We start from the raw sequence: 60948 nt of genomic DNA, 5'->3' as shown, positions 1-60948 counted from the left end.
CCGGAGTAGATGGATTTACAGTGTCAACTGTTGGATTTTCCCACACATGAGAAGTAGTAGAGACTTCAGGCTGATCAACAGCCATCAGTTGTGATTCGTCAGTGGTGGGATAACTGATGGGTTCAATTGTCTAGGAAGTTGGTTGATCCGAAGCTGGGAAGCAGTAATGACATCATCAGTTGGATGACTGATGGATTCAATCATCTGTTGATCTTGAGCTGAAGATACTGGAGTGTCCTGAGGAGCAGGCACAGAAATAGGGGTTTCCTGAGGAACAGAGTCAGGAACATGAGTGTCTTGGATAGTGGCTACAGAAACCATACTTTGTTGATCAAGAAACATAGGATCAAACGAGTCGTGAATCAAAAGAGCACCATCAGTTATTTTTTCAGCAGCTTTAGATGTTGAGGTTCCAGCATCAGCATCAGTGATCAGGGGACCTCTGGTATAGCCTTGCGACTCAAGATAGTCCAGAGCAAACTTGTCAAATCCATAAATAACATCCCACAATCTGGGGAAGTTGAAGATGTTGTATAATTTCGCTTCTTCAAATGCAAATGAGTCATCACTCTCAATCAGTTGAAGTTCATTGACTTGAGAGCAGGGTGCGGTCTTGAGGAACGTGTAGGTGAGAAGTCTATGAAGGTTCTTATAGACTTCTAGAGAGGTACTGAAGCCTCCGAGAATGTGATTCAAATGTTGATAAGTATCTCTCTTGGCATCGGCTTGCATTGCTGCAACAATGTTTATCTGTTCAGAAGTGCCATAAGGAGTTGGAACGGGAGAGGATTGTTGGACTGCTTTGCCCTTGGATTTATGTTTAGGCTACGCTTTGGTGGAGGATTTGGAGGGGTGTTTGGAGGTTGACTGAGAGGCAGATTTTGAAGATGTCTTTTTGGGTGTGGAACGATGACGGCGGGGAACGTTTGTGGTAGTGAGAGAAGGAACAAGGGATGGAATTTGAGTGGGAGTTGGAGAAGGTAAGGGACAGGGTTCAGTTGGAGACTCAAGGGGTTTAGTCTCCACGGATTGAGGTGATGAGATGTCAATCACCTTTGGCTTCTTGGAGGGTATGGGTCCTCCCTTCGCCACTTTGAATAGGCGGAATTGATCAGTTACTTCCAAAGTCTCCAGCCAGAAGATTTGAGGAAGATGACTGATGCCGTAAATGATGATCTGTGAAACTCTATTGCCTTGACGGAGCAAATTTGCAGGTTTGGAGTTGCGAGATTTGACGCAAAGAAACTTTTGGTTTGACCGCCCCTATGAGGCTCGTTTCTTGTGGGGGTGTGTTTCTCTTGTTTTGTCTATGTGCAGGTTGTGAGATGCCTAGGAGGGCACAGGAGGCGGAAGGTCTCAAATGCAGAAAGGCACAAGTAACGGCCGGGGGAGGGAAAAGTCAAGAATTCAAACCTCTGACACCTTTGTCACCCCACGTCAGCCTAACCCTAGCCTACATACACCTTCCCCTCATTTCTCCCCTCCTAAACGAAAAATAACCTCCTCTTCCCACTTCCCCACTATCACATCACCCTGAAATTCTAACCGCCAGCCACAATCATTACAACCTCATTACCTCCGAACAAAACTCCCACTTCCCCTCGAAAAGATGGCCAAAACTAGAAAAGCTTCAGCCTCAAACACTCAAGCCGCCGCCACCACCAAACCAAAACCTACGAAAACTAAGAAGCCAAAAACCTCTGAAACCAAAACCATGTCCGCCTCTGATCGGAGCTCTTTTCCGGTAGATACCGGCCCCCTCGAGCGATTGGGGTCGGATGTTGAAGCCCCCAACCTTTTAGGGGAGACCGCGAACCCTCCACCGACCGTCGATGCAATAAACACAGAGGAGCAGGTGGAGACGATGGATGTGACAGCCGAGGCGCTGACACAACTGGCGGGTCAAAAGAGGGCTTCTGCCTCTATGGAGCCCTCTCCTGTGAAGAGGAGTAAGCGCGAACCATCCGATGCGGGGTCTTCACCCTCGACAAAAAAAGAGAAGGCGGTGGCGACACTTTCCACCGCCCAGTTATAGGAGGACTAGCAGGATTTCGACAATGGGGGGAGGACGAGGAGTTGACGGTTTTGAGGAACACGCCAGGGTCCCGACGACCCCTTACGCGAAACCAAAAAGGGAAGTCCCCCATGGTGCATGCGTTGAAACACGCAGAGGAGATTTAGAAGAAAGCTGTGGTAATGCCTAAAACGGTGGACATGGGAGCTTTGGAGGCGCTCGAACTTAAGGAGGAGGTGATAGCCAAATTTGAAGCAATTGGATGGAGACCCTTCCTAGATTGGAAGGCCATTGTGTACGAGGATTTGGTGAAGGAGTTCTACTCCACTCTGAAAATTGAGGTGAGCAGCCATGAGGGGCCGGTGAACGTGGAGTTTACCGTTTTGCATGAGAGTTTTACAGCAACCATGGGCAACATCAACCGCATCATGGGATTGGTGGATGAGAGGAAGTTGATGTCCTCTGAGTACAGGTCTGCGCTGAAAGTTGTGCCCACAGAATATAATGATCAAGTGGCATGGGCACAACTGGGCACCGGAGGAAAGTTTACGGCCCAAACCTGCAAGGGAACTCAACTGAAGTCACATGCCCCCCGCGTGTATCACAGGATCCTGGCCTTTAACATCTTCGGGAAGAAGGATAGCAGCAATGCCTTAGGACAACTGGAGCTGTTCATCCTGTGGGCAATGGAGAACAAGAGGCACCTCAACTTCGCCTCTATCGTGTTCAACCCACATGAGGAACGTCTTAGCAAACAAGAAGCATCGCCTGTCTGTGGGGCACTTTCCCACCAAGTTCATGGCTATGATGAAGCTGGCTGAGAACAGTTTGACTATGCCCAAGATATTAGAGGAGTTTCTTGACATGCCCTCCTATCAGAAGATGTTCAACCTCCAGCCAGATGAAGAAGGGAGGCTGCGCATGTATGACCCACCTGAGACGAAGCCACCTATGGCCCCTGCCCATCAGAGGACCCTACAGCATGGGGGAGGGAGCAGCCATAAGAGTGCCACACCAGAACCTCACAACCCTGATAATGCGAGGGTCCGAGAGCTTGTGTTGGAGGTGTTGTTCGAGATGCGGGACATGATGCGCGCCAGGTACCTTGGCGCACCCTAAAGCTTTGCCCTCCCTTTTTTTTGGTTTTGTATTTTTTGTTTTATTTTTGTTTTGTGTGTTTGCTTGTGTATCGGTTGTTTCCCTTTCCTTCTTTGGCTTGCCACTTTGCCTAAGGCAAAGTGTGTGAGTGGGAAGGGGGATTGTCCTTTGTTGCTTTTCTATTTTTGCTTTTGTTTTTGTTGTGTCTGTTCCTTCCTCTTCACACCCTTTGCCCAAAGCAAAGTGTGTGAGTAGGAAGGCACCCTTCTGTAAAATGGGATGTCCACGGTTTGGGACCCCCATACTCAGGCACTTGATTTTGCCCAAAGTGTGTGAGTGTGGGGGCCTCTACGTTGTCCCATTTTTAGTTCGTTTATTTTTCGCGTCGGACCAAGCATGTTTGGTACTTGTGATTTGGACATGATGATGATGTGCTGTATATGTGGTTATGACATGCCTATGCCTAGTGATAGCAAGTATGACGGATTTAATTATGTTGGGCACATACCCTGTGAGGATTTGAGCTTTCATGCTAAATGTGTTCATCCAAGCATGCTTTTCTTTTCTGTGTGATTTTGGTTCTCTGTACTTGAGTTGAACTAGAACTTGCTTGTCTTCTCGCCAAGGCCTTATTGAGTCGGTTCTAGGGTCTTAGATGACTTAGGCGTTTCTTTCACTTATCCGTGTGCCCAGAATATAAAATCTACAAACTATCCCTAGTCAGCCCCTTTGAGCCTGATCATTTCTTTGAAATATCACTTAAAATTTGCCCATATAAATTGTCAAATGAGTTAGGGCAGATAAGAAGTCAAAGGAAGGGAAAGTAGTAGAAGTATGATGTGGGAGGGGCTGTGCCTATGGCCACAGATTACATGTGCCCCTATAAGTGAAAAGAAAAGAAAAATAATGGATTGAAAAATGAAAAGAAAAATAAAAAATATATGTTAAGTCCAAAAGTTGTATGTGCTTAGGCCCGTGAGAGGTGGGATAATCATAATTCGTGAGGTCGAAACGGGCACATGAGTTGTGCAGTCAGATTCCCGAAGCATTTGGCCTGATGCCAATACAACTTGGGAAAACCTGAAGTTTCAAGCGGACGGTGATGCTCTGGGCATAACCAAGTTACAAGCAACAAGTGGAACCATTAATGGAGAAATTCGGTTCCACATAGTGCGGCAAATGTAGGAAAAGTGATCGTATGTCTTCGGACATACTTATGGGTCATTTGGGTCCGTCAACCACATGGAGGTCACGGATGAGGATGGGGTAGGCTGCGCACGTGACGAGTAAAAAAAAGGGCCCAGCCTATTGACTACTATCCATAACCAAAGATGTGACCGCACAATGAAAATCCTTGAACCTATGACCGAAAGAATTATCTCATATCATACCAAGACTATGCCCACACCGGGTTCCTTTTATTACTGACTATTTTCTTGTGTTTTCTATTTCAGCATTTACATATTGCCCATAGATAGATTTCAATTCTGTTTTAGCCACAGATTGGCAAGTGACACATTTGCCCACAGAAGGGCAACCAAATATAAAGCTTGTGACACGAGTACTGTGATACACCAATTCCCTGTGGGTTCGACCCTATTACTTGCCATTAATACTAACCTTAATTGCAGGACATAGGAAAATACAAATATCATTTGCCCGAAGTCTCACGACGGGCTTCAGCAGAGTCGTAACTAGTGGTAAAATAAATCCACATAAGCGTCAAATTGGATCTATCTAAATCTGCATGCATCTTGGGCATAACACTTCAAGTGAGAGGCCAACGTATGGAGTGTCTTTTGGCCAGGATAGTTAGTCTCTTTAACTGATAATTTCTGGGGTTATACACTAAAAGGATGGATTGATCATAGGGCAGTTGCGTGCGTGACGTGTGACAATTGGGGGCGTAGCTGTCTTGTGCCTATAACCAGTTGGTATGCGAGTGTAGTGAAACATATTTGAACCAATGACCAAGTGCCTAGTTCATGTTTAGTAAGTCAAACCCAAGTCAAAATCATTTTGTTATTTGATCAAGTTACTTTTGTTATTTCAGTTTAATCTGAAACCTCGTTCTGCCCACAAGACAGTTATGACCAGAATAACCGAAAACCAAAATTATTTTTAGTGACACCCTTGCAAGAGAGATTACACTCAGTTCCCTGTAGATTCGATTATGGACTTACTACTAGCTAACCTAGTTATGGGCACTAGATTTATTTGCGCGAAACTCAAACGACGGCTTCGTCAACCACCAAGTTAAGAACATGCGCTGCACACCACATGTGAATATAACTATCGCCCATAACATTAGTCTTCATCGTGTCAAGGTATGCACAGACATGTCTAATTTCCCCATCGTTTGCAGTGGCATTGTCAGTAGTGCAACATAACACTTTCGCCAATCCCCACTCCTTCAATGACGTGACGACCGCTTCACCAATACCAACCCCTTTATGACTAAGGATGGGGCAAAAAGTGACGATCTTCTTGTGCAGAATCCAATCCCTACTAATACAGTGTGCAGTAACACAAATGAAATTTATGTTATTCACTAATGTCCAACAATCTTTGGTTATGGACACTTTATCCATGCCTTTTTTTTGGTAGAAGGATGTTGGGAACTTAATGGAATATCCTAATCCTTTGTTTTGATGATACCAAAATCCATAGGCCTTAATTGTAATAGACTAGAACTGTTCGAACTCAAGTGTTAGAGTTCTTTTCTAGTTTAGTTGCTGTTCTGAAGACTGAAGACTGAAGAACGGAGGACTGAAGACTGAAGTTGCCAACTAAAGTATCAGTTGAAGAATCAGTCTTGAACTGATTACTTAATGCGTGCCTCGTGGAATCAGCAGACTGATACTAAAGTCAAGTATCAGTTAAACATTCTTCCTCGGACTGAACCTCCAACGTTCAAAGGAAGCCACGTACTTCAAAAGTACAGCCGCATTAAATGTAGAGATCTCAGGATCATCCTTTCTCTTCAGAGGTCATTCCTATTTGGTGACTACTTTATCAGAGATGTCGCATCTCCTGCTCTTCAACATAGCCGTTCTCACCAAACAAGGAACCTCGAAGATTGAAGCCTCAGCCCAAGTTCAAATTACTCTCTAACGGAAGAAATCTTGAAGACCTTCTCCGCCAACGGATCTATTCAAGACCTCTCCAATAAATAGCGCTCGAGGATCACTTCAATCTTCACCGATTCAACAACACAAGCTGAAGCTTTGCCAAAATTGCGTCTCAGCCCAAAGCTCAAATTCCCAAAGCTTGAATCGAAGAAGAGAATCCCAAAGCCAAAAATCAGTCACTGCTGATTACATATATTCTCTTAGACCTTAGGCAAACCTCTGTTTACCCAGAGCCTAGGTCAAAACTAACTCCAAAGAACTTGTTCTTTGAAGTTTAGTTGGCAAGATTTCAAACCTCCCTTCGACCGATAGAATCGAGTGTTTGAGTTGCAAAGGAGTTCAGGAAGGTACTCTGTCTCCGTGAGATACTAGTGTCAGTTCGTGCTAGGAGTGAGAAATCCAACAAGGTGTGTTGGTACTGAAGATTGGATCTTCAGTTGATTCGGTTGTGTGCACCCGGCAAACACACGAATTCGGTTTGCTGTGCACCCGTAAACACAAGCATCGGTTTGCAGTGCACCCGTAAGCACTTGCAGAGTGAAGTTATTGGTCTGATCAACCGACCGTAGATGTAGGAAGTGTTTTCCGAACCACGTAAAAATCTTTGTGTTATTTACAACTTTCAGTTTTACTTTCCTACTTGTGTTCTTACTTTGATAAATTGAATACTGATTAATTGCAAAGAGAAACTTAAGACTAACAACGTGCTCAACAAAGGCTATTGCAAAACAAAAGTATTTCCGCTGCGTATGTTTTCAGTCTGACTGATCTATCCTCTGATGGTCAGGAAGATTTATAACATCTCTGTTTTCATCAAACTCGACTGAAGCCTTTACGTGCATCAGTTAAGTTCTTGTGACTTAACTTATAACTCCTTACTGAAGAGTCTTTCAGTATCAGTCGTCAACCCTGTTTTGGTCAAAACTCTTTTCAATAAACAGGTGTCAGAGTTTGTGTGTAAAGTGTCGCCTTGATCTCTATCTTGAGATCCATCTGATTTTAAAAATAGCCTATAGGTGTATTCCCCCCTCCCATCATACACATATTCGAGACCCTCCGGACCTAACAAAGGACTTTAGACATCCTTGCGCTCCAGAAAAAGCTTCACACAATCAGTTTGGATCGTCTGTCTTGAAGGAATCTGGAACCGAGGGCATATGCGATCCACAAATCTTCTAAACCCACCCTTCCCGCTCAACAAATATGAAGGGCAACTCATCAAGAATTATCATTTCACACAATGCTAACCTCACCGCCTTCTGGTCAAATCTCCAACTCGTTAATGATCTTGTTGCAGCTCCACTAGCACTAAGGGTGTAGTTCAAAACAGTTTGCCCACCAACACTTGCATTCTTCCTCAAACAAGCGGTATGATTTTTCAAACCATTAGTACCATGGTTGTGTGAGTCTACTGCAATTAAGTATAATTCATTATATTATACTTATTTTGGGGCGTCTCACAAAAACATGATCAATTTGTCATTTTGGGGCGTCTCACAAAAATATGAACATTTTCATTTTTGTACACTATCCTCTTATTTTTGTATCCCTCATAGTCCACCACTAATTTTCCTCAATTATCATAACACATTATAAAGTGAGACTCATTTTTCACTCACAATAACTCTCAACTAATATTTCTTAACATCCTTATCACTCTCAATTGCTCATATTTTTATGAAATGGAAGGAGTAAATTTTATTTTTATAAAAAAAATATTACTCCCTCTGTCCCGACTTATGGTATCCAGTTGAGAACAGCACAGATTTTAATAAAGTGATTGATGTGTTGTGAGTGGAATAAGGATCCCACATTTTATGTGAGAGTTAAAATAATTAAAGTGGAGTAAGGGCCCCACCTACTTTTACTAAAAATAGAAATTGATACCAAAATATGGGACGGCCAAAAAAGGAAAATTGGATACTAAAAGCTGGGATGGAGGGAATATTAAAATAATAAATATAAGAATGAGACATATATAATGACACATATAAAATTTTGGGATATACTGGATTTCATTTGGGAGCCCAAGGCCCAAACTCTTTACGTTTTCCTCCATGGTTCTAAAAAAAAGTTTTCCTCTATAGTTTCTTTCTTGAGGTAATATATGAAATTGGTCACTTTCATATAGTAAATTTAAAAATTATCCTATCAAATAAAAACTTTAAAATTTGACCGCATTTTATGTAAAAGTACAAAATTGCCATTAACATTAAAATTAAAAAAATTAGCCACTCTCTTCCCACCCTCACAACATCATCCACTTCATCTCTCTCTCTCTCTGAGTATTGTCTTGACTGTCTTCACGATTGCGACTCGAACGCCGTCGTGAAGGTTATGGTGTTGTTGCCATCACCCATCAATCACACTAATGTTGTGATTCAAAATATTTGAAACAGGGAATAACAATTTAAAACTACTTCTTAAGATTGAACCTCTATGCAACTTTTTTACAATTGAGAATGTCTTTGATTTGCGTGCGAGTAGCATAGTTGCGTTTAAAAAGAATTTTTGGAAATAGATAGGATATGATGATGTCGGGAAGCAATTGATCTTATGCCTAAATGAGTTGAACCTCAAAATTGCTTCTCAACTTACCTTTTAATATTCTAATCTCTCCGTCCACAAAAAATAATAATTTTTTATCATTTTAAAATATCCACAAAAAATAGTCCATTTCCATTTTGAAAACTTTCTATCACATGGTATGCTCATTTCTCTCCTCGCAATACAATTAATTATAATTATTAACACTATTTTTTAAGTGGAACCCTTTCTCCACTTACAATAAACTAAACCATTTTCATTAAAACATGTGTCGTCCCTTCTAAGACTATTTTTGATGGACAGAGGGAGTATAATTGAGAATACATTATTATTGGTGAACTGTAGATGAATAGTCGAAATTCCCCCTTTATTGATAAATCTAGTTATGTTATTAATATCAGCTTGTTGGTGGATAAGTCTCTGAATAAGAATTAATCTGCTTTCGCTGAACCAATTTTCTTGATTCTTTGATTGTTAAAGTAAATGTGTTGATCTTACAATATATGTGAATTTTATTGGAGAGATTTGATCGATTGAAAGAAAAAGAGATTTTGGATAATTGATTAATGTTCTTGAATTCAAAATTAGATTTATGAATTCACAACTTAATGTTCTTGAATTCATGACTAGATCTATGAATTCACAACTTAATGTTCTTGAATTTACAACCAGATCTATGAATTCGCAATTTAATGTTCTTGAATTTACAACCATATCTATGAATTCACAACCAGCCCGATGAATTCACGATTGAATCGTTAGTGTTGGTCGAGTTTAAAAGCTCGAATTCACAACTAGTTGTTTTGGTTGTGAATTCGAGTTTTAAAACTAGAATTCACAACTAGTTTGATGAATTCACAATTGGATTGCTAGTGCTAGTTGTGAATTCGAGTTTTAAAGCTCGAATTCATAACTAACTCTATTGCTGGTTGTGAATTTTTTAAATTTTAACTAGTGGTAGTCGTGAATTTGAGTTTTAAAGCTTGAATTAACAACTGACAATACTTTTTAGTTGTGAATTCATTTAAACCTTGAATTCACGACTAACAATATTTCTAGTTGTAAATTCACGCTTTAAAACATGAATTCACGACTAACAATAGTTATAATTGTGAATTCACGCTTTAAAACTTGAATCCACAACTAACACTATTTTTAGTTGTGAGTTCAAACTTTAAAACTTGATTTCACAACCAAATTCGTGAATAATTTTTAAGTTTTTTATGTGAAGGGTAAAATGGTAAGTGTGAGCAATTTTTAAATTTTTTATTTTAGTGACCAATTTTTAATTTCCGTACTATTCCAATATGGCTACTCTTCCTTTTTTTCCTAAGTATAATAAATTATTACATGGCCATATAATAAAATATAAAATTAACATCAACAAATGGAATTAATAATATTTTATTTTTTAATATTTGCATGTACATCAACATGAGAAATACAAAATTGACTCCGTACCTCTCAATGGTCCTTGTATATTTCTTATTTTGAGGGGTGATCCTAGTACATTTCATGACCATATGTTCAGAAAATATATACTTCCTCCGTCCCAATTTTTAGTATCCAACTTTCCTTCTTTGGCCGTCCCACATTTTTGTATCCATTTCTATTTTTGGTAACAGTAGGTGGGGCCCCTTACTCCACTTTAATTGTTTTAACTCTCACATAAAATGTGGGACCCTTATTCCACTCAGAACACATCAATCACTTTATTAAAACTCGTGTCGTTCTCAACTGGACACCAAAAGCCGGGACGGAGGGAGTACTAAGTTTTCACTCATTATCATATAGATTTCTAATTGATAGAACTATGTCGTGTGTGTGCGTGTGTGTGTGTGTGAGAGAGAGAGAGAGAGAGATGCAATGAAATATCAAAATTTTAGATAAAATAGAATACCATCCAACCATGAAAATAATTATTGAACAACGACGAGAATAAGATGGGACCTAAAGTTATGTCTAGCGGTCCATTTTCATGTCGCAAAAATTGCGGTTAGCCACAATTATTTTTCTCCTCATTTACCTAAATATAACCAAACCCTTCTCCTCACCTTCCAATCAAACTCCACAAAGGAACAAAGAAAGAAACACAAAACCATTAGAGCAAAGCATCAAAGAAAGGGAAAAAAGACAATAACAAACAAAAAAACGTTGCATTGCATTGCATTGCAAAACAATCTAGGCACTATGATGAGTTTCCAAGTGCATCTAATCCTGGTAGCGGCGGCGTTGGCGGCCCTAGCGACGGTGGCGCATTCGGGCGAGCACCTCCTGTATGTGGGCAAGAGCGGTTCGTACGGTATGGGACAGGGGCTGGTGGCGGATTCGATGGAGCAGGACATGATGATGGACGAGCCTAGCCGGCGCCACCTAAGTTCGGCCGGATACATCAGCTACGGCGCCCTCATGCGGAACAAGATTCCGTGCGATCAGAAAGGGCAGTCGTACTACAACTGCCGCCACCACGAGGTCGCCAACCCCTACAACCGCGGTTGCACTAGGGTTACTAATTGCGCTAGAAGTACCGTTTGAAATTTCCATATTTCACTGCATGCATGGGTGGATCTGTTTTCTCATTCTTCCATTTATTTATTTATTTATTTATTTATCATTTATTTATTTGTACTTGCTAATTTTCTTGGTTGTAAAGAGCGAGTGAGGCTTTGAATTACGTACACATAAACATATATTTCCATTTTCATGTTACCCTTTAAGCTTACTTATCTGGATTTCTTTCTCATTTTATTTATTTTACGTTTAAGGTCTCAAAATTGGAACGGGAATAGCAGTGATATTAGTGGCTTAATATTCTTGATCGCTAAAGAACCCATTTACCCCTTTTTTTAATTTTAGCCAAATATGCAACTTAGATTTTATTCACTATTACGAAATGTAATAAAAAACAGTTGATTCATTCCAACTAGCACACGCCCACTCGTTACGAAATGTAATAAAAAAACAGTTGATTCATTCCAATATCCTATCATTTGAACGATACATATGGAAATTTCGCATTTACCTTTACTTCATATAGTTTTTAATGTTTTTTATACGAGTGTTTGTTCTATCTTACATATAAAGATCAATTTTCAAACTAAACAAAATGTTGTCTGGGTATTTAGCAGGACTTGTCAAAATTGGATTTTCATAATATTAATTTGACAGTGTGCAATTTAGGGGGTGATTATTTCCCCTAAAAATCTGAAAAAGAAAAGAAAAGATGATATACAGCCATGGTATTCATTGATGTGCATAAACAACATACAGTATGCTTTAATTGTAGCAACTCATTTCAAATCCATTCTCGCAAGAAATCGTGAAGCTCTCTATTAATGAGAGATGCAGCCATCAAAACAGCCACCACCGCCGCCTCCTCTGATTTCGCTGCAGCAAACAACACAAATTAGCTGTGCTTATTATAATGTGTGTTTGTGTGTGTGAGAGAACACGACGACATGTTTGTCCGGCAAGCAGGTGCCGACTGCAGCTATTAAATCAAGGGAGGGTTGTCAACCTTCTGGTCTTGATTCTGCTGAGATTGCACTACTATAGGCTTCGGGAGAACACTATTGTCGATGTTTTGCAAGTACGGTTCTACTCTCTCCTTCAGCATCTCGTTTATCTGCATATTGAGTCGAAAAAAGTCTCATTAGCCAGATTATAGCACTGATATAGGTTTCTTCAATCAGTACCCAAAACAAACAGCGAGGAAAAGAAGCAAATCGTTCTGTCATGTTCAACAAATAGGGATATAAGAGGAAGATGATCGAGAAAATACCTTCTCTTCACGCCATTTCGCCTCCCACTGTGCATCCAATATCTTCTCAGCAATTTCTCTTTGTGCATTAAGAAGAACTGTCATCTCGTAGAGCTTTTTCGGATCTTTAAGGTCTTCTTCAGTCCAAGAAGACGGATTTAGTGGAAGGTCCAAGTCCTGCAAATATGCTTACATTAAAGAGACAGAGAGAGAGAATGCGAAGGACAGGGTATGAACATGCAAAAGGCATATGCTTCTACTGGAAATTACAATAGTTGTGTCTCTTTCAAACCATTTAAAAAAACACAATAATTGTGAACATTCTGAAGAGTAAAAGAAGAAAAACTTTCACATCAACCACTACAATTTCCAATCAAATTCTCTGTAGGATGTGATCCGGACTTTGAAGTCAGTTAGTGATTCAAACTAGGGACGCCACAGTAAATACTTGAAAATAGAAGTGACGAGAGAACTCAAGATAAACATACTTACCCCCCAATTGTCAGGCCTCGGGGGCGGATTGAACTTTAGCACTTCTGTCTCCAGAGCTTTCTTGGCCTTGTAGTATGGAATGTTTCTCACAATGACGGGATCATCCTTGGCACGGATGGGATCGATTGAGATTAAAGCCTGCCAAGTTGATACCATTAGCGGGTCCTAGGTTGTCGTGGACTAAGTAAGTAGAAAATTATCTTACCTCTTGCAAATATTCCCATCCGGGTTTCCGTTTGGTTACTTCATCTCGGAGTTGATCATACCGCATAGATTCCTAAACCATGGTACAGAAATTGTCACAAAAACCATATAAAACAAAAGTATACAGAACACATCAGAAAGACCAAATCCAACGACTCATAGCCAAAGGCAACAAGGACAAGGAAGCAGAGAAGGCTGCATATTTCCAGACCAAGGCTGCTTAAAGTCTAAGCCCCAAGTGTGATAATGATTATGAGAATGTCTCCAGCAGAGACCAATTCTGAATGTCGATCTTATTTATATCAATGCATAAGGGTACTCTTTCTCACGGAGTTTGACAAAATTAAGGTGAGAAGTCAAAACCATAAATTATGACAAAGTTTAACGAAACAGAAATTGGTACCTTGTATTCCCACCAGATTTTCTGCTTGACCTCTTCATCATATTCAAAACCTCCAACAATCTGAGGCAAAGTTATCAACCAGAATGCACCAATGCTTGGGTCCTTCATGCTATGAACTATATGCTGCACAAGTAAACGAAACAGGTAAGCCAGTTGGCAGTATGGAGAATCTAAGCAAAGCTCCATCTTCAACTAAGGTTACTTCTTTAATTAAAGAGTGCAACATGAAACATCATGGACAGGAATGGCAATATGTATTGTATAAGGGAGACTGGGCAGGGGAGGAGGCAGGGTTAGTTGTGGATCCATAGATATCTGCCAAGGATCAAACCTCTGATTTACAGCTCTAGTTTTGCACCCATCTACATCACGACTGTCCAGAACTTATGTGGCAAGAACCATACATTAATGATTAATTCAAGAAAAATCAGAAAATCCAACTTCTTTCGTCTCGGAAAAGGGCTCCACTATCATTAGTATATGGATAAAATACTATGCTGGATGAACATAATGAATTTACCAGATACGCGATTTCTGATGCTAGAAACTAGCTCTATTTTTCCAGTTAGTTATTCTTTTGGACACTTGCATGGGCCAGATTTAGGACTATTTATATGCATTAGGATTTGACTAGAAGATTCATGGAATATTTTCTTCCTCGGGAAAGGCACGAGCCTGGGAGTTGTGACTTTGAGTTTCTGTTATTCAGTAATTTCAGTTCAGATTTTTTTGTTGCTGTTCAATTATGTTGTTTCACCCTTCACTTTATCGCATGCCTTTCTCCAGAAACTCTGTAATGTATCCAAAGTCCCAACTATCGATGATATAAAAAGGGACATTTCCCATTAGTAGATCGGGAGCACAGAACATAAGCGTTGGTGAAAGACGTCACCACGACTTAATTCAAATTTTCCATAGAGGACAAATTTCAATAGACATTGTATGGCATATGTATCCCAATGGCTAATTTCCATTTTCTCCATAGACAACAATCTCGAAGTTTAGGCTAGACCGTGAGAAAACCCGAAACAAATTAAAAAACACGCACAGTAAGTTCATCTAACATAGAAAAAGAAAACTAAGTAGCACTAACCTCGTAAGGATAATCCATCTTACGCATGATATTATAAGCTTTCCATGGGGGTTCCATTATCTGACAAAGTTGGTAAATGGAACAAAATAACAAGAAAGTTGAGCTAACATGTGCATGCATCTCAAACCATAAACTACCACAATCAGTAAATAAATCCATAAATGAGATATAATGGCAGAAAATCTTACATCATCTGCAGATATCCTAATTGGTGACTTGCCTTTGCACTCTGGACATTTCATGACTCCCTGTGAATAAAGACGTGTGACCCAAAATGGTTAATACCAAAAATAAAATCCTTCTAAGACTTTAAAGCTAAGGCCCGAAAGGAAGTGTATAGCTACTGGAATTTCTGAATGTTGTGGGCTATGATGGCAGCCAAAAAACTCACATTTATAACAGAAAGTAGGAATTACAAAATGAAGTGAAAGAACTGAAAATCAGATGAGACATGAGAAGAATATTATTTTACCACTGCATCACACAGCTCAAAGATATAATACTAATAAAAACGGTCACATATAGGATTAAAAGAGCTCCCTACAGTCTACAAGGATACGGTAAGAAAACACTCACATGCAATGTTGCAATAAATATGATTGTAGGTCATACCGATCCATTGCAATCTGGACATTCTTTAGATGGCAAGGGCAAGTGGTTGAGACTTGATGGAAGGTGAACCAACTCAGCTCGGTTTTCAGCAATTGCATCAGCAATATTTTCAGCTGTTGCCTTCTCTCCACTACAAAAGTCATCAATAACACAGCAATGTTGAAGTATCTGCTAACATAGTGAGATGCAAAAAATTCCCACAGAACAAGTAAATAACATCAATATCAAGTGCATGGAGAGAACCACCACAGGCACGGAGGAGATTAAAACTTTTGGATTCTATATCTGTGCAATGGCACACCAGATCATACTGTACTTTACTTACTATACGGCGGAACACATGAAGTTATCATGATATAACTAAGAGACGGGCAGAGAGAAGGAAACAAGCATACACAATTACACGAAGTGAAATATGAATCTGTTTGAGGAAACTGACTATTCTAATAGATACACTGTAAAATTCCCAGTGTCATGACCAACATAAAACTGGCAAAAAATCTTATACTTTATACTCCCTCCGTTCCTAAAAATTATGACCCAATGGAGATGGCACAGGTTTTAAGAAAAAGTGTGGTAGTTGTGTTTGAGTGGAGATTGGGTCCCACACCTTTTTGTAAATAGTGAGGGAAAGTTTGTGAGGTCATTTCCAAATAAGGAAAGGCCACAATTTTCAGGGACGCCCCGATATGGTAATAAGATCACAATTTTCAGGGACAGAGGGAGTATATTTTTAGCCTCGTTTTGCTAATTAATGTATAAGCATTGGACTACCTTCTCAAAGCATAATTTTTTACTTGGTATTGCACCTTTCCCGACCCTCTGCACATGGTGCATTGCATGGCCTGCCAACCACAGCAAGTTCGACAGTTCCTGCGTTTCAAAGATTGAGGATTTAGTTTTATTAAGTTGTGTAGTTAGCAATAAGACACTGATTTAACAAGATAAATATGTACATATGAATAAGTATTACTGGTTTTCTCTAAAGTTGAATAGTAAAACATCATACAAAATCAAACAATATATAATACACCACGGTATTGATCACATGGACATGGAAGCTGTGACCTTCGAGAAGAAAAGCAAATCCACATTCTCTATACCATTCTCTATACTATAGAGCCAGTACCTAGTCTGGATGAGCTGAAATTTTAAAGTGCAAGTGTGAGCCAAGCATGGATAGATGTACAAAAAATACATCTATTTGTAACATGATAAATGATAACAGTAAAATAAACTAAAATGTGGATGAACTAGAACCTTCACAAGCCAAATTTTGTTGTACAAAGCTTTTGTGGGTGAAAAGGAAAAGGGGCCAATACAACATGCACATAGAAAAAATAACAGATGGGGAATGGTGAAAGCAATGGAACATGAAAATCAAGCCCCTTCCCACTACACTGCCATTCTGCTTAACTTGAGAATAGTAATAGGTATGGGCAAGAACAAACTTATTACAAAGTTTTCAATATTGTCATTGGTCCATTGGCTTCATTAGTTACAAATCTACAATCTAATGACAGTCCAATTGAGTGTAGCATCAGAGTTTTTTTTTTACATCAAATGCATGTTCTATCCGCCACTTTTGTGCAGCCCATCTCAACACAAAGTGGGAAGGGACACCATAGTTAGTTTTAATCAGGTGCCCTCTCAATATACAAAATTAGAAATAAGTTGAACAATTTCCAGATGCCTGAAGACAGGAATCCAAATTAAAAGCAAGAGGAGTTAGACAGTGAGCTAAAAAGGTAACCTCTGACATATAACCTTCTTTCCCAGTTCGATTGCAATATCATAAGTCCCAAGAGTAGCAATAGCCTGAAACCAACTCGAATTCATCAGAGCACTAAACATAACATGCCAAAAATTTCCTCTTTACCCAAAGAGAAAGGGAAAATGTGAAGTAAATGACCCAAAAATTATGAAACTTTCATTCAAAAAATAAAATATGATAAGTATAATAACTTCATCTTCTACAAAAGTAATCAGAATTAGCGACCCCACATGAGAAAACTGAAAGCCCATCATAAAACACTCGATCATATTTCAACGAAATGCAATCTTTCAAACACAGAGAAAGTGGGAATTGAAGAGCGGGAAAGGGGGGCATACGAAAATGGCGGAATAAGAGAGCTTGGAGATGAACTCTGGGACGCCGAAACCGCGGGGGGCAGAGCCGGCGATGTCGAAGGGGAGAGTGAAGGGGGCGAGCACCACTTTGACGGGGAATTCGAGGATGTCCATGAACTGGTGGCCGTAGCGCCGCGACAAGCTCTTGTACTGCGTGTCCATGAATCTCTTGATGCTCCGCACCAGCTTGTCTGTTCCTCGCGACATATTGGCAGCAGCGAGTGAGGAAGAAGAAGAAGATGATGATGATGCAGTGATGTTTAATGGATAGAAGAGGATTTGGGACTTTTTGGCTGCTATATTAATTAGTTTTTGGGGTTTGGGGTTTAACTCTGCTCTCGTGCCCACCCGCTTTCACTATTTTTTTTGTTCTTTCTTTTTTTGAGAAAACACAAAATACCCCTCTTTCACTATTAGCATCACCAAAGTAAAAACATTTTGCCACCATTATTAGACTCGTTACTAGTGTAATAGTGTGTAACCATGCAATGCATCGTTTTAATAATTGTGGAAACATTTTACATAAATAAGAATTAATTATATGTAAATATATGAAATATATTTAAATTTTAATTTTTAATCAATACTATTATTTTTTGTCAATTAATACTTGAATTTTCAATTTTTTGAAATTTGGTTCGAATTTAATTCAGGCAACAAATAATCCTACATAGACATTGAAATTTTATTACATGGCATTTCAGTCGATAATTAGAACATTGTATTTTTCATGTAACATAAAAATGACGTTGTTTTATTCTTCTGTCATATTATGTTACCAAAAGTAGGTGATGTGGATGGTTTCGTGCATCCCTTTTGTGGGGCTTAGCTTTATAAGGCTCGACCAGAAAATGAAGGCTTAAAAGTCCTATAACTTATTTATGGCTCAAAACTAACAATTCATGTATTTTTGTTAGTAGACTCAACCAAGCAAGTAAGAGGAAGTAAACTCATTCTTATTCATTGGTTTCTCGGTTACATGCCTCACGGGCTAAGCATTAAGTTTGAGAAGCCCATTGTTGACCCTACTAAGGTGCTTTACAACAACTTGGACTCAAACACTAGTCTAAGCCGCCAAGTCGTTTTGGTCCTATTCGTCGAAGTCCTTCTCGACGATGTTGGCGTCTTGCTTCAATTCTTAGGCTTGCGGCAATCCTTCGCCAAGTGGCCCAGTTTGCCACAATTGTAGCAATCACCATCGAACTTGCGGGCGCCAGTGCTTTGCCATTTCCTTTGTCTTTGGAATTAGGGAGTTCCCGTTTATTGGAGTTGGACGGACACCTTTCTCCAACAAGTTTGTTTTGGCCTCAATTTGGCCATTCCCCTTGTTGTCTAGCCTTCTCTCCCACGACTCGATCCAGAGCTTGATGATCAGGTCTTCGAACGTCGTCCCCTTTCGTTTGTGCTTGAGGTAGGTCTTGAAGTCCCTCCAACTTGGGGGCAACTTGTCAATCACCGCCACCATGGTGAAGGAATTCGACACCACATGTCCTTCGGCAAGGACATCATGCAATATGATTTGGAATTCTTGCATATGTTCGATGACGGATCTTGAGTCTACCATCTTATACTTCATGTACCTAGTTACACATGTATTTTCGTATTGTCATCATTTAGCTTATACTTTCTATCTAATGTCTCCCACAATACTTTCGGGGTCTTTACATAAATATATATTTTAAATAAACTATCTCCTAAACCACCTTGAAGAAAGTTTTTACAAAGAAAATCGGCATTGTGCCAAGCATCATAAGCAGCACGAACAATGAATTTCATTTCATTCTCTTCTAGTATAGGCGGTTCGTTGTTCGTCAAGTATGCCATGTAGCCCAATGTCGTGAGGTAGAAGAATATCTTTTGACGCCAACTCTTAAAGTCGGTGCCACAGTACTTCGGTGGCTTGTCGGTAGTGGTCGTCGCCTTTAGAGGCTACGTTGGCATTGTGGCCATAGCTCATCATGTTGGACACAAAGGCTCTAACGGTTGGTCCATACATTGACCCAATAGAACCACTTGAAGTGGAACCAAACCTTAATCTAAACGGAGTTGGACCAACAGTGTCCATTCCATACCCGATACTTCCATCTCCTCCAAAACTCGTTTGGTTAGAACCAAACATGAAAGATGTTGGAGCATGGCCATGTGAAACAAAGTTGTTTACATCAACAGGTTTACCAGAAAAAGTGGAGGCAGCAAAAGTCGTGGTAGCAGTCGTTGAAGGTAGTGGCAAAAGCGGCAGCAACAACAACAAAAGTGGTGGCAGCAACAACAGCAGCACCCTCGGTGGAGTTGGCACGAATAGTCGACATTTCCAACAAAGGTTTTAAGTTGCTTAAATATTATATTCAATTGGAGTCCAAATTGATCTCCTTCAGCAAGCCTATCTCATCTTACGATTGTTGGAAAATAATAACTTGTGCGAGCGTTTACAGTAAAATAAGAAATGTAGAGAAAATCATATTACAAATAACAAAACTGAATTGAAATTACAAGAAAAATAACCCGTAGAACAGTAAAGCCGAGTCGAGGAGGATCCTCTATCCGCAAGACGAGATACGCCGCAGTAGTGCTCATTGATTGGTGTATCAGCCCCAAAGATTAAACAGGTTTGTCTCGTGGGTAGCAGCACTGCAAACCAACGAGCTTCAGCGAACTGGAACGAGGCGAGAACAGAACTCAACTATGAAATTCAGAGGGTGCGTATGAGATGCTTGTGCATAATTTTGTATGTGTAGATGATGCATGGAGTGGCACAGCCCTCCTATGGGGGAGCCTTTACATTGGAGGCTGCATTCAAATGGTTGGGTGTCACAAATGTAACAATAGCTCCATTTGAATTTCTCATGTATCTCTCTCCCATCCAATAATGACGGGAGTTTCATGTTGTGAGACAATTTCTAACGCAAGACCAATGGGTCCTTCTGACCCGTTATGGAGATCGGTCTCTGTGTACACGTACGGGTCCAACAGGTTGGGCCTCGATCCTTTTGGACCGAAGAAATCAGTGGTCCAAAATAACAAGTCCGTTGGGGGCTAAGGTTTGGCCCAAAGACCAATTACCAAGATCCAAGTCCACAGCTGAGACCAGGGCTGAGCTTTGCAACCCATTGCTTGTGCACATGAGTTTATTACATGTATTGATGTATTAACTTATATAGTGGATTAGTTAGTGTTAACTAATCAATGTGGGATAAGCATTAATATCTTTTTAATGCTTATCACTTTCTCACAACTCCATATTTCAAGTACCTAACTTTAATCAATACCATGTGGATCACTTACCATAGTCTTGTCATTCGTCTACAATCTCCATTGCTAATAGTGTGCCAGCACTAAGATAAAAAAATGTCTCTTTTTTTGGTTGTAATGTAGGGACATTAGTTAAGGTATGAAATTTTAGGCTAGGTGACTCAAAAATAAATCAACACAACACCTTACTTTTTCTCAAAACAAGTATTGAATAAATTTCATCTTCCTATGTCGGCATAAACAATTCAAACCAAGGAAATCATCATCAACATAACATAAAGCTAAACACTCTCTTATGCTCTCAATTCATTCTCAAACAAAGTCGACTTCTAACAAATTTTTAAATGCATACTTGATTTTCACAAAAAAAAAAATCAACAATTTTGATTTTCCCCCTTTTTTTAATTTCAAAATTTCTAGAGCTTATAAGAGCGAATAACAACACAAAATCGTTCCTTATCTTTCTACAACCTTCAACATACTTCACCACACTATGTTTCCCATAAACTCCATCACCCCCTATCATTCGACAAAAGAATAAAAGCTAATTAGACTCAAATTAGATTACATAAGATAGGTTTTCATAATGGCTAGTGTTTAGGTAAAAGATGTGGCTAACAAATGATGACCTAAAATTACCTCCTAATCTTGAGTAACTAACAACCTCAATAAAGATACTATGACAAGTTCCAAAAGATCATCACATGTATGAGTATGGCAATACTCACAACAAAGAATAAACTGTTTAATATAAGCAGTTATGGCTCAAAATCTCACAGGTTTATTTACGAAAATAAAGTCTTAAGATCTTATTTGATTTACATTAAAATAAAATCTCATTTACGAATTAAAAGTTAAGTCTTATTTGATTGTATAAAAAAAATTATATACGAATAAAATGTCTTAAAGTATTAGCTGCTCTAAATCAAAGTCTTATTTACTTTTATAAAATGTCTTATTTACATTATAGCAAAGTCTTATTTGATTTACATTAAAATAAAATCTCATTTACGAATAAAAAGTCTAGTCTTATTTGATTTTATAAAAAAATTATTTACGAATAAAATGTCTTAAAGTACTATTTGCTCTAAATCAAAATCTTTTTTATTTTTATGAAATGTCTTATTTAAATTATAGCAAATTCTTATTTGATTTTGTGAAAAGCATCACAAGTTTTCGATAAAAAAAAAACAATACATGGACTTACCTTGCTAAAATCTCTTGGATTATAAACAAACAACTTATAAATTTTAAAAAACTTATTTATAAATTTTATTAGACTTTAATGATTATTATTATAAATTTCATTTATAAAATAAAAGGATTTTTATTAAATGAGATTTTATTAAAAGAAAAAACAAAAAAACCCTTGAGAGCACAAAGAGCAAACTAAGGGCCGAGCCTCATTAAAACCCCTCTAAGGCAAACCCGCGAGGGAAAATCCTTAAAGGATAATCCAGTTGAAATGATTTCAACGCTGAGTTCACTACGCCAAAGCATCATTTTTTCTATTTTTTTTTTACTTGGGGGAGTTGGGGAGGGGGAGCGGTGGGGTTTGAACTCGAGACCTCACTATTCACACACAGAAAGTCGCACCGCTTGGTGTCAAGGGATGCGCCAAAGCATCATTTAAGTATTACTGTGATGTAAACTAGTTTTATACACGTGACTAGTGACATGTATGCGACCAATCACACGTAAGTATTTGTGTTCGAATTATAAATTGAATAATGAAGATTATTCTAAATGATATTTATAATAGTATTTATAAATTCATGTTAAGAAATAAATATGAGATTAAAGATTGAATTATTTTTTTAATAATAAGCCTTCATACATGTACAATACACTATTATTTATAAATCTGTATCTATATATCTTTATCTTTATATATATAAAAAGCAAAGTAAATGTCAATAAATTTAATTTGAAGGGTAATTTTGGAATTGAGAAAAATCTTAATAATTAAAACGTAATTAGGGTGCCTCCAATGGACAGTTTTTCTAGTTTCTTATTTTAAAAACTACCATTGGGCAATGAAGAAACTAGTTTCCAACTTTTTTTTGAGAAATTAGTTGCCAACTGCAAACTAGTTTCTACTGACATCTCATGGGGCCCATTTATTGCTTTTTGTCTTGGGAGCTGCTATTTCCCTTCAAAATTAAACATATTATTTTGCTTTTTTTTTTAAGTTCTACTATTTCATTTATTTTGCATTGCTTTAATTTCTAAATTCTAATTCTATAACCACAAATACATGCAGATATATGGAATGGCTATTTTCTATATTCTCAACGGCTAATTTTGACCATTTGTAATGGAAAAAAAAAATTTTATAACGGATAAATTTTTAAAAATTTCTATATATACTCATTTCATTCTTTCATTTTCATACAACTCTACAATACTTCATTTTTTTTCTTCTCTTGTTCACTTCATTTTCACAAGTAAAATGGCGGATTCTAGCTCCCAAAATTCCGATTCTATTAATTCAAGCTCTCAAAATATTCAAGGTTCCTATTTTCCAAGTTCACAATACCATCACATGTCCTACCCTCAACAACCATTTCCATACAACTACTATCACAATATCGTCGGTTCTGAATGCGAAGAGACTTATTTGTCAAGATCGTTGATGCGATGAGCAACTACTCACCCTTTTTCACATTGAGGTGAGATGCAACTGGAAGGAATGGTCTATCACCACTCCAAAAGTGCACCGCAGCTGTTCGACAGTTGGCATATGCGACTCCCGGTGATTCACTTTATGAGTACGTGCGGATGGGTGAGAGTACTGCATTGAAATGTCTACATGAATTTTGCAGGAGTATGATTACCATTTATGGTGATCGATATTTGAGGACTCCAAATGCAGCAGATACTGAACGCTTGCTACAGATGCATGAAGAAATACATGGCTTCCCGGGAATGCTGGGAAGCCTTGATTGCATGCATTGGGAGTGGAGGAATTGTCCAGTCGCATACAAAGGATACTACACACGAGGCGATCACGGAGTTCCTACAATAGTTCTTGAAGCGGTGGCATCAGCAGATTTGTGGATATGGCATGCTTTCTTTGGCGTCGCCGGAGCAAGCAATGATATCAATGTTCTTCATGGATCTCCATTATTTAATCAATTCCTTCATGGAAATACGCCACCAGTTCAATTCACGGTGAATGGTCGGACGTATAACAAAGGATACTATCTGACAGATGGAATTTATCCGACATGGGCTTCATTCGTCAAGAGTTATCCAGCACCAGGAGATCCGATGAGACAAAAATTTGCGCAGAGACAAGAGGCTGCAAGAAAAGACATCGAACACGTGTTTTGAGTGCTACAAGCTCGTTGGGCAGTAGTTCGAAGTCCCGCACGATCTTATTTCAAGGAAGATCTCCGCAATATAATGCTCACATGTATTATTTTGCACAACATGATCATTGAGGATGAGGGCGAAGAAGCGGTCAACTGGTCTGAAGAAGATGCAACTCCTCAGCAACCAATACCAATGGGTACTAATAATTGGGAAGCTTTTGAAAATTATCTCAAAAATCACAACGATTAAACAAATAAACAAGCTCATCTCCAACTTCAACATGATTTGACGCAACATATTTGGACACAATTTGATGCGAATGATGCTTACAATTAATTATGATTAGTTTGAATAATTATGTTTATGTACTTTCAATTAATGTAATTTTTAACTTTGCAATGTAATTTTAATTTTAGTAATGTAATTTGAATTTTATTTATATAATTCTAATTTTTCTATGGAATTATAAAGTTATTTTATTATATTAGATAATTTAAATATAAAATTAAATTTAAATATATAATTAAAATATGTAAATAATGTACAAACAATAATTGAAATAAAATTAATGTTTATATAGATATAACAATGGAGTATGTATTATAGTGAGACCTTTAAAAAGTAAGAAACTGGTTTATTGTTGGAGGAGATGTAAGAGAAAAAGTAGGTGGGTTTCTAAAGCTGATGTGGCAGTGATGTGACACTTTAAAAACTGGAAATCTAGTTTATGACTGGAGGCACCCTTAGTGGTTTAGTTTTTAGTTTCAAACGGTTACACACTTACACTTAGTACTTCTCTATTTACTTTTTATTTTCATTCATTATATAAAACTTATTTTCTTTTCTATTTATTTTCTAATTTTATTATGAATATAATACACATAATGAATCTTAAATAAAAGATCAGAAAAATATCTTTAATTTGATATATAATATGTAAAAAATTAATTTAAAATAAATAAATTGTTATCGTTTAAAGTTTAACCATATTCAAAAAAATAAATATTTTCTATCTTTCGTGCAAATGTGTAACATGTTCATATATCTTTCAAATTATTTTTTAATTAATATTTCTTTTTATAAATTTGATTTATTTTCTTATCTTTTTTTTTCTTCTTTTTTTTTCTCTACTTTTTTTCTTTATGGAAAACAGTGGTGCAATTTTATATCCTTTCTTAATAAGTTTTAGTCTTAATTATGTAATTTTATTTCAATTGTAACGTCTCTCTACTCCAAGCGTGCCCTAACCCTAATTTTCCATCGTTAATCCTTCTCCGATCATGTCTTCCGGCGATCTCTCGCAGCCCTTGCTCGATAGGGGCGGTCTGAATTTACCCCAAGTGTCCAACAACTTCACCAAAGTCGTCGCTCCGGACGTTGCTGGCCCCGCGTTGACAAACCCTAAGGCTAACCCTAGTCTGCCTGGGGTGTCTTTGCAGAAGAACCAACATCTGCTGCCCGGTTCTTCTTCCTCCACTGCGAAAGTTGCTGGAACGGTGACTTCCTATGCCCATGTCACGGCCCCTCAAAGGATCAGGAAGCCAGACCTACCGGCGCACAAATTTCACGCGCTTCAGCCCTTTGCTCAAGATGGGAACAGCGTGCTCAAGGTTCCTCGTGAAATTCAGAACTTTCAGGCTTCGAAATTCCAACACGCGCTTATTGGTCGCTTCATGATGAATAAGGGTGAAAAACCTAGGACCACGAGAGAACTTAAGGCGGAATTACAATCGTTATGGGCGATTAAATCTCCCTGGTTCCTTATGCCGATGGGAAGAGGGTTCTATACTTTGAAGTTTCTAAACAAGGAAGATAAGGCTACTGCTAAACGCCACGTGATCTGGGATCTTCCGGCTGGTTCGATACGTCTACGTGATTGGGTTCGTTACTTCAATCCCTATAAAGAGTCTTCCTCTTTGGCTCAAGTCTGGGTGAGAGTCTACTACCTGCCGGTCGAGTTCTGGCATCCGGAAGTCCTCTCGGGCATTGGTAGATGGCTGGGACAACCGTTGAAGATCGATGGTACCTCCATTGATGATGAAGTGACACACTTTGCTCGCATTTTAGTGGAAATAGATCTCTCTCAAACTCTCCCAGAATTCATGACGATTGATGGAAGCGAGTATTTTTTCAATATCGAATTCAGTTATGAATATATCCCTTTATATTGCACTAAATGTAAAATAACTGGTCACTCGCCGGACAAGTGTCGGCGAGGAAAAGCAGGGAAAAAAGTTGAGCCTGAAGCGAAGGTTATTAAAGGCCCGGCATGGCAGCCTGTTGAGGAGAATGATGCCAGGGATAAACAACATTTTGATGGAGAGGTGGCTTCTGATTCGGAGTCGGAAGCTGGGGCTAAGGAGGCAAGTGTTAATTCGCCTAAGGGACTTTCAGGGCCTGACCTCTTGGAAACTTTATGTGTTCGGAGTTCGGAGAATAATCACAAGCAATCAGGGTCACCAAAGGGTAACAGATTTGCCATTCTTGAGAAATTTACGACCCCTGAGGATTTGGAGATTAATAAGCAGGATTCCATCGCAACGGACACAGCTGGGGCTGTTGATGGGAACCCTGTTTCGGAGGAGAATAACAATGACCAAGGAACGAAGTCTCAGCCGCATTCTCGTGAGAAGGACAGAAACTCCGCTGTCAATTTGCATACTTCTTTGGCGCATAGTATCGAACAGCTGGGAGATGCTACAGATTGCCATGCACAGCAGCACTCTTCGGTGGAACCTTTTAACAAACAAATGGGGGATGTCGTTGCTCAGACGGCGGAAATGCATGTTGTGGGGGAACATAGACTCCATCAGTCGGGGGACGGCACGATGAAGGTTGCAGATAGTTCGGCTCAAGCTGTTCTTCCGGCGGAGCAAGAGATCGAACAGTTGGGGGACGTCACGGAGAAGGTGGCAGCAGGCTTGCCTCAAGCCTCTTTTCAGGTTGAAAGACAGGAGAGAGATTGCGAGATTTGGCCTCAGCATGTTGCTCCGAATAGTCATGCTCGGCCTTTGGATGATCAATCTGACAAGGAAAAGAAAATTCTGGCCTTGGAAAATGACATTAAGGTGGAAAGGTTTAAGCACGAGGTTTCGGGCTCGAGCTTACCTAAACGTGGCAGAGGGCGCCCTCCCAAAAATGATGCTCGCAATCACAATAAAGCCCTTCTTCTACAGCAAGAAAGTATTAAGAATCGTCTCCGGAAGGCAGCTGACGCTGGGCATCAACCACGTGACTATATCGTGGATTATCAGAAGGCAGAGAGTTTGCAAGCTATGGACAACGTAGCTAACAAACGGTGGGATAAGGAAGTGGTGCTGGGATCTTCTCAGCCCAGAATCAACCAATAATTCTTATGAATTTTCTGGTTTGGAACGTCCGGGGTTTCTCGGACGAATCTAAATCTCTTCTTAAGGAGCATTGTCGTTCCTTCTTGCCTTTACTTGTAGGCATCATTGAGCCTAAAAAAGTCTTCATAAAGTTCGTCAGAGCTATTGGAGATCGATTAATCTGGTACCCCGCCATCAAAATTGTCGACTGCCTCGGAGATCGAATATTTGGTTGCTCACTAGTCCGTTTGTTCAGACTAATATCTTGCTTTCTTCGGACCAGGTCATTATTGCTGATTGCGTTTGGCAAACTTACAATTTTCGAATCGCTGTTGTGCATGGTGCTAATGATCACGTTTCTAGACGTGCCTTGTGGATTGATCTGCTTTCTTTTGTTGATGGGAACACGGTTTTCATTGGGGATTTTAACGCTGTCAAGGGTGCTCATGAACGTCGTAGTGTGGCGGCACCGTTGAGAAGTTCCTGCAATGAGTTTTGCGACTTCATCGAGGCTTCGGATATGATTGAATCTCCTTCAACTGGCATTCGCTTTACGTGGTCTGGTCGGAGATTACTCCCTCGGCACGTGGAGTCTAGATTGGACAGGGCGTTCTTCTCTTTGGGGATGGGAACACGGTTTTCATTGGGGATTTTAACGCTGTCAAGGGTGCTCATGAACGTCGTAGTGTGGTGGCACCGTTGAGAAGTTCCTGCAATGAGTTTTGCGACTTCATCGAGGCTTCGGATATGATTGAATCTCCTTCAACTGGCATTCGCTTTACGTGGTCTGGTCGGAGATTACTCCCTCGACACGTGGAGTCTAGATTGGACAGGGCGTTCTTCTCTTTGGGTTTTGCGAACTTGTGGGCCTCGATTAACACCCATGCGCTCCTAAGGCTTACTTCTGATCACTCTCCCTTGATTTTCCAATGCAGCGATGAGTTGGGTAATGGGAGACGCTTCAAATTCTTGAATATGTGGACGTCTCATCCTAACTTTCTTGAGAGGGTGGCGTCTTCCTGGGAGGCGGAGGTTGACACCCGTTGTCCGTTATTTAAAATCATGTTCAAGCTTCGTCGTCTACGAACTGACCTCAGGGCTTGGAATAAAGATGTGTTCGGGCAGGTGGATATGCAGATCACTTCGGAGTAGCACTCCTTGCTGGATGTTCAGAGCATGATTTCGGATCTGGGTTATACGGACGACCTTTTTGAGGAGGAGGTCAGTCATCAAGCTCGGTTGTCTTCTTTACTTGCTAGGAAAAACAGTCTTTTGCAACAAAAAAGTCGTGCGCATTGGCTTAATGACGGTGACCGTAATACTTCTTTCTTCCATCGTGCTATTCGCTTTCGCAAGCAAAACCACAGGATTGAGCACTTGAAGATTGGCGATGTTGTCTCGTATGATCGGGGAAATATTCAGCATCATATTATTGATTTCTTTTCCTCTCTTTTTAAAGAGGAAAGCCCTAGCAACGTGAATTGGGATTTGCTGGAAGGTGTTATTGATCATTTTGTGTCCGAGGAGCAGAATGGCAAGCTTATTCGTATTCCTGATGATTAGGAGATTACGGCCGCAGTTTTTAGCTTGGATGCTAACAGCTCTCCGAGGCCGGATGGGTTTTCTGGGAAGTTTTTTCAGACCTGCTGGAGTATTATACGGTAAGATATTCTTACTACTGTGCGTGCCTTCTTTCTCAACTTTTATTTGCCTGCCGGTTGCAATGCTAGCATATTAATTCTGATCCCGAAAAAGGATGTGGTAGAGACGGTCGCTGACTTGAGACCTATCATTTTGTCGAATTTTCTCTTCAAAATTATCTCCAAAATTCTTGCTACCAGACTGGGTGAAGTGGCGGCTGTTGGGGTGTCACCAAACCAATTTGGCTTTATTGGAGGTCGCTCGATTCATGACTGTATCATGCTTGGTTCTGAAGGTTTTAGCTGCATGAACCGCACTGGCAAATGTTCGAATATGGCGTGTAAAGTGGACATTCGCAAAGCCTTTGATACTATGCGCTGGGACTTTATCCTGAATGTGCTCAGGGTTAATGGTTTTCATGGAAAGTTCATGGAGTGGATTTCCATTATCTTCAGCTCTGCCCGGATTTCCATTCTTTATAACGGGCAATTGAGTGGCTATTTTGCCTGTTCCAGGGGGGTCAGGCAGGGCGATCCTCTCTCTCCGATTCTTTTTGGCATTGCTGAGGATGTTTTGAGTCATTTATTCCGTAATTGTGTGACCTCCCGCCACATCGATCCTATGGATTTCAGTAGAGGGGCCAGTTTCCCTTCTCACCTGCTTTATGCTGATGACATCTTGATTTTCTGTAAGGCGTCGTTGAAAAACGCTCACAAAATTAAAGAAATCTTGGATTTCTATGGTGATATCTCGGGACAAATTTGCAACCCTGCTAAGTCTCATGTTTTCTTTGGGAGGGGAGTTTCTAGCGCTATGAAAATTCGTGTGAGTAGTGAGCTTGGTTTTGCGATGGGATCTTTGCCGGTCATCTATTTGGGAGTCCCAATTTTTTCTGGCCGCATGCGTGCGTCTTACCTGATTGGTATTTATGATAAGATCGTCAATAGATTTTCTAGCTGGAAGGGGTTACATCTTTCTATGGCTGGCATAATTTGCTTGGTTCGTTCGGTAATTCAAAGCTCGGTGACACATTCTATGATGATATATAGATGGCCAAAATCTCTCATTTACAAACTTGATAGGAAGTGCCGCAACTTTATCTGGTCGGGGCATGTGGACAAAAGGCCTTCTTGTCCGGTGAGTTGGTCAAGGGTTTGTGCTTCTAGGGCGGAGGGTGGCCTTGAGGTCAGGTCGTTCTCGGCAATGAATAGAAGTTTCTTGATGAAGATGGCCTGGAGGCTCGTGCAAGGTCGTGATTTTGCTCCTTCGATCATGGCTACACGTTACTTGTCGAGATTTGGCTACGCCAAGATGCATTTGGCTTCCTCGCCGTTCTGGACTGGCGTTAGGGAGCATGTGAGCGATCTGGTAAATGATTCTTATGCTTATATTAGCACTGGAGATCACATCTATTTCTGGCATGACGACTGGCTGGGTTACAAGTTGGCTGATAAGCTTAATATTTCGCATTTTATGAGGGACTTCCTGCAGCAAGCCGTGAGTGATTACTTTTATGATGGTGTTTGGCATTTCACTCCGGATTTTATTATTCAGTGCCCTGACCTTGTGGTGGATATTTTGTTGCTTCCGATTAGGGAGGAGAGTGATACTCGCTTCTGGAAACCGTCTGTTAGTTGGGAGGTTTCGGCCTTTCTTGCCTATGTCTCGCAATCTCCGCACTTCCCCAAAGTCCTGTGGGGAACCTGGATTTGGGAGCGTTTTATTCCTGACAGAAGATCTCTTGTCACCTGGCGGATTCTTCACATGAAGATGCCGACTTTGGATGGTCTTATCAAAAGGGGCATGTATGGCCCCAATAGATGTGTGATGTGTGGCTTGGCTGAGGAGTCTATCGATCATTTGTTCTGGAATTGTGGTGTGATTCGGCAGATTTGGGTGAATTTCTTTGATTGGTTTGACAAGGCGCACATCCTGGATTGCTTAGATATTCATAGCGTGTTGGCTGCTACCTGGAACACTGATTTCAATCCGTTGGTTAGGTCCTTTTGGAAGGCTGGGGTGATTAATCTTATTTGGAAAATTTGGGACTGCCGCAATCAAGTGACTTTTAATGATGCTAGTTTCCATTCGAATATGATTCTAGGATTTCTTAAAGTAACGTTTAAGGAGATGGATTCTAATTTCCCTAAGCTTGGGCGTTCTCATAATTCTTGGCAGGAATATCTGGTACTTAGGCGGATTGGGGTTGCCATGCGAGCTGCTCCTCCTCCGATGATGATTGAGGTTCACTGGTGGCCTCCGGCTGGGCAGTGGATTAAGGTCAATACTGATGGTTCGGCGCTTGGGAAACCTGGGAGCATTGCGGCAGGTGGAGTGTTTCGTGATAACTGGGGCGCTGTGCGTGGTTGTTTTCATTATAAAGGAGGTTCGGGGTTTTCTTTCGAAGCAGAGCTGTTGGCGGTCATGCATGCTGTTCGAATTGCTAACTTTCGTGGTTGGCACTGGCTTTGGATTGAGGCGGACTCGTCTTATGTTGTTCAGCTCCTTCATTCACGCTCTTTGAACGTTCCTTGGCGTTTTTTACCGCTTTGGAAACAGACTTTAAGCTGGCTCTCGAACTTTCGTCTTCAGATCTCGCATATTTATAGAGAATGAAACAGTGCGGCGGATATTATGGCTAATCATGCCCGGATCGAAGGGTGGTGGCCTTTTGCTATTGAGGATATCAAGACTGCGGTGGCTCTAGATATGGCCACGCACAGTCGCGTTCGTATTAAGGTGTGATGATGCGGGGCTGTCTCGAGTTGGGTTCTTGGAGTGGTTGCTGTTCGGTGGGTGTTTCTTCGTCCGTTGGTGTTTGGATGCGTCTTTCTAGAGTGCGTTGGACTTTGTTTTGCGTTGGGAGGGTGATTGCTTTCTGGTGGGTGGTAGCTTTTTGGCCTGCTGACTTGGGTACGCTTTGGGTGAGAGAGGGAGCTTTGGCGACGGCGTATAACCGGCCTATCTCTCTTCTCACCTGGAGTTTTCGGAGACAGGGGCGACGGCGTATCACCGGCCCTTGTCTCGTTCGTTTGGCGTGCTATTGGTTTTGTTTGAAGCTGATTTTCAGCCGGCTTCGGGTCGGACTGATGCTCGGTTTCAGGTGGTCTCGGCTTTCGGCCTTGAAGTTGTTTTGGGTGAGGGCGAGAGTTCTGGCGACGGCATATAACCGGCCAAATTCTCTTCTCACTTGGCGTATGATTGGACATGGGCAACGGCGTATTACCGGCCTATGTCTCGGTTTTTTGTGGTCTTTTCTGGTTTACTCAGCGACGGCGTATAACCGGCTGAGGTTTACCTGCTTTTCTTTTTTGGACGATGGCGACGGCGTCTCACCGGCCATCGTTCTTTTTGTTTTATGTTTTTGTGTTTCGGTTGTGACCGGTTTGAGCCGGGATTGTTTTGGGACGATGGTTAGGCCGGAGTTTCAGAAACATTCCTTTCCGCTCTTCTGGTCGTGGTTTTCTGTCTTTAGACGAGCACTCTTTTTCCTTTTCTGGTTTTTCCCTTTGGGTTTTCCATGAAAAGGTTTTAATGAGGCTCGGCCCTTAGTCCGCTTTTTTGTGCTTTCAAGGGTTTTAGGTTCTTTTTTCTTTCTTCTTTTTTAATAAAACTGCATTTTAATAATAAGTGACAAGTAATTGAACTTAATTAAGTATGTAAGTGACTATTGTAAACGAATTATAATGTGTGTGTATATATATTGATTTAAATAAGTCTAGGTGTATATTGCATACATTAGAAAATATTTTTAGCTCTTGGATATGAAAATTCATGATAAAATTATAATTTTTCTGAAAGAATCATGGTCAAGAGTTTGAATAAATTTGATATGCATTCTTATTTTAGTCTTTCCCTATACATATATATATATATATATATATATATATATATATATACACACATATATATAGGGGGTCGCTCCAATGAGACCCCCTAATTTTAGTGAGATCTAGGGCACGATCTGGTGCGTTTATTTTATCAATCCTATGGCTAATATTGTATCTGGAGGGTGGTTTTTTTTCGCAGGGTTCGAATCCTGGAGGGAGCAGAATATTTTAAATTTTGTTATTCATCAGTATATACTGCATTGTTCATCAGTATATACGGCATGTTCATCAGTATATATATCTTATTCATTACGAATTTTTTAAATTTTATTTTTCATCAATATATACATCTTGTTCATTAGATATACGTTTTGTTCATTAGTATTATATGTCTTATTCATTGTACTCGTGTTATTCGAAAAATAGGGGGTCTCACTGGAGCGCGCCCCTATATATATATATATATATATATATATATATATATATGTGGTGCATATATAGTGGGATTAGTTAGTTTTAATTATTGATGTGGTGCTTTCCTAATTCTAATATTTTAATTTTCCATTGTGCATTTTTGTTTATTTTAATTAAAAAATATCAATAGGAAATTTATTGGCAAAATGTTTTTTTTAAGACGTGAAATTTGTAAATTTTGTAATTTTTTTAAGACATGAAATTTGTAAATTTTCTATCTTCTTTTCCATATTTTTTGCACACTCAATTTTTTTGTTCTTAGCTCTTAGTTCGATTTTCTTCACATTTTCATAAATTTGTTATTGAATCTAATACCCAATTTAACATTATGCAAGTTTTAAATTATATTCGTCGCGCATAGCGCGGGAGGTACACTAGTATATATAAAAAGTAAAGTAAATGTATTTTAATTCAATTGCAAGGATATAATTGGAATTGAAAAAAATTACATGATCCATTCTCATATTAAAAACGTTGGCGACAAGAAAAAAATAAATTGCCGTCATCTTTATATATAACCGCCAAATTGTAACTATCTTGTGCAATATTAGGTAGATTATTATTATTTTTTTATATAGATAGAGCACAATTTTATCATTTTTATCTAGTTATGTTTCAAAAAAAAGTATCTAATATATATCTTGAATGAAAGATACTTAAAAAATCTTTAATTTAATATATAATATGTAGAAAATAAATTGAAAATGAACAAATTATGATAAAATTAAAGTTTAACATATTAAACAACTATATTTTGAAGTAATTGTTTTTCCTTAAAACGAGAAATCAGATTCCAATTTTTTTTTCTTAATTCTTATATTTTAGTTTTTCAAATCATGTAAAACTATATTTTATATTAAAAATTATTAATAGACTATTATGTAATTATTGTAAAATGATACTCTTTCCATCTCATAAGAGTATGCATTTTTTTTTGGGACCATTTTAATACGTTACACAAGAGAATGCACAATCCATGTTTGAAAACTATGAATGACAGTTAATTTTTTTAATCGTTTTTAAATGTGTTGTAGATATCTGCATTTTCTACCTTCCCACATTATTGTTAATAAATTTGTAATATTCTAATTATTACAAATTTCTATCATGAATAACAGAGATGATTTTTAACTCAATAAATTCTTTTATGAAATGTTCCTCACCATTAAAATTTAACTTTATTAGATTAAATTAGTAACCATAAAATATCCAGTGTCTATAACAAGTAACGTAATAATCACCGTACATTACATGTGTCCATTGTTATTTTATTACTCTACATTAAAAAAGTGATGTTTTTGTTAAAAATTCTATTTTTTCAAATTTCATAAATATTTAGAAGATAATGAACAATTTTCAATATATATTTTTAAAAAATTAAACCACAATTTGTATAATAGGTCTATGTTTCATTTTCACACTATAATTTTTAACTATTAATTGGGCCAATTCTTTATTTATATTTTGAGCAGTGATATATTTGAGCAAGTTATCGTTGGACCGCATTTTAAGTTTTTTAATCTTATTATTTTATTTATAATATTTTAATTTTTTTTATTATTTTTATTTATTTTTTAAAAAGATGTAGAGTGCGTACTTAAAAATTGGATTTAATTTGAATATGTTATAATAGCTTAAATTTTCGATATATATATATATATATATATATATATATATATATATAATGTGATCCCTCATATATGGTGAGATCCAGTGGCGGATCCAGGATTTGTTATTAGGGGGGACGAATTTTATTGAAGTACGACGTTTGAAAATATCTATACGGGGGTTCGGGGGCGAAAGCTTCCGAACCAAATTTTTTTAAGCATTCCGCCAATTAATTTTTATATCCAACTAGAATCTTAATGGGTTTAGAATTAGAATCAGTCACTTAATATACTCCCTCTGTCCCAATGAAAACAGTGCACTTCTTTTCGACACAGGATTTAAAGAGAATAAAATTGTAGTGTAAAACCGTATAAAGGTGTGTGGAGCCACATTGTTTGTAGTGTAAAATTATTATGAAAAAAGGAAATGCATCACTTTCGTTGGAACGGAGGGAGTAGTAAATAGTTGTTCGCAATTTTAATTAAATGACAAGTACATTAAAAGCGTATAAAGACCTACTTCTATACGCTTTTTGAAAAATTGTTTTATCTTCAAAAAAAAAAACTAATTTCATTATTAATAGTTCATAATTTACTTTAACTCGAGGATTAACTCAAATTCAATATTAAAAATTTATTAATTAGAAAGGAAAATAAGACAAAAATAACACAAACTTAACAAACTAATAGATTAAATAACTGTAAACTGTTAAACAATTAACGTGGATATTATAATTATTAAAATATTATATTATATATTTTTTGTATATATATATAGTAAAAAAAATAAAATAAATTTGGGGGTACAGTTGTACCCCCTTGCACCCATGTAGATCCGCCCCTGGTGAGATCTTAGATTGATTTGTAGGTATTGATTTAATGTATCTATGACTAATATTTACTTGGAGGGGGCAAAATTTTACCTTGGTTCGAATTTTGGAGGAAGCAAAAATTCTACCATGTTTTTGAATATTGTTATTCAACACTATATATATAGACTTATTTATTAGTTTCACGTCTCACGAAAAATAGCAATCTCAATATAATCTAACCATGCATGCATACATACATATATATATATATAGAGGAATGTTATGCTACATACCTTATGTGAGCACTTTACGTGAGCACCACTCACGTTTAGTCATCGTTAGCATTCTCTTTTTTGTTTTAGATATTTATTTTTATTCTAATACTTCATAAATCGTTATTAGGATCATTAATTTTATAAATAACATAAAAACCAAAGTCTAATTTGTTCTTTTTATTAATTATTTGAAGTTAAAGGGAATATGAACATATCGGACTTTGATTTTTTGTTATTTATAAAATTAATGATCCTAATAACAATTTATGAAGTATTAGAATAAAAATAAATGTCTAAAACAAAAAAAAAATAATGCTAACAAGGGCTAAACGTGAGTGGTGCTCACGTAAGGTGCTCACATAAGGTATGTAGCATAACATTCCTCTCTCTCTCTCTCTCTCTCTCTCTCTCTCTCTCTCTATATATATATATATATATATATATATATATATTACTTGACTTTACTATCAATTATAATTTTCTATATGAAAGTAGTTATAAATTTGATTTGTTAATTATAGCAACTCCTTATATAAGTAATGCAATTAAAAATTAAGGCACTTTATGTTGGGTCCTGGAAGGTCTCGAATAGATGTATGGGGGGAGGAATACACCTATAGGCTATTTTAATCAAAGACTTGAAAACAAACAAACACAACATTTGACAGTTAAAAGAGTTTAGAGAAACTTTGGTTGGTGACTGATATTGAATATCTCTACAGTAAAGAGTTATCAGTTAAGTCTGAGACTTTAACTGATATGCGTTAGGCTCCAATCAGGTTTGTAAAACAGAGGAGTGTTATGAATCTTATTGACTATCTGAAGATTTATCAGTTAGACTGATAACACTGGCAGCGGAAAACTTTTCTTTTGAATTAGCCTTTGTAATTAAACACGTTGTCAAGATTTAGGTTTCACTTTGCAGTTAATCAGTTTCAGTTCACAAAAGGTTTGTGCACAGATAAGAAAGTAAATACTGAAAGCAATAAACGACAAATAGATTTTTACATAGTTCAGAATCCAATTCCTATATCCACGGTCAATTGATCACACTGACAAACTCACTGGGCTTGTGCTTACGGGTGCACAACAAACATGAACAACCAAAGATCCAATCTTCGGTGCCAACACACTGGGTTGGATTTCTCACTCTTAGCTTTACTGAAACAAAACTATGTCTTTCCGCAAAGACTAAGATCTCATGGAGTCAGAGTATTGGTCTGAACTCCTCTCGGCTCAAACACTCGTTTCGATCAGTTAAAATGAGGTTCGAAAACTTGCCAACTAGATTACAAAGAACAAGCTCTCTGTAATCAGTTATACTTAGGCTCTGGATATTTAATATTTGCCTAAGTTCTAAGAGAATGTGTGTAATTAGTAGAGACTAATTTTTGGCTTTGAGATTCTCTTCTTCGATTCAAACTTTGGATGGCTTTGAATTGCTGAGTAACGAATTCGGCAGCGTTTCAACTTATGTATTTGAATTGGTGAAGATTGAAGTGATCCTCGAGCTCTATTTATAGGAGAGGTCTTGAATAGATTCGTTGGCGGAGAGGGTCTTCAAGAATTCATCCGTTGGAGATAGATTTGAACTTTGCTGAGGCTTCAATCTTCGAGGTTCCTTGTTTGGTGAGAACGGCTACTAAGAAGCATGAGATAGGACATCTATGAAAAGGTAATTACCAAAAAGGAATGCTCTGCAGAGAAAGGACGATCCTCAAAATCTCTGCATTTAATGCGGCTGTACTTGGGAGTGCGTGTCTTCCTTTTAACTTTGGATGTTCAGTCCGAGGAATAATGTTAACTGATACTTGACTTTAGGATCAGTCCATTGAATCCACGTGGCCTGCATTGATGTATCAGTTCGTAACTGATTCTTGAACTGTTCAGTCAAATATCAGTATTTGACTCTGCCTTTAATCGCTACATCAGTCGGGTTCTTCAGTCTTCAGTCTTCAGTCCTCCAGTCTTTAGTCTTCAGTCTTCAGAACAGCATCTAAACTAGAAAAAGAACTCTAACACTTGAGTTCAAACAGTTCTAGTCTATTACAAAGAAAACCTAAGGATTTTGGTATCATCAAAACTAGGATTAGGATATTTCATTAAGTTCCCAACACTTTAACATTTTCTTCTTCTTTTTATTTGCATAGACCATTTTATTCTTTGTGTGTAAATGATTTCTAAATAAAATATGCAATATGTCTATTAAATGAAAGTTCATGAAAAGAGGTCTAATATACGATACACTAATAATTTTTATTAAAATTTGTATCGTCACTTTTTAGGACTATTTTTTATGGACGAAGAAAATATAAAATATATACATAATTTATACGAGTCTAAAATCACAATCACCGGGCATAGCGCGGGAGATACACTAGTATATATAAAAGGAGAAGTAAATGTAAATAAATTCAATTGCAAGGATATAATTGGAAATTGAGGGAAAAAATTAAACACAAACCGCCAGCCAATATTCCTTAAAAACCGCAGCTAATTAGTTGTTTGAGCACATAATATTAAGGCCATGTTTGCTAAGCAAGGCAACGCTGGATTGTTAATTAGTCTAACTTATTTTCGGTGTTTGCTAGCGTCCGTTAATTAGCAAGACGGCCCGAGGGAGCCCGTCGGCCCGTAGTTAATCTTTCGAAATCTCTTGTTTAATTAACCATCGCTGGGCGTCGGATACATTATCTGGAGAGCCTCACTACCTCGGACTAAATTTTCGATCATCAAAATTACCCTCAAAAAATAGATTTTAGAAATAAAAAACGGTAGAAACTCGCTTTGGAGACTCTCCCTTGCCAGAGAACAGGTTTGTCGTCTTCCAGCAGCAAAAATTCTGAACTTCGATTTAGCCCTTCGTGCATCTGTCGTTGACAAATTGATTTTGTAGACTCCGCCTTTGCAGAGACCAGGTACATTCGTCGTCTTCCAGCAGCAAAAATTATGAACTTTGATTTAGACGTACGTATGTTGTTCCCAAATCGATTTTTCCTACGCCCTTAAAAATTCTAGGATTGCGCTTTCAGATTGACGTCTGTAGGATTTGAATTTCTTTTTACCTGAGTTCGTGGTAGGGTTTTATTTGTTATTGTTTTGCTGAACATCGATTATGTGTCTCCATCGCTTTGTGCTTTGGTCATTCATAAACATGGATTTGGTGAAAATGGGTAGAAGCTCGGACTTTATTCCTATATTTTGCGAAATCCTTTATGTTTGAGCTTTCATCTACAAATTCGCAAATGAGTCATATTTCAGTTCTGGAATTCTTCAATTAGGAAATCTTCCATTACGAATTCTTCAGTGATAGTGTAGATGGTGCAGAAAATCGGGGGAAAGATGGGATCTTTATGCTTTCTTCTCAAGAAAATTCGTGTTTCTTGGAAAATTCTGATGAGAAAATGTATGATCCTTTGTTAGCTGCTACTCCCAATTCAGTTTCTAATTGTATTAGTGTCAATTTTGGAGTTTGATTTGGCGTCGATTTGGCTTCATCCCTGTTTATTTTTCTGGAGTTCAATCTCGCGTCATCCCTGTATATTTTTCTCAAGTTTGGCATCGGATTTGGTTTGTGAATGGGCTTTGTTTTCCTGGTTTGGGGTGCTATTCTCCTTGTGTATCATACTTAGCTTCATTTTGTTCCATTTTTAATATCTACTTTGAGGCCAATTGAAGAAGTAAAGGCTAAAAGCTAAAGCAGGATAGACAATTAGATAATTGTTGTGGCTTATCTTTTCCGTGAAGCAATTAAGGAGAAATATTGCTTAATTCCAAATTCTATAAGCTTAGTTCATCTATCACAATCTTAAGCTGATAGTGAACAAAGCATCTTCATAGTGCAGTCTAAGCTTCAAATTCTTCACTTACATGGACAAAACTACTCTCATATGTTGCCACTATCAATAGACACAGAGCACATAGGATCTGAACTAGCAACCACGGTGAATCACCAAACTCCGGTGATCGAGAGCGAGCGGCGTGAATGGCAGACCAACTATTCAACTTTTCAGGCGTAACCAAATGTTTGCCTCCAAATTGTCAGTTATCGAAAATGACGTGTAAAATCAGAAAGAATGGTAGTAATTGGAGAGGGTATGGAATGACATTATTAAATTTTATTGAAGGTAATTTAGAAAATTTGTGTATTAATCAGCCCTAGAAAAAGAGATTACCAAACGTAAATGTGAAGTCAAAAGCCTAATAAGCTCATTAAGCAAACACTCAAATTCGATTAATTAACAAGCTTTATGAGTAATGACCATGCCAGTTTAATTAGTGTACGGATATTGGGCAAACTTAGCAAACAACCCCTAAATGTACAATGGTCAAGAACAATTGGGTTCCAAATGTTTTTTATTTTTCATTTTTTTCCTCAACTAATATTTAAATTTTGCAAATCATAGTAGTTTTATTTATTGTATATATTAAAAACTTATTAATAGAATATTATTTAGTTATTACAACATTAAATGGTCAAGAACAATTCGCACAAAAATAGTAAATTATGTGTTTTTTGTAAAAAAATAATATTTTATTATATATTATTATTTATTTTATATATTAAAAAATTATTAATAAAATATTACTATGTAATAATTAAAAAAAATAGAAAATTATAAATTATAATTTATTTTTAAGAAAAAATAACTCAATAAAGTTATCTAACTAATTAATTGATTATTAAATAATTCTTAATATTGTATAAAAAAGGTATTTGTAGGTACTTTCTCACTATTCTCATCCAAGTAATTAAATCTTATAGTATAAAATAGAAAAAGTGAAGCATTCCTTTTTAAAATAGGGATAACTTAATTTTAAAATTAATCAAATTCTTGAAAGTTGATACTAATATGCACATTCTCTACACATACTAAGTGGCAGTTTTATTTTTTAATTTGAGGAAAAGTTAGCGACAAATCAATTAATTCTCCCAATACGGTGGCACTATGTTTGCAAATTAATTTTAAATTTTAATTTGAATAAATTGTAATTGCCTTTTTTTCCTTTCTTTTATTTTTATTTTCTCTATTCTATTGTTACATTCTTCCTAAATTTTTTATTATTATGTCCATTGTAATATGTAATTATAGTAGATGCTCGATTGAATAAAATCAGTTCTAAAAACTTCAAAAAAAATGTCGATTGGAAAATCTATATCTATATATATATATATAGAGAGAGAGAGAGAGAAATATATGTATATATATTTACTATTTTACTCTATATAAAAATAGAACAATGAATAATTTGTTTTGAAAATAATTAATATTCTAAAATAACCATGAATGCTTTACTTAAAAAATTAAAGTTTTGAAGAAAAAAATCTATTCTTTTTGTTACTTGTGGACAATTATATCTTAATTTATTATGTTTTTCTCTGCAGTGCAGTTTTTTTTTTCTTTCTATTTTTATATAATTTTCTTTGAGATAAAATATGCAATATGTAATTATATATCTTAAACAAAAGATCATATTATTTTTTTTTAATTTGATACATGAAAGATATAAATCAATTTAAAATAAGCAAGTTATGATTATTAATAATTTCTGTCTATATATATAATTTCTCAACGAAATCTTTCTATATATATATATATATTAGGGTTTTACTTAATTTTATAATTAATCAAATTCTTGACAGTTGATACTGTTGACCCACTTAATTAAGCATCTTTTTAACATTTTGTAATTTTTCTCATCATTATCTTTTACTTATATTTTTTTATTTATGACATTTTGATTTTTTGTATTCCTATTTATTTTACATTGAAATTTGTTAATACGACACAATATTACTATTATAAGAAGATAAATATTCCCTCCGTCACCAAAAATAGCGCACATTTACAATATTTGACTTCCATGAAAAATGGGGCACTTTCCTTTTTAGTACACGGGCCACCTATTTTCTTTATATTCTATCCTTACAAATACCTTTTATTTAAAAAAAAAAACAATTTTTATTATTTCAATCTCAACCACTCATTTCATATACATTTTCTCCACTAACCACTCACTTTATTAAAACTCGTGTCCAAATAATGTGCTTCATTTTTTAGGGACGAAGGGAGTATTATATATGTGCAGCTCATGCAAATCTTGAATCATAATCACCGCGCATTGAGCGGGAGGTTAGCTAGTTATTGTTAAAAGATAAAAATGAGATTAAAGTTTAAACTATGTACTTTCTCCGTCCCATAAATAATGACTGGTTTTTTTTCGGCACGAAAATTAAGGAGTGTTGAATTAGGGAGAAAAGTTGTAGGGATCACAACTTTCTCTCTCTCTCTAAGCCAACTACACCACCACGCTTCATCCCGGCGAGATCGCCGTTGCAGATCTATTTCCGGCCGCGTCAGCGGCGTCTCGCCTTCGACAGCGCCGCCCCTTTCGGCGCCTCCGTCTCACCTCATGCGGCCTCAGGCCGCGCCGCCGGAAGAAACCCGTCGGAGTCATCTGCTGCGCCGATCTCCTGCGCGCCGCAGATTGCTTGGGGAAGTCGAGGGGCGGCGATGGAGATCTGATTATATTCAGAACCAGAGCTGACAGCTCGTGTAAAGCCTTGGACCGATGATCTTGATGATTCTATGTCATTATTTTTGATTTTATATTTGTCTGTTTCAAACTAGTTTTAATGGAGAAGAAGAAAGAAGAAGAAAAAAGAAGAGTGGTGTTGGTGTTGAGCGATTTGGGGAAGAATGGAGAGAGAATGTTTTGGGAACAAAAAAGTAGAAAAATTAGGTGGGGGAGAAAAAGATTAGGGTTTGATGAGTTCATTAAGAATTTTAATTAGATGTTAATTATAGTCCAAAAAGGAAACATACCATTATATATGAGACAGCCTAAAAAGGAAAACATGCCATTATTTATGGGACAGAGAGTTTATTAAGAATTTTAATTAGATGTTAATTATAGTCCAAAAAAGATACATGCCATTATATATGAAATAGCCTAAAAAGAAAACATGCCATTATTTATGGGACGGAGGGACTATTTTTTAATAATAAGCCTATACGAAATATACACATCTACCTACGCTTTGAATCTTTCGTCTAATGCATCTTCACCCTCTCATCAAGTGTGCGGCTCTTCACCTGATCCAATGCATTAGCCCAAAGTTGGATGCTCAATGGCAATGGCTGTCAATTTATTTCGAAGCAAAGAACGAAACGCAATCAAGGAATAAATGTAATCACCTAATCTTATCTTCTTTTACTCGATCACCTTAGACGAATCATTAATGCAAATAAAAACATATTGCAAAACAAAACTTATATAATAACATATTGCAAAACAAAACTTATATAATAAGGGCTTTGCAAAACATATTGAAAAACAAAACTTATATAATTAAGTATATTGCAGAATCCGAACGCAAATACTCCATCCGTCCCACGAAGCTTGAGCAGTATTTTTTTTTTGGGTTGTCCCGCAAAGCTTGAGCACTTTTTTTAGGTGACAATTTTTTTCCTTTTATTCACCTTTCCACTTTTTAACCTATAAAATTTAACACATAAAATACTACTCCCTCCGTTCCACTCCAATAGGCTCACTTCTTTTGGACACGGAGATTAAGAAAATTTACTTTTTAGTAGGAAAGTGGTGTGGTCCACATCAATTAAGTACAACTTTTTTATCCAAAAAAGAAAATGAGCCTATTGGAGTGGGACATCTCAAAAAGAAAAATGAGCCTATTGGAGTGGGACGAAGGGAGGGAGTAGTAATTACTTAAAACTCGTGCCAAAAAGGATGAAATAGTTATCCTTCTATAATTACTTTTTATCTTTGAGAAATTCCATAATCAATGCAAATAGTTATCCTCCTATAATTAGTTTTTATCTTTGAGAAATTCTATAATCACTTTTAAATACTATAGTTCCATATATTTTACAGAAAATGTAATATTTCCTCCGTTCCTCAAATAATTTTTTAGTAGGAGACGACACGGATTTTAAGGAAAAATTATTAAGTGTATAGTGGAGAAAAATTGTTATAATTAGTATTGAAAGTGGTGAAAATGTATTATAATTAGTATTAAGAATGTTGAAAGTTTGAAAAATAAAAATAAATAAAGTATCATTAGTGGTAGGATAATGTCTCAAAATGGATAAGAAGTTATTTGGGGGACGTACCAAAAATGAAATATTGATATAATTTATCAAAGTTGGGGGACTGAATGAGTAACTTATTAAAGTTGCAAAACAAAACTTAGAAACAAATCTCGATGTCGAGGAGATCTAGTTCAAGGGGCAAAATTGACTTTCTCTTCCAAGAGATTATTTGTTCAAATCCACCGATAATGTATGAGTGAGTTTAGATGTGTGACACATTTGTTTTAATAGATAACTTGAAATTAATGACTCGAACCCCCGACCTATTGGTTCGAGGAGAAGCGTCTTACCAACAGACTGCGTTTCATCGTCAAGACAATGTTAATAATGATAATTAATTATATTATGAGTGAAAAAAGGTCACATCACATAGTAGAATAAGTAAATAAATTAATATATGAATGATAATTTATTATGGGGTAATATCTATAAATAAAATAAGACTATTTTTTATGGACATTCAAAAAGAAAAATTAGAACTCAAAAAAGGGAATACTAATTAAAATTAATGAATTTATAAAAAAATTAAAAATTAATGAATATTAATTAGAAATTGATGAACCGTCAACCACATTTGAATTTAATTAGAATGAATTATGCCTAGTAAATACAAGTGCACATAATATTTTTCTTTTTTTCAGGTAAATAAATTCATGGATAAAGTAACTTTTCCCCTTAATATTAGAATTTCTAATACTCCCTCCGTCTCCAAAATAAGTTCCTCTTTGGGGACGGCACGGGTTTTAAGGAAATATGGTAAAGTGTATTGATAGTGGAGAAAAATATGTTATAATTAGTATTGATAGTGGTGAAAAGGTGAAAAAATGTTATAATTAGTATTGAGAGTGGTGAAAAAGTGAAAAATAAGAATAAATAAAGTATTATTAGTGGTGGGGTAGTTGTCCAAAAAAGAAAAGAAAGAAAGAGGAACTTATTTGGGGGACGTCCCAAAAAGGAAAAAGATGAACTTATTTCAGGGACGGAGGGAATACTAAAAAGGGATGTGGTGGTATTTTTCAGATTTCTATTTATTTATTGAATACGACTATTCTAAAAAACCAAACAAACCAAACCAGCAATACATTCCCTCCGTCCCTGAAATAAGTTCCTCTTTTTCCTTTTTGGGACGTCCCCAAATAAGTTCCTCTTTCTTTCTTTCCTTTTTTGGACAACTACCCCACCACTAATAATACTTTATTTATTCTTACTTTTCACTTTTTCACCACTCTCAATACTAATTATAACACTTTTTCACATTTTCACCACTCTCAATACTAATTATAACATATTTTTCTCCATTATCAATACATTTTACCATATTTCTTTAAAACCCGTGCCGTCTCCAAAGAGGACTTATTTTGGGGGCGGAGGGAGTATTTATTAAACAATAATTTCAGATTTTAAAAGAAGCAGACATAGAAAACCCTGCAAAAGAAAAGAGGGCATCAGCCATCAAATAAGAAAAATATAGTTTAATCAAGAATCCAACCTTCATCACGCCGGAGCTGACACGCCTTGATAGATAATCAAAAAGCATCATTGCCGGTAGCCACTGTCCACACACACACGCAGACGCCTAACCATGGATGCCGCTTCAGCAGCCATCAACGGAGCTGCGAAAACGGCCACCACATCACAGGCGTATTTAGAGGGCACCAAGGTGAAAGAAACCAAGGCCCTGATTGCAGAGCTCTGCCGCCACTTCTACAATCTCGGCTGGGTCTCCGGCACCGGCGGCAGCATCACCATCAAAGTCCACGACGATGCAGTTCCCAAACCCCAGCAGCTTATCGTCATGTCACCATCAGGTGCGTACTTGTAGTTTCATCACATGTGTTTGATATTTGCCAAGATTCCATTTTTATGGTTAACTGTTTGTGGGGTTTTGCTATTGCTGGGTGGTTTTGGATGAATTATGGTTGTTTAGTTGCTTTCGTTGTTTAATTGATTTGGGTGTTTTGTAGGTGTGCAGAAGGAGAGGATGATGGAGGAAGACATGTATGTGTTGTCTACAGATGGGACTGTGTTATCTGAGCCATTGTCGAAGCCATGGCCGAATAAGCCTCCCAAATGTTCTGATTGTGGTCCCTTGTTCTTGAAGGTGATGCGAATTGTATCCGTTTAGAGTTGGTGATCATGCGAAATGGGGATAAATTTTTGAAACTATTGATGTCTGAATGTTGATTTTTTCGTTGTTTAACAATGCTATTATTGCTATCATAAAGATATAAGGTGGTATCATGAGCAGATTAGTTTCGTTGTGAATTGTTAGTGTGGAAATGAATGGTTAAATCATGTATGCACAAAGAATTTATGGAGAAACGAGAGTTTTAGTCATAGGTTTTATCACAAGATATCAATAATGTTTTTGGTTTCTGTACCTCAAAGAAGATCGTCTCTTATCGTTTTCCCTTTGCTCTTTGAAAAACTATATTTTTGTATTTTGCAGGCATATGAAATGCGTAATGCTGGCTCTGTCATCCACAGCCATGGAATGGAATCTTGCCTCGTAACAATGCTCAATCCATCATCAAAAGAATTTCGAGTATGGGACTTTGATTTTCCATCCTAAAGATGAAGATAGATATTCTGTTATATTTATATATGCTTAGGCTGTCCTTCTTTATCTTTCTATTTACAGATCACTCATATGGAAATGATCAAAGGAATCCAAGGGCATGGTTACTATGACGAACTTGTTGTTCCAATCATAGAAAATACTGCTCATGAAAGAGAGCTTACCGAATCTCTTGCAGAAGCAGTATGGTTTCTTCTCTAATTTTTCCTGATATCAACTTTATTGCTGGCCCGATAGGTGTTTGGACTTATTCACAAATTTAACCAATACTGAGGGTTTTTGTATCATTACTGTTGAAGAAGGAAAACCAAGAGGAACTGTTTACATGTTTAGGAATGCCTATTTCTAAAGCATAAGTTCTTCATTTGTAAGATAAATAATTTAATAAGACACTGCAGTGGCTGAAGTTGCTACCTCATGTGGTTCTATCTTTTGTTTAAAATGTGGCATTCATATGAAATTGAGAAGAATTGACATAATGTTATCTTTGCTGCATATCTGTGTTATGGTTGTGATAAATCATTTGTGGTACTGATTCTACGGAAACCAATAAACCAAATGAGAAATTATCTAAAGCTTGTTCTCTGAACTTGGTATATACTTTATAGTCAAAACTTTGAAATGCTTACCTTATTTTGCAGATTAAAGCATACCCGAAAACCACGGCAGTCCTAGTTCGCAATCACGGAATATATGTGTGGGGAGATTCATGGATCAGTGCTAAAACACAGGTGAGTGTGTTAATAGATGTTTCTTGTATCAGTATTACACAAAGAAATTATATCTAGTTTTCCTTCTCAAATTTTATTATATAGATGGTACTGACAAATTATTGAAGTAGAAAAAAGATTAGTTTTATTCAAGAATTTCAATTCTTCCAGGCATTAGTTCAAATTTCTGTACCCTGTTTTTACTTGATCTCATATGAGCATCAGCATCATAGAACTACTTGTACTATGTTGGCCTTTTCCATTGCAAATTGGTTAGATTATTGTTTGACCTCACAACAAGAAACGTAATTTTCCAGGCTGAATGCTACCACTATCTATTTGATGCTGCCATTAAACTTCATCAATTAGGCTTGGACTGGTCAACCCCGTCTCACGGTCCCATCCATCATCCAGATGGACCACAATGCAGCCTCAGAAATGCTAAAGTCTCTGCAAAAGGGGGCATCTCTTCGAACGGTGGAATTGGACAATCAAGGGTACAATTCCAGCGATTCCTTGTCATGATATACGCATTCAGCTGATTATGCATTTTCGTTACATCATATCAGTGCATTGCAGAGGTGCATTGTACTGGACATCGAAGGAACTACTACTCCCATATCGTTTGTTGCGGATGTTCTCTTTCCATATGCCCGTGACAGCGTGGAAAAGCATTTGGTGCTGACGTATGATACTACAGAAACTCAAGATGATATTAAGCTGCTTTGTGCACAAGTAAGCCGACCTTTAACAAACTAGTAGCTCCAGTTGATGTCCATTGCCTTATGGTGTTTGTTGAATCAGGTAGACGAAGACTTGAAGAATGGTGTTGCTGGTGCCGTTCCCATTCCCGTTGATGGAGGAAAAGAGGAGGTCACTGGTGCTGTAGTCGCGAATGTGAGGGCGATGATAAAAGCTGACAGGAAAATTACTGCCTTGAAACAATTACAAGTAAGGCCGAACTTTTTCTTTTATACAGAATTATTAGACCGGAAAAAGAAATGAACAACTTGGAGATGTAGTCCAATGAGTTAAGTGTTGGCAATGTTGGTCACGTAAGCTGATATTTGAGTCCCACTCCTGCTTTGGTCCACCTCGTTAAAGTTAATGGATAGAATTATTTGTTTCTAAGTTTATATATGTATCTAAATTGCAGAAAAAATTGTGAGATAACAAAACAGAATCATGAAATTGTAACTGACTCATAATTACAAAGTTAAATGTAATTAATATTACAAATATATATATAAAGTACATACTTATGGAAAAACAAAGTTTGAGAAACTCAGAATTTTATTCATTAAAAAAGATTATGAAAATAACAAAATCATTGAATTTATAAAAATTCATGGATAATTGTAAATTCTATGAAAAAATTCCAAGAAAAGTTAAAGTACTAAATTTAAGGGGTTATTGCTGGAAAATACATGTAGTTTGTCAATTTTCTGGTTTATAACATGACTTTATAATTTGGCCAGAAAATACATCAATTTTCAATTTAATCGCAATTATAACATGACTTTATAGTCTGACAAGAAAATACACCAAGTTTCAATTTATTCTCAATTATAACATGACCTTGTAATTAATTTAGTATAATAATATCAAAGTTTAATACATTAAATATTTTTAATTTTCTTTTCATCTCACAATACACTATATATATGTATATATATATATACATATATATTTGATAAATATACATCTATATGTAAATAATATATAATATTATTTACTTTTTAACATAGTTTCTATTATATATGTACCTAAATTATTTATTGGTCCTAATATTTTATAATTTCATAATTTAAATAAATAAATACTTATTATATATGTAATATATTAATAAAATATTAAAATCAAATTTATATACATATATATATGTGTGTGTGCATTTGTGTGTTGAATATATAAATTATGAAATAATTAATCATCTAACTTAATTTTTATAAAAATTAATCAATTAATTAACAATATTTTATACATAACAATTTAATATAAATACAATAAATATTAATACACCTATGATGAAAAATAATCTAGATAAGGTCATGTTATAATTGAGAATAAATTGAAATTTGGTGAATTTTATTGTCATACTATAAAGTCATGTTATAATTGCGATTAAATTGAAAACTGATGTATTTTCTGGTCAAATTATAAAGTCATGTTATAAACCAGAAAATTGACAAACTACGTGTATTTTCCGGCAATAACCCCTAAATTTAATATAAAAACGTATTTTTTTTTTGTCATGTTTTTGTAGTTTTTGTCTCTATTTACGAATATTATGATGTTTTATGAGATTTTATTACTTATTTAAGTATTTAAAGGTCTTGTAGAAAATTTCTGTAATTTAGCTAATATCTTTTATACATTTTTTTTTTTTAACATTTTCTAACTTTTACGACTATAGATTATTGAGAATCAGTTATGTGGTCCATGTTACTCCATACATTGTTACTTTAATTAAAAATGAATATGTTTGTATTGGTTCAATATTTTAATTAATGAAAATTAAGAACAAAAAATAAAATATCAAAATTGGTGAGCTAAAATTGCTAACTAGAGTTATTGACGGAAACCTGATGGAAGTACCAACAAGCATGTTTCGGGACCTATTTTCATGACAAGGAACAAAACTACAAATGAAAATGAAAATTTTCTAATAGGACCAACATTGCAAATTCCAAATACATATTATCCATTTGAAATTCTTGTACATACTTTTCATCCAGGGTCATATATGGCGAACTGGATTTCTGAATCACGAGTTAGAGGGAGTTGTATTTGATGACGTTCCTGAAGCTCTCGAGAAGTGGCATTCTCTTGGAATAAAGGTTATTACTTTCATCCTGCATTACCTTGTGCAAATCTATCTCTATGAATCTGTTTACTAGTCTCTTTTCTTTGGCTAAACTCGCAAACAGAAAAACATGCCTGTAAGAGCCTATGTGGCTGCAGACAAAATGATTATTAGTAGATAAACTCGACTCTGGTGACGATACTGTAAAAGGCAGGTTCTGCAGAAAAATAGCTTGACTGTAAAAGCTTAACACCGTTTGAATACAGTCATGGCCTAAGATGTACATAGGATTCTTGAATAACAATTTGGTGTATTTTCTTGAACTTTAGAAATAGAGTTAACAGTCCAAATGTTGCAATAAGGTAAGGTGCAAAAAGACCTTTTTGGGGTGGGGGTTATTTTGTGTGATAGGATAGATTAAGATGATTTATTTTGCCAATATCATAAAATTTCCGAATAATGCTTTGGTTGGTTAGATATATTGGAGGTAGCTGCATAATGATTTGTGGAAATCAACTAATATTGCAATCCATTTACAATCATTCTTTCTCACAATCCCTTTTCTTGTAGGTGTATATATATTCCAGTGGGAGCAGACTAGCTCAGAAGCTCTTGTTTGGCAACACCAAGTACGGGGACCTGAGGAAGTACTTGTGCGGGTTTTTTGACACCACGATAGGGTAAGGCTTATCGACTTCAAATTCTTGCATCGCGTCATGTGACTAGGCTGACATTTCTCTCGGTTTTATGAAGAAACAAGAAAGAAACGAGATCCTACGTGAACATCACCGAAACTCTAGGAGTGGACAATCCATCGCAGATTCTGTTTGTGACCGACGTGTACGAAGAAGCTACAGCTGCAAAAACAGCAGGTACTTTCCAAGCTCCACCAACTTATAATCTTAAAGGCAAAAACTTGTGTACATCTAGATGTAGGGTGCATCCATCCCAATTAGGATTCGCTGATTTCCAATTAGGGATAATATGGAGTTGAGGCGGTATTTTCGTCTGTTTTTACGAGTGGCATTGCCGTGTTAATGCAGGCATGGAGGTGATAGTCTCCATTCGGGCCGGCAACGGACCTCTTCCTGAGAGTCATGGCTTTCGGACAGTCGAGTCGTTTTCGGATATCTAAATGTGTAAAATTCAACACGCTTTTGTTAGAGGCCAACTTCTGCTGACTTCTACTGTTTCTCTTCATTGTGCTTTCTGAAAAAAGAACATAAAACAAAGGATCTAATGTCGCTTTTTCTCCTATAGTTCTATGCTTGTTTTTAAGCAATATTCTTCAATAACTTCTACCAGACACAATGGTGTATTTTATATTTCTCATACCGCGTTTTATGAGATATGCTAGAGAAAGAGAGAGTTATTAGCATTTTCTCACCTATAATCAGTCAAATCAGATAATCAGAGAGAGAGAGAGAGGGAATTATTAGCATTTTCTCACCTATAATCAGTCAAATCAGATAATCATGCCATGTTTTGCTTCACATTCAATCATCATAAATTTTCAGGGCCACTCCATCCAATATTATTGGACAAAGAAAGAATTTTATCATTCAATGGTGGGGTATTTATAAAAAAGAAATAGAAAATCAGACCTCTTAATGTTTAACTCTACACGGTTCAGACTCCAACTATTTTGATCTCCCTGATTTATCAATCCCTTTTGAGTATTTTCCAACTATTGAACTAATATAATAAGAGCATTGCTAAACGCACATATTATGTATGCACATAATGCCCTTCAAAATTAAATCGGACCGATTTATTTGTTATAACCCGGTTCAAATAATGTCCTTGACTAAATTACCCATATTCTATATTGATAAGTTATTGATTTGTTCCTAATGATATTTTTTCCTTTTTTAACTTCAATCATTTTGAAAAGTAATTGATTTGTTTCTTAAAATATGCCCGGTCTATTAATATAAATTTATATTTCTAAACTAAAAAAATGAAATAGGAAAATCATATACTCCCTCCGTCCCACGAATCTTGACACGTTTTCCTTTTTGGGCCGTCCCACGAATCTTGACATATTTCCAAATAAGGTAATAATTATTACATTCTCTCTCCTATTTTATCACTTTTATTACATTCTCTCTCTTACTTTATCACTTTTATACTTTATTAACCACACACTTAAAACACTAATCTACAACTCCTTAATTAATTCCCGTGCCGAAACCAAACGTGTCAAGATTCGTGGACGGAGAGAGTATAAAATAAAATTGAATTAATCTTATTTAATGTGTTACTTCATCACCACGATTTCATATATATAATGAAATTAAATCAACAATAAAAAACACAAGAATTTAATCAAAACCAATTAAGAAACAAAAAAATGAAACTAAGCACCACCTTAAAATAAATCAATCACCCCGCTCTAAAATCAATCCCCTCGCCCACTCTCCAAAAACAATCCACCACCACCCCAAAAAAAATCACCGCGGCTCTCTTGGTGTATTCATTTTTTTCATTATGACTTGTGAAGAAATAAATGCAAATAAAATAAGAAATTAGAGAAAATTTCTGTGAATATTATTATTGTTGTGTTGCATATTGCCACATCCCCCACAAATGTTGACTCCATCTGCATTCTACAAATACTGAAATATATTGTCCATTAAAAAAAAAGACTCTAAGCTCATTTCCTTAAGATTCAGTTCGTATAATTGAAGAAAGGCAACAAGATTTTGAATTACTAAGGAAATATTATAATTGAATAAAGGCAATAAGATTTTGAATTATTAGGGAAATTTTATGAGAAATCATTTCCTTAATAATTACCATGGGTAATTAGGTAAAATGTAAATTCAAATAAAATAAAATTAATTCCTCAATTAATAAAAATATGCAAATTGACAAAAAAGTCCAATTACATGCGCACATATTATGTGCGTTTAGCATTATTCATATAATAATAATTGTAGAAATTTTGTGTCTAACACAAACCTAAAAATCTTTATTAGTTAATTCAAAAAATATTGAAGATCAAAATGGGAAAGATAATGTGGAAAAGGAATGATGGATCCACTAGCACTAGTCATCCAATTTGGTCCCTCTTTTGACTTGTTGTGTATTTCATCAACAGCTGGTCACACATGCACTGCTTTTTACTTGTGCCATAAAGAAAAACACTTCAAGGGTCACTTAAGATATTTTTATTTATTTTAATTCACACTACTGTAACAAATCTTGATTCATTACACTTTCTATTCTCGAATTTAATTTCTTGGATCATATCCGGCTTGAATCCTAAGTCTGATGGAGATGTGTATAAACCAAAATTTTATGTGTTTTTAGATATTTAATAGTAGTAGAGTACCTAGTCACAGAAGAGGAATATAATATACGAGAAGCCAAGAAAAAAATGATTTGTTTTTTTCTCTGCAATTTGCAATATATTATCATGAACAACAAAAGGTGGATTGTACTAGTCATTGTACCTTTTTTGAGGAAACCCATGATGATTTAGGTTTCATTTGGTGACAGCACTTAATTAGGCTGAGTTTTCATTAGTCCATCTAATGAAGCACTTACTTTACCAATACTGACCTAGAGCATTTTATTTGGTCCAATAAATAAAGAGTAATAGTATTAAACAGCCATATTGTGGCCACCCACAATATTATCTAAGTAGAAAATAATTTAATTTATTTAATTTATTTTTTAAAATAAAAATAAAATTTAGTTATTTTATCATATTCTCTACATTATAGTTATTTTTTTGCAATTTTTTGGAAACTTTTTATTTTTATTAAAAAATAAATTAAAAATAAAAAATGTAAAAAAAATTAAAAAAAAGTACAATGTAGAGAATATAATAAAATAACTAAATCCTATTTTTATTTAAAAAATAAATTAAATAAATCAAGATTATCCTTATTATATTAATGTGTGGGTGGCCACAATGTGGCTGCATAGATTTATTGATAAATAAATAGATCAAATTTGTACAATAAAAAGAAGAGGTCTGTGTGAAATGTCTCAAGATGAGACGGAGTAATTAAAATCTGAATTCAAATGCAAATTTAATAGTAGCATATTTGTAATTACAAATACAATAGAACTATAAATATATCATTCAAATGTAGTTAGTCCAAATCTTGCACTAAGAACGTTTCACACAAGTTTTTGCAAAAAGTAGGAAATAAAATACATTTATATGAAATAAATAAATATGAGGGTTTGGTTTAGATGAAAGTGTGTGTTTTATATGAAATTTAAATAATTACAAATATATACCCATATGATATTGGTATCCCTGCAATTTGTTCATACGCTTTCTTTTGAAGGGACAATTTGTTCATACTTGACATGATGAGGTGTAAATTTTCTTTTTGAAGGTGACATTAGGTGTACAATTGAGTAAGCGAATTCGAGCATATGAAAATTTAAACCTGATTTGATGTTTTATTAAATTCTAAATTATCCAAAAACTAATAAAAATGTTCCAAAATTCAGTTTGTAGTTACGAAAAAAATTACACGTACGGTTCGTTAAAGATTGACATAGGAATATAGTGAAAATGAGCTAACATGCACCAAAGCAACAATGTTTGATTGTCTAAAATTAAAAAAGTAATAATGATTTCTCACAAGGTATATACGTCGTAAACTTTCCTCTATGATCGAAAATTGAGTTTTGAGATATTTTTGTTAGCATTTTTTTTATATATAAATTTACATATTTAATTGTAATTCTCTGCATAGTAGTTCGGAATGTTATCATTAAATGTGAATAGTTAAGAGTATTTCTATGTTTAAAAAAAGGTTCAAATATTTATTTAAATACATTTATGTATAATTCGAAACATTTATGGTTCGAAAATTAAACTTTACCTAAATTTAAATATGGAAAATTTGTGAACTGTACCTAATCATTTTAATTCGTGTGGAAAACCCACCACAACAGTACAACACATATGAAGCATGTGATGTGAGTATATACAGTACAAAGTGCAATCGAATCTAACAAGAAACTCTAATTTGGACTTTCAATGAAGTTGAAACTTTTACAAACCCTTTTCTGACTAACTCTGACACACACACATACACAATATATATATAATATAAATCTATATATTCAGTAAATTCCTATAAATCATGGGTTTCTAATTATGCGCATCAGACACACACACAAATGTCCAACTAATTCTACTCCTAGTCGTTTGGGTAATTTCAACGTAATATTTTTAACTTCTAAGATTCGACTATGGTATATTGGTAATACTTTTTTGAGTGGTTACATTACCAAGTCTAGGCAGATATATATGTTTTTCTATTTTATCGAATTTTAAGAGGATATTTAGTTTAATAAATTAGGTTTAATTTTCTATTTGATGATTATACAATTTACGAGAACTACATGAGAAAAAAAATTAATGAAAAATTTAAAAGAATTTTTTTGAGGTGAATAACATGTCAACAATGTTCATGATTAGTGATTAATTATAAATTGTGCTTGGTACAGGGTAAAATTTAGTCAAAACATGATCACAAGTAGTAATAGCATATATATATACCTTCATAAATTTGTAGTAATTAAGTGTAAAATCATCCTTGGCGTCATTTTAAACAATAACATCAGTACATGTGAGGGTATTACAGAAATTTTTCATTAGAGAATCATTAGAGTGATAATTAATATTAGATGATTATAAGACATCAATTCCAAACTAATATGGTAGGTAGTTAACCATTGGAGTTATATTTAATGATCCAATAACTTTCACTTCCCAACCATTCAAACCGAAAGCAACAAGTATTAAATTAACATATAGCTTGATATTACGTTTTTTTTTTCTTTTTTTTTCTTTTTTTCTTTTTTATCCATTTTACTGGAGAGACAGACAATAAGACATACTACTATGTAACTTATGTATTACTCCCTCCGTCCCAGCCCAATAGGCTCGTTTTCCTTTTTGGGACGTCCCAGCCCAATAGGCTCAGTCTTAAATTGAAAATAATTAGGATCTTCTTAATTTTTAATTAAGGAAAGATATACCCTTTAATTTGAAAACTCTAATATTCATTTCACACTTTAATTTCATTCCTCTCCACACACTCTCTCTCTCTCTCTCTCTCTCTCTCTTCGACTTCCCCTCCCCTCTTCAACGGCCAGAGCGTCGCCGCCGACACCAGAGCTCCGGAGACACTCTCTCTCTCTCTTCGACTTCCCCTCCCCTCTAGAATCCGGCGAACAACAGCAGCAGACGGAGCCTACCGGCATCCCCCTCAGATCTCGCTTCCCCCTAGCAGCAGACGGAGCCTCCACTTCTAACGAAGCAGCGCCCAACCTCGCCACCGCCATCCCCTTCAGATCTCGCTTCCCCTCACCAAGTCACCAGATCCCGGCGACTTCATTCCTCCACCGCCTTCACCGCCTCTACCCTCCACCGTCTCCACCGCGTCTTCGGTCTCCACCACCTCCATCCGCCTCATACACCGGGATCCCTAGATCTGGTGAGGGAGACGATGTCGTGGTTGAAACCCCTGATTTTGGGTGGGGTTGCAGATCTAGAATTTTCTTTCTTAGAGTTTGATTTCTAAATTCTTGATTTGTTGCTGTCAAATGGGTAGAAGGACGAGAAATGCGTAGAATTATCAATTGATTTTCGTGAAATGGGTAATTATCAATTGATTTTCGTTCTTGATTTTTCGTTCTTGAAGCTTCGTTCTTGAAGCTTGTTGAGTTGTTGAAGCTTGTTGAAGCTTCGTACATGGTGAAATGGGTTGCCGAAAGTTTCGTTCTTGAAGCTTGTTGAATTGTTTGAATTGTTGAAGCTTGAAGCTTGAAGAAGAATGAATTGTTGAAGCTTGAAGAAAATGAATTTCGGCAATTTAGATTTAATCTTGAAGAAGAATGAATTGTTGAGCATTTAGATTTAATGAATGTTTAGATGAGCAAAGTAATTAAATGTGATTAAAGAAAATAAGAGAACACTTAAAAAATTAATTGTTGGTGGACCACACCATTTACCTATCAAAAAGTGACTTTCTTAATCTCCGTGCCGAAAGGAACTGGGCCTATTGGCCTGGGACGGAGGGAGTACAAAATTATTTATTTTCTTCGAGAAATTACAAAATTGTATATGATCCTATGAATAATTTCATACAATTTGTTTATGAAATCAATACGTTTAAGAATCCAAAATTCAGGATATATGCAAAGAATATGAATATGATCCGATCCTCCCATTAACCTTTGTTTCCTAAATTCTATGCCAAAAGAATTATTCTTTCCCTAGAGTAGTCATTTTCTAATTCCCATTCATTTGTTCGCAAATTCCCTTTGCCCAATTTTATCCCCCACAATATGCGCAAATATTTTTTATTTATGTGCTATGTATTAGGGTTTTGAAAAATATTTAAATCATACTAATAATATATATTTGTGCATATTGGAAAACCTCCAATGCTCATATTACTAAATCATCCATACGAGACTAATAATTATAATAAAATTAACTAGTAATAGTAGTAGGAGTATTAAACTAAGAAAAAAAATAGTTAAAAAATAGTACAATAAAACTTTATTTTGAAAAATTAATACTAGATGATGAAAAGGTTGATTATCGTTTATCCCATTTTTCTTTCAGAAAAACAAGAATTTTTATCCAAAAAGAAGAACACAAAAATAATTCCAACCATTGATTCATCTTTTGTTAGAACAAAAATGGTAAAGACGGAAATGATGCCACCGAAAGTCAACAATGTAATTCTTAGTTGAAGAAGCCAAACAAAAACAAAGAAGCAAAACATTTAAATAAAAAAATAAAAATGGCAGAGAAAAATTTCCTTCCCTTTTCCCCATTTTTCTTAATGAATTCATTTATGGCAAAACATGGGAGATTAAAAAGAAGAAGAAAAAGAAAAGAAAAAAAAATTGTACAAAATGGAAGAAGACGATGACCTCTAACCATATATATAAATCAATCAAGAAGTGGAGGCGCCGGAGACTCTTGGCGACGTGACCGGAAAGAGCGGCAGAAGCTGCGGCGGGTCCGGCGCGGTCCTCGGCGAGGGGTGGAAGTAGAATTTCTTCTCGGCGATGGCCCTCTCCTCCTGATCGGCGGCGGCGCGGTCCTCGTTCATGGGCGTGACGGGGCTGAGCACGAGCGACGGAAAATCAAGAATGCTCGGCGACAGGATCTCGGGCTTGCGAGGGGAATTGGAATTCCGGGCCGGGCCGGGGACGAAGGTGTTGATCATGAGGCCGTTCTTGATGCTGTTGCGGCGCTCGTAGAGCTTGAAGCCCTGCTTCTTCTGGCCGGTGCTCTTGATGGGAGGGATGCCGCCGCCGCAGCCCGGTTTGGAAGATCCGGTGAGCATTTGCACCACCTGTTTGAAGGTGGTGGTGTCGGCCTGGACGAAGGTGGTCGGGTAGGGATTGGCTTCGTGGGATCTGGGCTTCAGGGTCGGGGTGGGGGGTGGGGTGGGGAGGTGGAGGGAGGAGCCGTTGCTGCTGCTGCTCGAGCTGCCATTGCTGTGGGGGGAGTTGGTCGGAGAAGGAGATGGGTTCTCTCTTGATGAGGGAGAGGCCATTTCCATTTTAGAGAGAGAGAGAAGTGAAAAACAAGGAAGGTTATGGTGAGATTGGAAGAAGCTTTTGTTTTGTTTTGTTTTGGTTGTCAAGTTGAGGTCCTACTTTCTCTCACTAGACTAGAGATTTAGGCTTAGACTTGTTAATTAATTCAATTCTCTCTCTCTCTCTCTCTCTCTCATGTTGTTGTTGCAATTGCAAGAAGGGAAGGGAAGGGTGAGTGATTGGGCAACCAGAAAATGTAGCTTCCATTCTAACGGTCTTCTACATAAAGAAAGAGTGGCCTAAACACCAAAAAAGAGCTCCATAATTTTCCAACTACTCAAAATTCCTTAACCCAAACCCACTCCTTCATGCAACCATCCACCTCATTTCTTTCACTTCACGCATTAACTCTCTCCTATTCAAACTTCTAACGTCTCACTTTTCTTTTTTATGAATAAATCCAATCAATTTTTTTTTAAGTCAAGACATACTTAAATACTCCTTTTCTTTCGCATACGTGTTACTTGTCTGCCTCAAAACACTCCTACCAGAAAAAGTGTGCAGTTTTACTGTTATTATTCCTAACTATTGTATTAAAAACTGAAATAGCAAATAATTTGCATCGATGATAAGAGTAGAATTGAATTTTTGACAAAATTTTACAATAGACTCTGAAATAGTAGTATATTTATTTGAAAATAAAATAAATTAATTTTTAAACAAGATACTCGTTTCAAAACGGAGAGAATAAGAAAATTTTCTTATCATTCACATTTATCCATCTCATCAATAACTTCAATTTTTCAACCATCCCATGATAACTTCAATTCTCTCAAACGACTTATAAGTCATTTAAAAAAGCTTATAAACGCAGCTAAACATGTTGGTAATCACTTTTTAGGGAGTTGGCCATAAGACTTGAATATAGGGATGTGAATATAATTGAGGGTTGAAAAGTAATTAGAATAATGTTGAAAAAGACAGACATTATATGGTGGGGAAAGTGGAAGGGGGAATTTAGTGAAGGGAGATATACATATGCATATGCATATGCATAATGCATTGACTTCAGAGCCAGAGCAAAGAGTGCAGCAGTGGCTGCAGTCTCAGTCCCTGACTATGATTATTGATTGGGATTGCGGACAGGATAGATTACGTTTCACCTATTTTATCATTCACAATACGACACCGTCCGTGACTTCTCCCATTCCCACCAATCTTATTTCTCACTGCCCACCAATCATCTTAATATGTTTCTCATTTCTTTCAAATGATTTTCACAATAATATGCATATACTATCCTCGAATTGTTTGTCAAACTTGTGCTTTTCAATCACACAATATGCTATTCCCTCCCTACCCCATGAAATTAGTCTCTTATTCCATTTTAGGATGTCCTAAAAAGATAATTCAATTATTTAATTAATACTCTCTGCGTCCCATTATTCATGACACGTATTCCTTTTTGGATTGTCCCAACCTACATGACACGTTTCTATTTTAAGAAGTGATAAGGATTCACTTAAGCCTTAATTTAATCACTAATTACCTACCTAAAACTCATTTCCTACTTCCTCTCTCTTTCTCTTTCTCTCCCATACCAGCCGCCTCTCTTCTCTTCAAAAATTCTCGGCCACCACCGCCCTATCGATCTGCCGGCCACCACCGTCATTTCTCTCTCCCTATTCTCTATGCGTCGCCTCCCATCTTCTCCTTCCTCCAGTGCGCCACCCTCCTCTAGCACACCCCTTTCTTCCAGCGCCGCCTCCAACGTCGGTGACACGGTCGGCCTCGCGGAGAAGAAGCCTCCCCCCTTGATTTGTTTGGTTTGTGGATATGTGGATTGGAGAGGAGGCCGTGGATTTGGGGACGAAGGGAAGTCGGCGGTGAGCTTGGGGATTTAGGGCTCCGATTTGGGGCTCTAACATCTCCCACCGCCGTCGTGCTTCCACCGCCATCGTGCTTCCACCGATTTGGGGATTTACTCGCTTCAACCCGCATCGTCCACGTTTGCCGTCCACCTGCGTCGATCTGCCCACCATGACTTCTCTCTTCAAAATTCTTGTGTTGATTTGATTCTATAAATTTTTAATTTCGATCTTGTTTGGAATTTTAATTTCGATCTTGGTTATTAATTTTAATTGTTGATTTGGAATCTTGCTTGTCGATTTGGTTCTTGG

General features: G+C 36.6%; 5 protein-coding genes across 6 annotated transcripts; 3 read left to right on the top strand and 2 right to left on the bottom strand.

Moving 5' to 3' along the window:
- The first annotated feature begins 10980 nt into the window (after positions 1 to 10980).
- On the top strand, positions 10981 to 11325 carry LOC131008301 (protein RALF-like 19). Its single transcript, XM_057935189.1, has one exon. It carries the CDS (start codon positions 10981 to 10983, stop codon positions 11323 to 11325), a length of 345 nt encoding a protein of 114 aa, XP_057791172.1.
- A 596-nt stretch (positions 11326 to 11921) lies between these two features.
- Positions 11922 to 17882, bottom strand: LOC131013346 (uncharacterized). The gene is made up of 12 exons (XM_057941417.1): positions 17467 to 17882; positions 17108 to 17172; positions 16129 to 16227; positions 15355 to 15484; positions 14931 to 14990; positions 14743 to 14802; positions 13650 to 13772; positions 13248 to 13319; positions 13043 to 13180; positions 12572 to 12727; positions 12308 to 12415; positions 11922 to 12177 (listed from the first exon to the last, which is right to left on the bottom strand). The coding sequence occupies exons 1-12, from the start codon at positions 17689 to 17691 to the stop codon at positions 12142 to 12144; spliced, it is 1272 nt and encodes a 423-aa protein (XP_057797400.1). The 5' UTR covers positions 17692 to 17882; the 3' UTR covers positions 11922 to 12141.
- A 5455-nt stretch (positions 17883 to 23337) lies between these two features.
- On the top strand, positions 23338 to 24069 carry LOC131008300 (uncharacterized). The gene is made up of 2 exons (XM_057935188.1): positions 23338 to 23405; positions 23559 to 24069. The coding sequence occupies exons 1-2, from the start codon at positions 23338 to 23340 to the stop codon at positions 24067 to 24069; spliced, it is 579 nt and encodes a 192-aa protein (XP_057791171.1).
- A 21438-nt stretch (positions 24070 to 45507) lies between these two features.
- Positions 45508 to 51559, top strand: LOC131013345 (probable bifunctional methylthioribulose-1-phosphate dehydratase/enolase-phosphatase E1 1). 2 transcript variants are annotated; one of them, XM_057941416.1, is made up of 12 exons: positions 45508 to 45941; positions 46098 to 46234; positions 46583 to 46678; positions 46775 to 46894; positions 47353 to 47442; positions 47739 to 47918; positions 48001 to 48156; positions 48226 to 48372; positions 50160 to 50261; positions 50798 to 50907; positions 50981 to 51099; positions 51271 to 51559. In XM_057941416.1, exons 1-12 carry the CDS (start codon positions 45716 to 45718, stop codon positions 51360 to 51362), a joined length of 1575 nt encoding a protein of 524 aa, XP_057797399.1. In that variant the 5' UTR covers positions 45508 to 45715; the 3' UTR covers positions 51363 to 51559. The 2 variants fall into 2 exon arrangements, with proteins under 2 accessions (XP_057797399.1, XP_057797398.1); XM_057941415.1 differs by having other exon boundaries at positions 50981 to 51559.
- A 6462-nt stretch (positions 51560 to 58021) lies between these two features.
- Positions 58022 to 59264, bottom strand: LOC131013344 (VQ motif-containing protein 4-like). The gene has a single exon (XM_057941414.1). The coding sequence runs from the start codon at positions 58789 to 58791 to the stop codon at positions 58177 to 58179; it is 615 nt and encodes a 204-aa protein (XP_057797397.1). The 5' UTR covers positions 58792 to 59264; the 3' UTR covers positions 58022 to 58176.
- Positions 59265 to 60948: the final 1684 nt, after the last annotated feature.

The sequence above is a fragment of the Salvia miltiorrhiza genome, chromosome 2, assembly GCF_028751815.1.
Source record: "Salvia miltiorrhiza cultivar Shanhuang (shh) chromosome 2, IMPLAD_Smil_shh, whole genome shotgun sequence".
Lineage (NCBI taxonomy): Eukaryota > Viridiplantae > Streptophyta > Magnoliopsida > Lamiales > Lamiaceae > Salvia > Salvia miltiorrhiza.
Note: the sequence above shows the minus strand (reverse complement) of the source record. Positions and strands in the feature narration are given on the sequence as shown.

Bases quoted from the DNA above. Each gene is read 5' to 3' on its own strand.
- LOC131008300 (XM_057935188.1), top strand. From the start codon at position 23,338: ATGCGAAGAGACTTATTTGTCAAGATCGTTGATGCGATGAGCAACTAC. The intron at 23,406-23,558 runs GTGAGATGCAAC...TGAATTTTGCAG, and splicing joins TCACCCTTTTTCACATTGAG to GAGTATGATTACCATTTATG.
- LOC131013344 (XM_057941414.1), bottom strand. From the start codon at position 58,791: ATGGAAATGGCCTCTCCCTCATCAAGAGAGAACCCATCTCCTTCTCCG.
- LOC131008301 (XM_057935189.1), top strand. From the start codon at position 10,981: ATGATGAGTTTCCAAGTGCATCTAATCCTGGTAGCGGCGGCGTTGGCG.
- LOC131013345 (XM_057941415.1), top strand. From the start codon at position 45,716: ATGGATGCCGCTTCAGCAGCCATCAACGGAGCTGCGAAAACGGCCACC. The intron at 48,157-48,225 runs GTAAGCCGACCT...TTGTTGAATCAG, and splicing joins TTAAGCTGCTTTGTGCACAA to GTAGACGAAGACTTGAAGAA. The intron at 50,908-50,980 runs GTAAGGCTTATC...GGTTTTATGAAG, and splicing joins TTTTTTGACACCACGATAGG to AAACAAGAAAGAAACGAGAT.
- LOC131013346 (XM_057941417.1), bottom strand. From the start codon at position 17,691: ATGTCGCGAGGAACAGACAAGCTGGTGCGGAGCATCAAGAGATTCATG. The intron at 17,173-17,466 runs GTATGCCCCCCT...AGTTGGTTTCAG, and splicing joins TCTCTTATTCCGCCATTTTC to GCTATTGCTACTCTTGGGAC. The intron at 13,181-13,247 runs GTAAGATAATTT...TCAACTTGGCAG, and splicing joins GATGGGAATATTTGCAAGAG to GCTTTAATCTCAATCGATCC.